General features: G+C 36.6%; 1 protein-coding gene across 2 annotated transcripts; it reads right to left on the minus strand.

Moving 5' to 3' along the window:
* Positions 1-11,761: 11,761 nt before the first annotated feature.
* CEP120 (centrosomal protein 120) lies at positions 11,762-52,190 on the minus strand. Of its 2 annotated transcripts, XM_058827417.1 has the most exons (21): positions 51,919-52,190; positions 50,572-50,728; positions 49,526-49,640; positions 48,496-48,637; positions 46,302-46,450; positions 45,007-45,204; positions 42,689-42,916; positions 42,212-42,419; positions 41,057-41,167; positions 39,641-39,818; positions 37,514-37,663; positions 36,498-36,680; positions 34,258-34,354; positions 34,016-34,168; positions 32,277-32,366; positions 31,795-31,887; positions 29,997-30,158; positions 26,388-26,510; positions 24,872-24,970; positions 14,903-15,048; positions 11,762-14,212 (listed from the first exon to the last, which is right to left on the minus strand). In XM_058827417.1, exons 1-21 carry the CDS (start codon positions 51,968-51,970, stop codon positions 13,975-13,977), a joined length of 3,072 nt encoding a protein of 1,023 aa, XP_058683400.1. In that variant the 5' UTR covers positions 51,971-52,190; the 3' UTR covers positions 11,762-13,974. The 2 variants fall into 2 exon arrangements, with proteins under 2 accessions (XP_058683400.1, XP_058683401.1); XM_058827418.1 differs by lacking the exons at positions 50,572-50,728; positions 51,919-52,190 and adding an exon at positions 50,026-50,058.
* Positions 52,191-52,804: the final 614 nt, after the last annotated feature.

Here is a 52,804-nt window from a genome sequence, read left to right on the forward strand (position 1 = left end):
GTGGCACTGATCTTGCCACATCCTTCACCTCACCTGTGTGACACTCAAATCCCTTCAGCAGCAGGCTCAGCCTTTGCTCTGAGTTTTTATGAAGCTGCAAAGAAGTAAAAATTTCCTCTCCAGGAAACCAGTCCTCACTGAAGAGGAAAAACCCAAGTCAAGAGCACCCTTCCAAGTGAGTAATCAATGCTGAGCTGTGCTGGGCAATCTCTTAAGCTGTAACCTTTTAGTCTAACAAGGAATAAATAAGACTGTCCCAGCAACACTCGTTTAAAGCCAGCTGAAGCCAGAAAGCACTGGAGTGCTTTCCTAAATAGGAGATCTTATGGAGGCTGATAATGGTTGAAAGAGCCACACACTGATCACAAGCATGTTCTATTAATGCAGTATTTCTTCTCTTCTATTTAGTTTGTAATTAAATGAAAGTTATGCTTAAACTTCAGTGATGGGCTGAGCAGCTGCCTGCTGTTTTACACTGGAAAACACATTACATGCTTACCTGCAGTCCTGTTCTCTCTAATTGATTCTTTCCTAAAGGTGTTTCCCACTACTCCACCTCCTTCCTTTGCTCTGATTAACAATCGTAGCATGATCTCATCAGGCCTCGACAAGTATTGATGGGCCACAGTATCATGAGGCTAATAAAGTGTGTTACCCAGTATTTTCTGGTGACACATAAAAACTCCCTTATGAAAGACACAGGAGACAGAATATAATATAAATGCTTTTTTAGTAACAGCAGAGTGCTGTGGACTGAGCAATTCTGGGCGTGAGCATGTTTTTTAACAGAGCTCTATGGGGCAGTACTGCCTGATCATGTGATGGAGGGAGGTGAGGGTATTTGGGACCCCACTTAGAAACAGCCAGGACCAAGGGGATGAGGTCAGACAGGACCCAGAGGACTTTGTGGGACAGCAAAACCCCCAGGCAGCCTCCCTGAGTGCTGCCCCAGCAGCTGAGCAAAGCCTTCTGAGGACAGCAGACCTCTATGATGCTGTGTGCGCTACCTCCACTTGCTGTTCCTGTTTTCTTTCTTGTGTTGCCTTTTTTATCCACATTGCCCTATTAATATAGGAACATCATTAGAGCACATTAAACATTTGCTGTGCAAGACCATTCCTTTAAAAAGGATGGGTGGAAACATACATTAGTGATTTTATTCCTCTTACATTTACAATTATTCCCTGAGCATCTGTCAAACATTAAGCAATACAGGTAAAAAGGCTAAATTATTTTCTTCCCTCTGCTGCATCATGACACAAGTGTCAAGCCCAAAAAAAGCCACATGAGATGAGCACAACTTTGCCAGCTCAAGGCCAAAACCAAGCCTTGTTCTCAGCTCTCCCCTCACCTGCTGACCTCTCTGGACTCTCAGCTGCTGGTGGATGCTGGTTCCCACCATGGGGAAGGGTGAGGGGTCAGCCCTCCCAAAGGCTGGGTGAGTACCTGGGATCTCTACAGATACCCTGTCTGCTCCAGCCTCCCTGGGGCACTGTGCGTGGTAGTGGTATACTCATGGAGTCCCGAGGGAAACTGGGCAGAGCCACTCTCCCCACACTCCCAGTTCAGGAGGAGCCTCACAGGTAAGCCCCCAGACTCAACTCTCCCCTCTTTTCATCTGCCAGTGAAACAATGGCTTATTTTTTAAAAAGTGCAGATTCTGAAATTCCCATTGTTGAGTGTAAGGCAGAGGAGTGTCACAAGGTTAGCAAATCTGGGGCTTGCCAGGGCCATTCTTTTAATGGAAGAAAAGAGAAAAGAAAAAAATCCAGCAAGTGGTGCAGCAACAAAGAAAAACCCTTTTTGATCTATCAAGCCCTCTTTCTCCAGCCTCTGTGAATGCCTCACCTCCTGCACAGTCCCTGAATATAAACTTTGCCCAGCACACTCAGGGTAATCTTTTCACATCATAAAACTTGTAATCCTCTTAAAGTGGTTTCATAGGGTTTGAGGTATGATGCACTTATCAAATAACTGAAACAAATAAATCAGCTTATTTAGGCTGTGGTCAGTGTGTGTGTAGCTCTCTGTGCACAGGGAGGAAGCCAGTGCCATACCAGCATTTGTATACATTAGCAACAAAGCTGTCTGTGACAAGCTGTCCTCTGCACAACTAAATATTTAGTTGCATATCATAAGTAACTTCTTAAGTGATTAAAGAGAGAGGGTGCTCTGTGTCCGTGCTGGCGCGGGGCAGGCAGCCGGCAGGCTGGGGAGCGGAGCCCTCGGTGCGGCAGTGCGGCTTTGGGAAGGGAGGGACCCTCCGGGACCCTCCCAAACCCTGCAGGTTTGCCACGTGGGGACAACCCCGCCTCTGGCCACGGGTGCACGGCCTCAGACACGCTCTTCTGTCACCCTTCTCTGCCCAGAAACTGGCGCTCTACAGGCTCCAAGAGGATTTCTTGCATATTTGTACAGAGTTCAAGTCTTCAAATATTTGTTGCTAGCTTTTATTGGTGTTAGGGCAAGGTTTATTTTTAACGTGCCTGTATTTATGGATTCCCGTGCTTGCATATTTCCCTCATGTGCAAAAATAAATTAATAAAACCATTTCATTTTGAAGAAGTGTAGCATAGACATGTCCTGTTTGGTATAAGGACATTGTGGAAAAGACAAATTTAAAACAAATTCATTTACAAATTCAAAACCTATTCATTTGTACAGTTTAACATCAAACAACAAGCTAGAAAAGCCACCCTAAGCTTGCTCCCAGTATGTTTTCCTGTGTGAACCATAAATTCTTTCTTCAGATGACTCAAGCATCATCACAGCAGCTCCCACTTAAAATGTTGTGGTTGTTGGGATACAGACATAGGCTTTACAGAATATCTTGAATTTGATATTTCACCTAGGGAAAAAGAGAAGGAAGTCTGCCTGCTGTAGGGACAAGGGCTGAGTTTTTCTGTGTGGGGGACCCTCCTCTTCCAGCCGCTTCCTGCCCCTTCTCTGCTTCTTCTCTCCAGAAGATATTCCAGCTTTTACTTACTTTGAAGAGGAAAACTCCAGAGGAAATTTAAACTGTTTTTAGGATTTTGGACACCTCTTCTGTTTCATACTGTTCAGTATGTGCTACATGCAAGCAAAGGCCAGATCAGGATCAGACCATAATCCCATGTGGATAAAGTTTGGAGGGGTCTGATGGTGGCAGTGCCCTACATCCCTCAGGATATGGGAGTGCCTGAAGTGCCTGACACACACTGTTTTGTCTCCAAAATGTCCCATCCCTCCCTCAGGTGCCTTGGCCACAAAGGATGCTCCAGCTCTCTCAGGGCTGTCCTGGCCACCTGAGCATTGTGCCAGAGCTGTTGCAGGGTTTGGGAGCAGCTCTCATGGCAAGAGCAGTGGCCCAGCCCTCCCTATTTGTTGTAGAGATGTTTGTTTACACTCAGATGCTGGAAATATAAAACAGTTTTAGCTACCAAAAAAAATTCTACAAGAGTTTGCTCTGCTGTTGATGGCGTGGAAGAATTATTAAGACCTTGCTTCCTCAAAGCACTTCTCAAAGATTTTGTTACTTGCATCTGGGAGAGCAGCACAAGATAGACAGTAGCACCATCGTCTTTTTTTCTAGTATATGTTGGGTTAATAAGAAAATTAAAGCTCAAGTAAATATACACCAGAAAGTAATTTCAGTCTGTCATGAAAATAATCTACATTTATAAGTTATCTAAAGTAAAGTGAGCCATATTAGCCTCCAGCAGCTCTGAAACCATTATGAATTATTGAATAAGAAATCTTTTTTTAAATAGTTATTGACATAATAAATATATATCCGGAGCTGCAAAGGCATAGAAGTATTTATGAGCCTGTGCTCTTTACAACACTGTTTTACAGGGTGTTGTCAACTGTGGAGGGGAAGCAGGAGGAAGAGGGTTTCACCTCTGATGTTCTTGTCAGGAGATACAGTCAACCCCATCTCTGCAGTCAACCTCATCCTCATGGACCACAAAATAAATAAAAATATCTAGGTGAAAATGGTGTGACTTGATTTACTTGATTTTTTTTTTAATTAATTCCTTAGTGACTAACAAATAGACCTGTAGTCCTTAAATACTGTTAGAGTAACACAGAGCAGCTTAATAAACATTAATTTAGTAACAAAGAAAGCTTAACATTAATTTGGTAACAGAGATTGGGCTTTAAAATGCCACCAGATGATCTCTGGAGGAAATGAAAAGTTTAGAGAGTTTTGGGCCCAAATGCACTACCAAAGTGATGGGCGATTTATCAGGCAGAGTTGAAAATCTTTGCATGCAGCACCTGCGGGGAGGGACAGTGCCTGCAGTCACATCAGAAACTGCCACCACCACAGACACTTTGCCAAGGGGTGGGTGGGACCTGCTGTGCCAGAGAACACAGAAATCTTCTCCACTGAGGAAGATCTGCTGCAATGACACTGCAAAGTATCAGGTGCTGAGCTGGGAATTGTGGTGTCCCAGAGTGTGCCCACACACCATGGGAAGTGCACCAGTCCTGCCAGGGATGTCATGGCTAAACCCTGACCTCGAACCTGGGTCAAACACTGGCATCTTCTGGGACATCACAGGCTCTCCTTTGGGTGGAGAGCATTTTCTCCAGAAAAATCTCCTTCTGCAGTTAAAGCTGCTTTATATTTTTTGCCTGTCTCCTTTAGGCAGTAAACACATCATCAGTGGCTCTTAAATTTCCCGAAGTAAAAAAATTAGCAATTACTAGCCATGAAATCACATAACTGCTTCCTCCTGTAAGAAAAAAAGAACAATCCAGCAGCACATTTTAAAGAGTGTTTGTCCCTGGAATTCAAGGCCAGACAAAGATTTAGCCTCTCTTTTTAAATTTAAGTCTGGTAGAACATCATGTCAAACCTCAGACACTCACAACAAATCAGTCTTTATTCAAATGTGAAAATTTAGGCATAAATTGCTGTCTACTTAGCTCTCAAAACAATGTCACCTTACAAGAAATGTGGTATTTTGAAGAGAAACAGGAAAAAATTAATCAAAGTTTTTGTTATTACTGCATTATCCTCCTGCTTGATCTACTAGCTATAGATACTTGGTGTCTGCTTAAGTGCTTTCCATTCTTCCCATAAGCAAATTCTGCTTGAAGACTATATATCATTTTACTCTTGATTACTGCTAGTCTCAGTACCTCATTACTGCAGACCACTTTTTGAAACCAAGCTATAGCCCAGATAAATGATTGTATAAAGTTTTAAATAAACATACAACATTTATGTTATGTTGTTTCTCAGGGATGATTTATAGTAATTTTCTTCATCCAGTCCTGAGCTCTGGACATAAAAGACACTGAGCTCTCTGCTGTTTATCCAAGCTAAATCCTCTGTTTGTTCTGCATAAGCGTTCTTGATTCTATAATATATTGCAGGCTTTAGCTTCAGGTTTATTCCCCCTGGGACGGTGGAATTAGATACATTAACTGACAAAGATAAGGTAGGGACATTGTAGCTTAATAGCCATTAAAATAGATACTGTGATAATAAAAATGGAGTTAGAAAAGGGAGTCAAGGTTGTGATATTTTAAAAATATGTATTGATAAGATTTACATGAGTAAGTGCAAGATTTGAGAAATCTCTGTAAGGAAACCCACAGATGATGGCTGGATTTGGTTTAGCTAGAGTTTTTTTTTCATAAGAAGAGAATTACAAGTGGAAGATATTGTGAACCAGATTACATGTTGCCTCTTGTGTCCCCAAAGAGAGTTTTGTTTCTTACTAAAAAGACTTCGTGTAATCTGGCTGCTGAGCCATTGAAGTACTGCTCTGTGCTACAGAAGAAAATCAAGAGAGCACTATGAGATAAAGTTTCTCTGCCTTAAAAAACCCGCAATAAACCTGTGAGGATTCTTTTTACTACGTTCATTCTTTTATCAGCACATTTAAACACACACACACACACACACACACACACACACACACACTCACACCCCTTTGTTCAAACCACATAGGGTAGTCCATTTCCTTCATACTGCTATTCTTCATTGCAGTTCTTATTCCTCTGTTAGAAAAGCAGACAACACTAAATGACTGCTTTCTCCTTTGTGAGCATAGAACAAATTTTGTGCTAAGCCGACTTAAAGTTGCTTTGAATTTTGGCTCAGTATTAATTCTTACATTTTTGTGTAAAAAAAGTGTTAGCATTTAAAGACCTACAACAGCAGGAAGATTTTAAGAATTATAGTCTTTAATGTGACATACTCTAAATCATCTCTTAGCACAGTATAAAAGTTAACTAAGGTTTTAAAGGCCCTAGATGGACTTTCATTTTTTTTCTAAGCCAGGATTAACTGGTGTAAAAGTAACAGAGTAGGTGCTCTCACTGCCAAAAACCATCTAACTTAAAGATTGAATCTGGCAGTACAACAGCAGCCCTGCCTGTACTCATACAAGCTTGTTATTTTGTGGTACACAAGTTAGCATGCTGTCCGTGCTCTGTAAAAAAGTGCATTCCATAAAGCATGAAATACCTTTTTATCTGAAACTTGAGTGGAAAAATAAGCAGCAATCAAATTAAACATATGGGCAGGTTTTCCCCTCTTTGTTATTGTTGTTTTATTCTACAAGCATTTATTTTAGCTAAGATATTCTACTTTTAAAGTGGTGAGATACTTCCAGGAATAATGGTGCAGATGATGTAAATGACTTACTCAATGAACATAAAAGGAAGGGCAAAAAAGAAAACTCATGAAAACCCTCAAATCTTTGTGAAAGATTGCTTGACTAAGCATAAAAATTATCTTCAAAAAGCAAACAAACTTATTTTATGTAGATACTCCTCTTCAAAAAATAATTATTTGACCAAGATTGCTTGATCAAATACAATAATAAAGTAGCACATAATTTCCCTGCATGTTTAATTATCAAACTTTTCTATTATTCATTGTTATGAAACAGTTGAATTAATGTTTACATTTGTACATGTAATGTAATGTTTACATGTATACATTTGGTAACAGGAAAAGGAGAGAAAAAAAAAGGGGGAGTATAGGGTGTATGTAAAAGTCCACTCTGGCAAAGAAATGGGTATTTCTTGCCATACTGAGCAAGGCTAAGGTTTTGAGAGTGGCAGCAAAAGTATCTTTCCCATGTGATGGAAAGTGCAGTGATGCAAAGTCACCTCCCCCTCCCACTGTGGCCCAGTCTGTGGCCCAGCAGCCCTGAGTTTTTGTACTGAGCTCCAGATCAGGATAGCTTGTGACCATCTCATCGGCACAGTCACATCGGACATGTGGGCAGTGGCCTGCTGGTTCCACAGCATTTGAGAGTTACTTAGATAAGAGTTGGCCTCCCCCCACCTTCAAGATTCATTTCCAGAAGTATTTGTCATGTTTGTTAGGATAATAGGGGTTTTGCTTTTATTACTATTTCAATACTAATAAGTCATGAAATGATTTTCCTATAAAAGTTTTCACTAAAATCCTTGCAATTGCTTATTTACTCAATAGATGGAATATAGCAAAAAATGCTTGACCTTTTATTTTTCAAATAGCTGTAACAACCAAGCATTAACTAGCTATTCATCAAAGCATCAGTATAATGAAGAATCACCTCCATCTTACCAAGAGAGGAATGAGAGTAAATAGTACTACCCCATAGCAGTAAAAAAATCTCGTTTGGAGCAGACCCAAAACTTCAGACATTTTGTTCCTTTTCCTGCCCTCACCAAATAATTTTATTTAATTAATGTCTTAACAAAAAGATTAACCTAGCCTTTCATGGAAGGCTGTAGCCTTAGACTCCCTTAACTTCCCTAGAAATTAGTTATACACAAGGATTGAAGTCGGTAATTTTTGCTTTTTTCTAGAAGTTTCAGGTGAATTGGGAATTAGCAAGAAAAATGAAAGAATGCACTGATTTATCTACCATAAAAGAGCAAAGTAAATAGCTTGTACACATTTGCCAAAGAAGCATCTCAGCAGAAGCCAGTATCTACCCCTTTAAGGGCATTAAGACAACTGCAAACAACACAAATAGCTGGAGTTTAAAGCAGTTTGTGAACCACTTACACAGAAAAGCTTTTCCCACATTATTCTCATTTTGCTGATAGGAAGTGAAAGCCTAGAGCCCTGTTTAAGATCACTCAACACCCCTATAACCAAGATGGGCAGAGAAACCACAGACTTGTCGTCCAACCCTCAGCCTACCAGTAGGATCACCTTCACGAGCAACTCAGGAGAGATTTTGCTATGTTGCACAAAGTACTGCAACACAAGCTATTGGTCGGGATGGCAAAGCATTGTTAGCCCGTTACACAGTGCTTGAGAGATAATGGCTTTTAAGATGCCATCCTGTTAAGCCTGTTTCTAATTAAGCATTTACATGCTGTATGCATAGATGATGATGCAAGTAAATTAAATGTGATCAGTAGTGTAAAAATCTGTATCCGCAGGTAAAACTTTAGGACCATTTTAATGATGTGCTGTATATATGCAGCAAAACAATAGTCAGAGACACCCCCCCCCCCAAAAAAAAAAAAAAGCCACATGTTCTGCAAGATGTATTAGGACGGGACAGGAGGTAATACTCACTTTAAAGACACATAATCAAGTTGCTGAGGTGTGCAACTTTTTCCACAAATAGCAGTGCCCTCTTATAGAGCTACACCTACCAATTCCCTATGGTACTGGTGTGTTCTTGCTTCTGATAGTCTATGTTTGATTTTTTTTTTTCCCCTTTTACTTTGGGTTATTAGCCCCATTTATTCAGTTCAATTTTTTATTATCAGAGAGTCAGTATTTAAATCATTGCATCCACATTCAGGAAAACTGCAGTAAAAAATTATTGCTGAGGAAATAAAAAAATATTATCTAGACCAAACATACCCTATACCTCGCCTGAGGGGCTCCTGGAGCAGCAGGTAGGCTCTGTGGTTTACGCCAAATACACACTGGTATTCATGAGAGCATACCCACAGGGCTGGCTCTAAAAAAATACTAAACTCTGTTATTCATTTGGATGAGAAGCATCATGCCCACTTTGTATCTGACATGAATGGGATGCAGCTTGGGCTGTGTCCATGCTCAATTATAAAGTGAATAGCAGCTCATGGTGTTTTCCAGCTCTGATTTGGATGACCTATTGCATTACAGTATTAATCTTGTTAAAAATAGCCTTTTCAGGCAAACATACTGACGGTCTGGTGTCTGTACAATGAACATCTCCTAACATGAGATCAATAAAATTATTTTCCGTATCTCCAGATCAGAAAACCAAACCAAAAAAACCACCCTCACTTATGCCATCAAGCAAATATACAAATATTGGAGATTTACCATTACCTCTTAAATTTTAGGAAAAAAGGTATTAGCTTGATTGTGTGCTCTTCAAACCCTGGTGATTTAATTTTAGTTCTATTTACATTTGCCTTTGTAAACCAAAATTTATGATATTCACAGTACATAATTTTCAAATTTTAACTTTTTTTTTTTTGTAGTACATTCAAAACTATGAGCAATGTACAGAAAGAGTACCATGTACTGAAAGAGTCTTAGGCTGTGGACTGTTAGACTCCATCTGCCCCAGTAAACCCACTCTAAATTTGGATGCCATATTTTTTTGTCAATGCAGTTATGTCTCAGTAACTGCATTAGAAGCTTTTGCTCAAATACTCAGTGACACTACACTTCCATAACCATCTACTTGCTGCGTATGTTGTTAGAACAAAACTTTTTGTAGTAATACATAAATTGTTAAAAATGCGGTCAAACTGCCACAAGTTTTTCACTTGGAAAAAAGAGTACTGGACTACAAAGCAAGGGACATCTCTTTTCCAGCAGCATTATTAATGGGGACTATTTTAGTCTTCAGTGATGGGGAACGACAGGCTGTAGCATTTTTTCAAGTTCAGAATAGAAAATAACCGTACTTGCAAGAATTCAATTACTCTGCATTAAAGCTGCCACGGGGTTACTGTACATTTATACATCAGAAAGTCAGTAAATTATTTTTCTATAAATTAGTCTCTCAAAGATGATTTTTTTTCCTTTCTGTTCCGAATGCCAAACTCCTGACTGCTTCTCCACTACAGGGACTTCATATCTGGATAGCCGACATCTGTAAAAACATTTCTAATGAAAACACTACTAATACAACCCCCTGGAGAAACAAATGAAATGAGATCTAAGTACGCAGCCGCCTTTCTACAGCTCCGTCTTTAACAATAGCGAGGCTAGTGCTTCCCATCCAAGCCTTGACACAGGTCACGATCATTTAGGCACAGTAGTAGCAAAATAAATAATTGTGTAAATATGTAATAAGTGGTATAAATACTCCAGTAGCACTTAGAAGATATGATAAAGGACTTCTGTTTTTAGCCGTGCATTAAGGTTTATCTCAGTGGATGGAAGGGAGAAGCATTTAAACTGCAATGGAGAACTGCAGATTGAATACTTGAGAGCTCAGTGCCAGATACAACAATGCTTCTTTTCTGAAACAGCAGTTTAGAAAGTGTATTAGTGTTAAAAGTGTGGGATCACGGCTGAAATATTATAGAAACAGTGATTAGAGATTCAGTCCAAAATAAAAAAATACTATAAAGATCAGTAATGCAACTATATATGAATCTGAAAATAATTCAAAGCAAAACTACACTATCTCATTTCTGAAATAATTGGTCATATTTTTTTCATAGATATGTGTATAAGCTTTAATATGTAAATAAAAAATTAGACAATTTTTCTGTTAAATAGTCTAACAATTATCAGTGGAAAAAGGCTTCTGAAATCTTAGCAAATGCTCCATATCAATCAAACACTACTTCCAGGTTTCCTGCCATACATTTAAACCGGTAGTAAATAATTTGAGGCAACAGCAAGTCATCACCACTGGAAATAAAATTACCACATAAAGACATAGGGAGGGATCCTCTGCCTGAGGATCATGATGAAAAAACAACAGTGTTTCTAAATGCCCTAATTTCAAAGTGGACTAATGCTTTTGCCAGACTAGACTGCATAAGTACAGGCTAAAATCAAAGCTTCCTTATTCAAAGTAAACTGCAAGTCATGGGCCCAGATCCCAAGGCAGATGAAGCTGGAACTGATTTGACTTGGAACTGACACCTCCATCACGCGGGTTCACAGAAACATATCGGCAAGGGTGCTTGTTTTGAAATATCCCATCAGCTTCCCTAGTGAAATCAGGGTGCAACAAAATCAGTAGCACTTTGCCAGAATTCCAGGAGGGTCTAGCAGTTGCTCCTCTTCCCACCACGTTTTCTCTGGCTTATGGAACCAGGACTGAACTTGTAAACACAGCTCTCACTTCCAGCAGCCTGTTTATGCTGGGCAAATTAAAATGGGCTTTCTTATCCCATGCATCTGTTTGAAATGACATTTGTCATACAATGAAGAGAGATTAAGATTAAAATTTTGAGACATTTCTGTTTAAAAATGGAATTTGGTCTTTCCACTGAATAACTCTATGCTCTAAAATGGCTTTGAGATAATAAAAACCCAAATGGAACCCAACATAAAAATTTTCTTTGAAATACAGTAATACTGAGCTCATGTCTGCTATACATTTTTACTACAAACATATATTTTGCTTCTGGACTACTTCACACTGCAGAAGCAAATTGTGCTGAAAAAAATTGAATTGAAACATACATACAGCTTAGATTATCATTAATTGCTCATTCTAATGAGAAAATAATGGACACTAAGAGTAATGTTAAGCAAAAACAATGAATACTTAGAGTAATGATTATAAAACAAAACAAATATTGTGTGTAAATTATTTTAATACTCGCATAATTTATGCTTTGCACTTTGTAAGTTGTGATTTTTCAAATAACATCGAAATGGACTCAAATTATGGACTCAAGCTTAAATTATGAAGTTTATAAATGTTTTTAAAAAACAATCATTCCATGTTTTATTTTACATTTCATTCTATGTTTCAATTTACACTATTTGTTAGAAAGAAAACTCAAGTTTTTTTAAAACATATAGCAACATGATTGTAATTTTTTTACATTCCACAGAAGAGACTCAATTAAAAAACAATAATTAAAAAAACCAAAAAGTGAAATTAACTGTGATTAACAAGTTTATTATTTTATAGATTCAAGCACTAAACACTTATATGATCTTAGAAAATAGGAAACAAAATTATTTGCTCAAATATGTAGTTAAAAAATGCAAAGTCCTTGATATTTACTTGAAAATCAAATTTTATTTCATAAAACAATGCACCTGAAAAGTCATAAAATACCAGTTCAAAAACCAACCAGTTATGAAAATATAGTCAACACTGTCTTTGCAATATTTAAGTCTCAGGCACCCTCCAGTGTCTAGAGAAGAAACTACACGACTGAGCAAGCATTTGAAGAAAAAAAGTCATGAACAAGTATTCCTGTCAAGACAGAAGCTTCCTGCATCATTTACAATAATTGCATATAACCCTGTATCAGTGATATGACACAGCATGATGTAAAAAGTATTATAAAATTGTATTTCATGGATTTCTATGTGGTTTAAGAGGGATCTCTAAGCACACTACTTAGAAAAATACATCTACAAAAGCATTTCTTACAAAGTCTGGTATTGATAAGTATTCAAGTATTCCTCTGGGAAATGATCTCAATGTTCATTACAGCTTGTTTATAACTCTTCAAAGGAGTCTAAATGAATAGTTTGTTTAGGCGGACCTATACTCATGGTAAGGTGGAGAACAAACAACGCATGGAGAGGTAAAGCCAGATACAAATACTCCTCCTCCCACTGTATAATTAATATCACACAAAACAGGAAGGTTACATGTAAACAACCTTCTCTAAGAAAGTTCACTGATTTTATGCAAAATACCCAAACCACTATTTTTTCCATTAGTATCTTTGTTCATACTAAAAGTAATAAATCCTAAGATGATTTCTGTACTTGACATTCAAAGGGAAACACTTGTGACTACAGGACAGATAAGAATGCCAAATGAACAGACAGTGTTGCTAGTTAACCTTATTAAGTAAATCCACACAAATCTAACAGAAATTGAATGAAAGCTAGAAAACCAAGTGTTTTTCAATTGTGATTATGCACAAACTAATATTAGTTGTGGATTTCTCCCTTGCATGCTGTTCATACTTCCACAATCAAACAAAACTTTACATTCAATTTAAGTTGTAATGAGATAACGTGTTTTGAAATGCATGTTAAGTAACTTGAAAATGGTTATATCCACATTAAAGAAAACATCCTGACTTAGAAAACTCTTGTTTTATGTTTGTGTTCAGAATTATGGATTCAAGTATCTTTTGATATAAGAATGCATGCAGATTTCTGAATAAGGTCTTCACCCTCTTAGGTATACTCTTACCAGGACATGTGCAAAACTGCTAGGGCAACCCTGTACACTCAGGCTAGTTAATAACTGATTCGGCTTTAGTTTCAAAAGGTTTAACTTTTATCCCCTCACACTCAAAACCTTGTCTCTTATTTACTACATAGTTATGTTAGCTGCAGTCAGAGGAGCAAAAATTTATTATATGTCATGTAGCAAAAAACTAACATTGGGTCACTGCTTCAGTTTAGTATTAAGAGTTTTGTCAGAGAAAACAGCTGATGTAATTTTGCCCTAGTATAGCTGAAAAGATATTTTTAAAAACTGAATGAAACAATAAAAATATTGACTCTTAGAATCAAAATTAAAAATAGTACAAACAAACCTAGTCAGAGTGATGTAAAAAGAGGTAGGAAACATTTCAGAAGAGGGTACACAAGATAAATATATTTACACACAAACACACACAATTATATATACACATGTGAGAATAAAAAATTAAAAACCAGTCATTGCCCCCATATAACTTACAACTGTGCTTAACTTGACATGTTGCAAATATTTACACTGACTTCAAAGAGAGATGACCAAAATGTGCAAAACAAAGCATGACATTACATATTTCGCAAAGTACGATAGGCTTATAAAAGTCATTCTATTCAGATTTTGGCTCTTTCAAAAAACCTTCTGCATGCTTTTAAATAGTGATATTCCTTTTTGCAATAGCTTCTTTGATTTGACGATCAAGTTCACTTACAATATGGTCTTCATGATTATAGACTCCTGTTCTCAACAGCGTATCCCTCTCTTCTATCAGACGAGAGAGGTAATCATCTGTATTCTCATTTAGTTTTCTACAATGAAGACTATCCACTCTACCAGCAGAATTCTCTCTAGCATCCTCCAATTTCTTTCTCTCTTCTTGTTGTTTCAGCCTGATATCAATAAAATAGAAAGAATTATAGACTATTAATCCCCAGTTTGATTATCTTTGTATTAAGTCTTTATCTGCTGAATTACTAAGTAAAATAAATAACTCTTTAAAGAGAGTAAAAAACTATTCTGTCTCTGGGGAAAACATCTGCAACTAAAAGAAATGTTAATATAAAACTTAAATATTACAAAATCTTTTGTATGTGTGTATGTAACTATGATGCTTCCTAGCAAGGCTTCTGCTTGGTAATGTAAACTGTACTCAAAAGGATTCAACATACAAAACTAGTGCAGACAGCTTTTGGAGGACAACATTAGATACATTTAAAATTTTAATGTATTTGAAGTAAGAATAAAATGTCCCTTTTTCTTTTCTTAACACAGCATCTATGCTTAGAACTGAAGGTTTAAAATAGAAAAAATCTTGATGCTGTACATCTATGACCTTAACAAAAAATAAACCAGTTATAGATAAATACAGAAAAGTTAAACATGAATTTTTCTGTACTGCTGTACTGTTGCATTTTACAAATGTGCAATCTTTACCTAAGGGACACTAAACTGTGTTCTTTCACAGAACTGACAGCCAATTATAATCTTGACTTAATTGAATCTTCTGTTTTGAGACTGACAGCAAGAAAAAAGAAGGAAAGGGGACAGGTGGGGAGGAGTCTTACAAATACTTTTTATACCTGTTAAGTTCATTTCTGATCTCCTCCAGCTCTTGTCGGTCTGTCTTCCCAAGCTCTTTTTCTTCTGCTGCCAAATAGCGCAACCTCATGTGCTCGAGCTCTTGTTGCTGCTTTTTAAGGTGAGCCATTGCATTTTCTTGTTCACGCTGTGTGGGAAAGGGTGAAGACATAACTCAGTTGACTATATGATGACATGTAAGTGCTAATTATAGTGACAGAGCAGAACTTTGGAATTAAGTCATGGCAATTACATCTCCAGGAGTATTAGAAACGCAGGAATTAACAGAACATCTTAGCTAGTGATATCTATAATGCAGTAAGACCAGTGACTATCACCATCACAGTAAGACCTATCCAGGCTGGATCAAATGCAGCCCAATCACAGATATCTTCCCATTATCAAAACAGCAAAATTACTAATGAACTCTCCTACTAACTCTGGTTTAAGCTGGCAGACATAAAACTTACACTTCTGGAACTACTCAAGCTATTGAGATTTATTCCTTCACTATATGTTATACGAAATAATTTTTTTTGAGAAAATAAAAGCTAAATAGCTGCATGAAACTTGGATCATCAGCCCCATAGGGCCTACTACCAAAGCTTCAATAACTGCTTTTTGATATTACATCTTGTTCTTGAAAAATAAGCCTTGGAAACAAACTTCTGGCAAAGTGTCTTTTCACATTTGTATAGCACTATGTAAAATTTTAGATAACTTACTTTGTGGATTTAATCAGTCTGTCCATTCTAAAAGTTTGTTTGGCTCTAATTTTTTAATCTCTGTATAGATACTAAAAAAACTGATGTTTGAATCCATTACCACTTCATGAACAAAAGTGGTTAAGTAAACATGGTCCTCTCTCCACTTGTTTTCCTCCCAGTCATTTTCCATATGACCTTGTGCACTGAGCACAGTCAGCCTTACACCCAGAATAAGACAGAAGACCTCAGGTAGTTAAAAAATAAGACAGGAAATTACACAAACATCCTGGACCTAGGCATATCATGAAGTGCAAGTTTATCTTTGCAATTCTGACATTGCTTTCATCTGGAGTGTTTGATTATTAATACCATCAGTATTATATTTATTATGTGGTTAAAAAAAGTAATTTTTTTGTTTGATATGTGTGAGCATATTATTTATACAGTCAACCTCATAATATTTGAAAGACTTTATTCAGGTAGTTTCCTGAATTCCAGCTGCCAGCATTTTAAACACTCCCTGCTGATGATCAATAATGGGCAAAAAAATCTGAATTTCAGAGGGAATAGGTATTAAAAAAAGACTTTAACTGCTAATGTGAGCAGACAACGCAATGGAGAAGTACTCAACAAGAAATCAACCCTAAAGACTCTGAAAACTTTGTTTTGATTCTTAAATTCAATTCACCAGCCAGCAAAAGTGAGACAGGTTATAAATCTTGAAGAACATCGTGCTAAAGAGATATACACATATACAAAAAAAAAAAAAAAAGCAGGAATCCTGCCAAAGAGTCTACAGCTGATAGATGACTGAAGCATAGAAAAAGCACTTGGTGAAGATAAGGCCATAGTCTTTCCTTCCCCATCAAGAATTCATTGCAGAAGGACATTCCCATGTGAGAGAAACACTTTTTTATGTGGGAAAGAGTTGAAGAATACTGTAATAAAACCTATTCTTCTTTAGTCTGAGAATAATCTATAAATATAGACAGCAAATATTAAAACAAGCTACTACAGAGTGCTGGTATTTAGAATTTTCAAGAGTTATAAGGAAATTCAAACAAAAAGTTTTGACACTGACTGGAGGTTAGTCTTAAACCATCACCAAAAGTGGTGTTGACACCACAGGAATAACTATTTTTCCATTTTTCATATTAGTCTCTTTCTTTAAACAGAGGCCTTAGAAATACCCAGAAAGTAAGCAGAACCTAACAACTTCCACAGAGGCCAAACAGGTTGAAACCATAACTAAACTCAAACTTAGCAGGGTGTATGGGTACACCAGGAAGAATGAATCTAGCTTCTAGAGAAAAGTCACTCTTCCCACTAGTCTTAAAAAACCAACCAAACACCACACTTAAGAGACCTCCTACCAAACACAAAAACTAAGCAGTCACAGTGGAAAGTACTTTCAGCTCATTCAGGGTTTAGAACACCAGAGAAAGGATAGCAATTGCTCATCTTCACAGGAGCAAGAAGGTAACAGAGGAATTGCACAAGAATCTACTCTTCAAAATATTCATAAATGAGGAAACCACTATGGAAGTTTGCTGCTGATAAAATGTAGTTCAGTGGGGAAAAAGCAAATGTGTAAAGAGGGAGATATTATGGAGACAAAAATGAAAAGAATACATTCACTTATGTCCATTAAAGACAATAGCCTGAATGCAACTTCTGGCTCATGATGTACTTAACTGACTGAGGGCTACTGGAGGCTGTTCAAAGATACCCAAGCTGCATTTCTAGATCTTGCGCACCTACTGCCAGACTGATACGTCACAACAGCTCACTAGTTGGATCTTCCCCACCCGATGAAAAGCATGGCTGAAACTCAAAACTAGGTATATTCCAACTAGAAACATGATTCAAGTTACTAAAAGAGTGGAAATTTATCACTTAAGCAATATATTAAATCATGTGAGGAGATCTCTTGATCACAAAAAGTTTTGAATGAAGAGAGACATTTATGCTTGAAAAAGAAAATACTAGGTATAAAGCAGTACTGTTGAAGTACTTGAAAGAAGAGGCAGAGAGTGGGTTTTGTTGGGATTTTTTTCCTTAATACCACAATGGTATTCTCTGGTTCCCAAAAATGCAGATGGACAACAGTACCCAGACAGTAAAGCCATATTTCAAGTATAAAGCAGGCTACAAAAAAGAATGCAATAAACAGGCTATGAGGAAGGATGGAATTATCATTACTATTTTGGTAGTTGTAATACTGTTGTTTATTTTGCTAAATGCAAGTAGTAAGAAGAAAAATGGTGAGCATGATCTTGTCTTAAGCAAGTTGCTACAAAACCAGCTCAATTTCAGTTAACAGAACAAGTACATAGATTGACTGTCAATCTGATTACCTCAATTATATAGAATCTAGAAGTATGAGGGCAAACTAGTATTTACTTATTTTTGAGACCATCAGTCATTATTCTCAGTGTCCCCATTCAATTTCCTAAACTAAATCCTTTACAAAGTTAAGCAAACTAAAATACCACTGTTTCAGGTAAAAAAAAAAAATAGTTGTGAATAACATCTTAACTCAAACATTAGACCTAAAATTTTAAGTATGTTAAATCTCCTTTGTGAAGTTCTATTAAGTCTCGAGGGATGAGCTGTTGACCTGTACATTTAGAACAAATCCAGAAATTTCTAGTTATCTGTCTTTACAGGTAAGGAATCCAGTAATTCAGTCTGGTGATTAGCTACTTCTCCTGATTAGACAACAAGTGTAACAAACTTAACACAGATATCACCGAAGTAGATACAGTACACCTGCGTATCCAACTTGTGATTTTGAAATTAATTTGTTTAATCCTGTCCTTCCGGTTGATATTATCTAACAGCGGTAAGAGTCTTGAAGAACTCACAATAAATTATATAAGTACATCATTTACAAGAAACTGATTCATCTATAGGAAAGCCTTCTTTTTACTTTGGAAGATAAGACTGACATTTTCCTCTTAGGTGATGTCAAAAATTTAACTCCTTTATACAAGAGAGGATTTTAAATTGTCACTATCTCTTTTACCAGTCTTCCAACTTATGCTGATTTGTAATATAAATCATATTGTAATAAACCATATTAGTTTCAGTCAAATTAATTTTTTTGCAGATGAGATAAGGATTTATTTTAGGAAACTCCTTATTTGCAATTCAGTTTATCCATGCTTTCCTTGTCCCATTTTAAACTAGGGGTACTGTCATGGGAAGCTGGGGTATTAATCTAAGTCTGTCAAATTTATGTATCTCAAAAATTCTATGCGAGAATTAATTTTGAAAGTATATTGTGCAAAAATTGACCAAAACCTAAATACTGCAAAACTAATGCAAAACAGAGTAGCATTTGTTAGTAGGACAGCAATACTTTCACATAAACACAAATCATCACATAGCTGTGACTACACTAAGTAGAAGCCTTCTAGTCCAGTCCTTCAGTTTGTGAAGGATATTAGATCTGTGAGGGAAAATTCTGAATATGTTCTTCCACCTGCAGTTATGCCGAAGAAAGGTGTAACTGCATGCTGACCAGAAGCAGTGTGGGGGACCACAGGCTTCACAACATGCTGATGTGTTACTATTTGAGGCAGGGAAGTTCAATGATCCATTTCTGCTGTCCAGCAATATGCTCACAATGTAAATCAGAGAGCAAAAAAGGCATTTTAGACTACATCAGAGGAGTGGTATACATTAGAAGAAGTACATATACTTAAAGTTAAGAGAACTGATCATGAGTTAATGTCTGAAGCTCCATCACCAGGAGGAGGACACACTACTCCCAATGCTTTCATATTGATCAGATATTATTTAACAGATTCGTCCTTTCTGCCCAAACTGAAAAAGTTCATTTCAGAACTGTAACTTTTTAGGAATATCTTTAATAATGTTTAATTAATCCAAGAATAAGACAACAGAGGATGATGAAGCCAAGGAGAGATGAAGGAAAAGCAAGGCTCTTCTGCAGAATCCTTTGTTCAGTTCCTACTCCTTTCGATATTTTTCACTGGAGAAAAATTCTATCAAAAAAACCCAACAAACATAAAACGAACCAAAACCAGTATCACTAGTGAGCACGCTCTTTGGTAGGGATGATAATCCTAGATTTGTAGGGAAGCAAGATTAAACATAGTGCGTGCTAAATTCTTGTCTTCTCAATAGAGGAGGGAAACACCTTTATCAGTACATTTTGTCTCCATGCTAATGTTGGGTAGGAATTCCTTTCACATAAGTGTGATATTCAATTTCATTACTAATATAATTGTGATGTAAACATGACAAATATTTGGCACTTACTTATTTGGGGTGTTGAGGAGAAAGTCCAGATTAATTTAAGTCACTGGAAGTCAAGAATTTTAGAGGCACACCATGCTATGGCCCTGCATAGCAACACTTAAGCACAATAATATTAAATTTAAAAAATAAAAATCAACATTTGCTGGAGCAAGATTTTCCTACCATTCAGCTCATGACAGTCCAGCTTGGAAAACAGACACTAAAACAAGTGAGAAAGGATTCTTTCATGATGGATCCTCTGTGTAATTTACATTACACACTTCATATTCTGTGATTTTCAAACGTCTTTCTCAAACATTAGTCTTTGATTTCTTTAAAAAATCAACAATTTGTAGGGTGCATAACAGAAAACTTGTTCTATGTATACCATTCATAGCAAAGCAAGAGAAACCCATTTCCTAATAATCCATCAATATAAGAAGATGGCAAAGGATTTACAACAATTGGATAAGGGAGACATGCTCGCTTTAATTTATATACAATTTTGTTACGATATGTTGAGGGAGCATAAAAAGACTGTATTTTGTTATGGTGAGACAGAAGGGAGGATTTCTTATTCATCTCAGTGATGAAACTGGTGTCACTTCATCAGACACTCAGGCATTAAATCCACTTTTTCCATGACAATGTAGCAATCCACTGAGCAACAAGCACCTTTCTTTTTCAGAGAAGGAGCAGATCTCCACTGTGTAGTAGGACTTGAAATGTAGCAGAGTTTATTGTGAGTTGTTTCAAAGTAAAAAAAACAATATTAATAAAACACTTCTGCACATTTACTTTACACATAAAATTAAGTCCAACATTTCTAAATCCCCTTGCAACATCTTTATTTCATTCTGTGTATACTGGAAAATTAATTTATAATTTAATAGTTATAATTGAATACTTGGTATTCTTCAAGTGTATTTCAGTGCACACAAGTTTAAACATACATGCCGCATGCTGAAAATTCTCAGTCAAGACTTTCTGGATAACTTTCCAAACTTTACTCCTATAATATATCCTAAAATAAGGAACCTTTCAGATTTATTCCCAACTGCTTATTCTAAACAGTCAGGCTATTTTAAATCTCAGTAAGAAGTACCAGAATTTTTGTTTCTAAGTATTTTTCATTTTTAAATTTCATCTAAGGGAACATTCAGAATCATCAGCAGCTGGACTAAAGGAAACTTCATGAATAGAATATAAAACCCACCAGAAACTGAACATTTGGAAATATACCTCACTTGCACCATCACCCAACCATCAGCCATTATCCCACAGAGAGAGCGCAACAGATTAATCAAGATCATATCATATCATATGCAAGAATATAATGAATTATCTCTGCAATATATATTAGTTGGTCCAGGTACCTTCTCTCCTGCACTACTTTCTCATCACTGCTAATCCTGCTATTCCTCTTGCTCATTTTCCTTCAGCCTCCCATACACCTCTTTCAATAAAACTCATCACCAATATTACTTTCACTTATTAATTTCGCATTTTGCCATTCTCCTCCACAAACAAAATAAAGCCATATCAAACAAATCTACATTCTAGTATCAGATAATTTACTTCAAGGTTTTACTAATTTTCTTCACCAGTTTTCATCTCTAATGTAGTGCTTGAGAAATGGAATACTGTTTTAGAAGCTTGTACAGTGGAAATCTCAATCACACTTTGAAACTTATGGTACTACAGATATATCAGCATTTAATAAAAATTAATCAATAATAAGAAGACATCAAAATTTGAATTATAATCAGATCATTAAAGAATCCCTGTATGCCACCAGGTGCTTTAGTTAAGAGGCTCTTCAATCAAGGAAGCACAATCTTTATTTTGTCATAGCTGCCTATAAATCCAAAAGGGAGATGTAAACATACATACACTAGACTAAACAATGGCTAAATAGCAGCCACTATTCACTCTCCCACTCATACATACCATGCAAGTCTGTGGGAAAAACTTAGGATTGAAGCTAAGGAACTCAAGTAAAGTTTTCTGAAAATAACCCAGAGCTGACAAGTCAGTAGGAGGGCCTGGATGGTTTCAAGACACAGTTTTTAACCAAGATTTAGACTTTCAACTGTGGGGTTTTTTTGTGTGTGTGTGTGTGCCTTTTTATTTTTTTTAAACAAAGATTTACATCCTATCCTTGGCTAAATTACTTATAAATTAATCAAATTAATTACTGAGTGGATAAGCAAAATACTGGACAAGACAGAACGAACTGTCAGCCAGCCAATATGGTCTATGCTCTTTTAAACAAATAATTGAGTGCTGGTTCTAACAAGTCTGTAGGACACAAACATGCTAGAAAACCTATAAAAATACTTCTTCCAGAACAGTGGATGCACATACATTTAGAGATTTTGGCTATTCAGAACAAATCTGAGATCATCAACTGCTGAAAATGACATTTCTGCCAGTTTTGATTTTTGTTTTGATATGTTTCTTACACCGAGACAGGTACTAAATTTGGTATCTAAATTCTGTGTAAGCATGGATTCAATTTCATGTAAATGGTTTGGATTCCTCTGAGAAATAATGCTCACATAAGTAAAAAAAAAAATTATGTGGATCTCATATGTGTAGTATTAAAATCACCCAATCAGAAAATATTCAAAGAGTTTTTGAATTCTCCAGAAATTAGAACATTTACCTGGGTGCACAGATATGTAACTAATTTGACGACATTTTTGTCTCCCTAATAGTTGAACAGGGCTATAACAAATGAAGTATTAATACAGACTTTTACTGAGTAACAGAGAAAAGAAAATTAAGCTGGGTGAAGTCTATTGTCACATAATTTTACAAACTGTTTAATTAACATCAGTATTTTCTAAGTACAGGTAAATATGATGTATGTGTGCCTTCATGTACTTCAGTAAAACTGGCACTGTGTTTAGCATGCAAAATCCTACCCCATGGAGAAGCTTAGATCATAGTCTATTAACAGTCCCATACTTTATGTGCTGTGTCTCTCATATTCTGCAAATTATAAAACTATCCCAGATGTGTGCTAAGAACTAGTTCCAAAGTAAAAGAAAACTTTTTAATTAAGGAAACATTGACTTTTATGGTTGCAATTCAGAAGAGCATTTTACTAAATGCTTAGCCTGTAGATTATGCTTCTTTAATTCACAAATTGACGGCACCAGGTCACCTTTAAGTAATGGAAATCTCTGTTTAAACATTTTTTTGGCAATGGGCACAAAGCATTAGATCTCATTTCCAAGACTTACCAGCTGGGTTTTGTCATTAACATTTATTAACAATCTAAGATATGGCTTTCAGCATCTAATCCTCACTACACAAATGTTTTGTATAGTTCTCTAGAGAGCTTTGGTGTGACAAAATTACTGGCACAGATTACAGCCCTATGGCTATTCACCAGAGGCAATGCAAAATTAACATGGTACTAATCCAATTCAAACAAAAAATTAGTCAGACTATGCACAATTGCACAAATCATCTGAACTAAAGCAAATCTAAATTCTAAAGAATTCCTTAAGCTACAGTTTCCAAATTTATATTTGAAACACAGATTTTTTTTTTTAATCAGATTTGCTGTAACTTTTATTTGGCTCTTTAAAGTCACTTAAAACCTTTATCAATAGCCTAAGTATAGATGAAGCACAGGAGTGTAAAAACCACAAGAAACTACTTTGAAAGGGTTTGTTCTGCTGTAGGAGTTTTAGGTAGCATAATTCACTGTACATGCCAACTTATTTCATAGTTCAGACTTTCATCAAGAGGTTCAGTTGAAACCATCAACATACATTAATGAATTCAGATTATCAGATCTATGGTAATGAAATTTGTAAGAACCCAATAATGATATAGTGATAGTGTTAGTGTGGCAAGTGACAATCTTTGCTTTTATTCTATGGGAATTTTAAAACATTGCAAATAAAAATAGGCTGGATATTTTGTGACTGCTGAAGAAATCTTAGTCAGAGGGGTAGGATTATATTCTTCCTTCTATCACCTTCTCAAGCATAGACATTTCACAAGTTGGAGATGACTCTTTTTATCCCTCAACAAAAAAAGTTTGAGGAATGCAAATGCAGGTTAGTTTTAACTTACTAATAACGGTTATGGTGTGCATTGACTCTCTTCAAAGAGAAATACAGATTAAAGAAGCACTATAAATTAGAAGAACATAGGCTTCTTACTCTCCAAAACCTGAATATTCTATCAGTAGAAATTAAGTTGGTACCATAATATGTAAGACTATGTTCCTGCACTGTTCCTCAAGTGGGAAGAAGGTGTGAATACAGACAATAAAAACCTTTTACTAAACTTGAATTCTGAAGCCTTGTATTTACGTGTTCATGTCAAAGTTTGCTCATGAGTCAATTGGGATTAAAGGTTTACTATTTGTTTGTCAGGGCCAATGGAAATGCTAGCCATCCTTAAGCGCATCGTTTAGCTAATGTGTACTGGAATTCATGGAAGACAGATGACAAAACACAACATGTAATACAGATTCAACAGGGCTGAAGCTGCTACTACTGCAAGTTTAAACAGAGTAATTTCAAGTCAAAAGTATATAACTCTGTCTATATAGATGCCACAGACACAAGAGCTCTGTTAATACCCAGCAGTAAAATCTTACCTTCACTCTTCATTCATTATAAAATTTAAATACAAAAGTTATTAGGACTGTAACTGACCAAGATGGTTGGGATTGTGGCAAAATATTTTCCTGGAAGTGCTGATGCAGAACTACTTGGAATTAAATTAAACCTTTTATTTTTCTAATCACATCTGCTTTTAACTATTTCAGCCTTTGCAGGTCTGAGCCTTGGCCTTTCCAGAGTTTGAAGTTAAACACAAGCCAGTTTTGCTGTTCTCATTTTTGTTAAAAGCATAGCTGAGAGCTTTACTTTGCAAAAACAAAAACCAGTAATTAACAGTAATCCTAGTAGCTTCCAACATGGCAATAGCTTGTTTGTCTCATATGACCAAAGAAAACCTGCATACCTGTTTTAACCTTGCAAGTTCTTTCAAAGCCCTTGTCCATTGTTGTTTGTAGTGCAGCTTTGACTTGGTAGCTGACTCTAACTTTCTTTCAAGTTCAACCTAAAAGCAATTAAAATCATATCAGCTGAAGCAATAACAACAGTAACAATCACTGAAAGATGTATATATACAAAGGGCCTGGTTTAAGAAAAGTGTTTATGTAGCGTAATATACAACATCATCTAAAGCTGTTATACAATATAACATAAATATTATGGCACAAGAACATTTTCTTGTTTAAAATATAACCTTGTTTTTATTGGATAGCCATCTACACAAAAAGAGAAAGATTAATTTTTAGCACTAAATCTGCTGATATAACCTTTAAATTTAAGATTTTCAAATCAGCCATCCCCTCATCCCTTTTTTATTCAAAGTAAAGTTATAAACACTAATTTCACAAAAATGCTGACAGATAGATCTCTCTTAAAAAGGTACATAGACTTTTTTAGTTTGCTGATGGAAGATATGTCCTACATTCTTTTCTCTGAAATACCCATCTGCTCAAACCATTCTCTAAAATCTCTGTATCTAGTGTGAACCTTTGATCTTATTAACTACACAAATCTTTAAAAGTTTTTACCACCAAAAAATTCATTTTATCATCTGTGCAAAAAGAATTTTGTATTAAAAGACAAATGAAAATATTTATGAAGCACAAAAAACACAATAAAAAAATAAAGTACATATCTCTGAGGAAGTGATTTTTTAATCTGACAAAAATTATTTTCATTAAAATTGTGAAGATCATAAAGCACCAATTCATTTAATTCATCTAACAAAACTAGGAAATCTAAAAAGATTTAATGTAAGAGCTTAAAAAGTCTTAAAAAGTAGAAACACAAAAATATTTTGCATCAGTCACTTTTATTATTAGAAGTTATTAAAGCATACAGTAAGACACAGACTAGCCATATTACTGAGCATATTTTGTGCCAAGAAGCCTGGCCCAAGTTTTTTCATCTTATTTCACCAACAATTTTATTCAAATCTCACAACAATTCTGAGCATTCAATGCCCATATCTGTGGTTTCAATTAGATTCTCTACTGTTGGAATATACGGCTTTTAAGAAAATTAACTTATGACAGCGATTCCATTTTACTGATAAGTAACAAAATCTCTTTTCAGAAATAATTAATTATGAAAATGCACATAATGGAAAAACAGTTTAAATTAATCATCAGTCATCTTTCTTTAATTTTTTTAAACAGAATGTTCAGAGACCCCATCATAAATCATGATTTAAATATATAGGTTAGTGTTTTCTCCTGTTTTAGCCTCTAACATTATTGCTTCCTCTATAGAAATAAGGCCACTGTTGACCTTATTTGTGTCTGAATATTGAAACTCCAAAGAAATTATTGGAAGAAGTGAAGACAAATTAACCACTTCATCACACAGTATTATCCTACATACCCTTTATCAGTGAACACACCATTGTGATAATTTTTAAGTAGTAGAAAAATCCAATATACCTTTTCTAAAGTGAGAAGATTTATTTCTGATTGTAGCTGGATTTCTGGTTTTCTACTTTGCTGTTCTTTGTATTGCTGGAACTCCTTCTCCAAAGTCTTATGCTTATTTTCTGCTTCATAAAGCTACATTAAAGAAACCAAGATGCAAGTTAGCAGAAAAGTCCATTCTCAGAAAAATAATTAGATTACAGAATTAAAGTTACTCCCTGGAACAAACATTTTACTGTCAATTATTTGATATAAAACAGATACTGAAAGTTATACATTCATAATTAATGATTTCTTGACAAAGGCACACAGCAATGTTTTAATAGAAAGAGTTTTTAAGAGGATCTTTGCTCAGTACTGGAAAGAAAAAAACAAGTCTGTCCTCATAAATGTAAGATCAAGATTTATGCACATTTTTGTTCACATTTCTAAAACAACTTGCAGAAGAAATACAGAAAGCATAATACTAAGTTTGTACATCTTTTAAAGAAAGCCAGTGTTATCTACTATATGAAGTTTTATTACTTACTCAATTTCACAGCACAACTTTTTTAGGAATGTCTGCAAAAGGAAATGACTGATACTTTGTACAGCCAAATGATTTAGAAGAAAGGCTGAAGCAGAAAGGCTTCAATGACTAATGACTTAATGCTGAGTACCTCTGCCCTCACAGTGTACTCCATGGTTTCAAGAAAATTTTTATAAAGAGAGTCCTTTGCTTTTTACACGCAATGGGTAATTTGAAAAATGATGCTGATACACAATTACTTGCTACAGAGAAAATAAGGAAGTCAAACATTTAACAGCATTTTTTATAATACCTTAAAAGTACTAAGAACTTTTTGTATTTTTTTTTCTTCTGTTAAATATTATTCAGCTATAAACACCTTAATACACCTGACGGAACTGAAGTATTCCATACTGAATGATCCCACATGCTGATCTTATATTTATGTCTATTTAGATAAAGTAGTATTTCCGTGAATTGTATCCAAAAGTTTAAATACTAGGTGAAAATTCTTTAGAGACCTCATTTCTGCTTCAAAGAAAACAATTTCTACTAGTACAACAATATTTTAATTCTTTGGATCTTCTGAATGGGTCACCTCTATTTTTCACCCAAATTTCTGCTTCTTGCATTTAAAATTGTTACAGAAAGGATGTAAGAAAGCAAAGATATTTCCTAGGGAGCCATACAAAAACAGAGTCTGCTGCCATTGTTTTTCTCAGAGAACTACAATATTCTATTGAATTTGAATTGCTCCTGAATTGCTGTTTAACACCTTTCATTTTTACCCATTTATTTTTAAAGCAGACATACAGACATGATAGCCAAAGACAGTAACTAATTTCTTTTTATTACTAGAAATATTAGCTCTCCCTAGAACTTCTACAACAATGTTTAATTTCTTGTTTGGTTCTGGAAATGCTTTCAAGAACTGAATTTCTCATGGGAACTCAGAACTGTGGACATGCTAGAAATGAGAAAACTATAAAAATTCCACAAGTAAAGCACAACTTCCATATTCCGAAAGTAAGGCTGGATGCTTCTAGGATCTTCCCTTCTACATAGTGGGGCTTACCTCAAAACAAGTTGAATTCTAGAGATCTCTAATGTCTGAGTGTGGAAATTATGTATTGACAAATCCCTTTGAAAAGTATGGAATATAATCACTTATTCCAGAACATTCCATGTTAAAAAACAGCAACACAAAAAAAGCCACACAAACAAAAAACTCCACACCCAAAAAGGTCTTAAAAAAAGAAACTCATCTGGCAGCAACAGAAACTTTCTGCTTGTGCACATTACAAAGAGCAGGGTCCTACAGTGTAACTCCAAGGAAAGCAAACAAAACCCCACCCCCAACAAAGCAAAAGAAAAAAGCCTGTCTCATGCACGATATGTGGCAAAAACCACCACACAGTGAAGCATAGCAGGAACAGCACAGAGGAAGACAGCCAGGATGGTCTGGAAAAAATGGCCTTCATACAAAACAAGAGAAAACATAGTGTTTGGAAGAGAGACAGTATGACAGCCACCTATGCAATCAGAAATGGTATGTTGCACAGGCACTAAAGGATTCTTCATAATTATTAGAAAATATGCTTAAAATAAATGAAGATTTAAATATAAAAGACATAATTAAATTATAGAACTCACTGCCATAGAATGTTGCAATACTAAATTCTTTTTAAAAGTAATCATATGAGATCATGAAGAAAACTTTCATTGACAGCTAGTAAGTATGAAACTGACTCTGGCTAAGGGTACATATAACCCTTGATGGTATTGCTGGATACACAAAAATTGCATTTTTTCATAGTCTCGCTTCCTATTTTCTTATCCTGTAAATCCAGCCATTGCTGCACCATAATACTGAGCTAAATGATCTTTGGTCTGACAACTGTATGTCTGTTCTGAATAAGAAAAAAAAAATAGTGATTGTGAGGTTTTATTTAGAAAAGGTCTGTTGAAGCTAAAAATGGTCAGTGGGAGCTGAAAGAATGAATATGAAAGAGGAACATTAGCTGGTGGCATTCGGCCACTTGAGCAAGAAGAACTACCAGCTGTCTCGTCTGGACTCATAGCTGCCAACAACACTTAAAATACAAAAGTAATCCACTTATCACTTTGAAGAGGACTGCATTCTGCAGTTTGAAACTGTTCATCTCAATTCAGTGACTGCTCAAGTAGAATAGTCAAAATGAGCATCTTCGATGCTAGCAATATTTTTGTATTAACTAAATTTTTAAAGAGTACACTGTACTGTGGTTAGCATATGCTAACAAGAAAGGAGGCCAAGAAAGGAGGAACATTAATATCAGTTTTTCACACAGAACTAAAAAACTCACAAAAATCTATCACAACCCTTCCAAAGTACAAAAATATGGCTTTGGCTGACACAGTTCTATAAACAGAAAAAGCTAATACGGGATTATCACTATCACATATCAGACATTGAAAACACCAAAGCAAGTAATTAATCTACATAAACAAAGTACTTTTCAGAAGTAAGATTTAGTTCAGTAAGATTTAATGTACTTAATAACAAATTAAGTGTCTGATGCTGTAACAGCTAAAAAAAAAAGTAAGTACTAACTTTTACAGTTTAACGGTCAGGAAAAATTATCTAGACTATCCTTGCTGTTAGTGCCAAAGTTAGCTTACAGGACAACAGAATATGGTCTAAATTTTCTGTTTAGAAAGTACTACTCTCAGAAAAGAAGACTGCAATAACAAAAGAGTTTTCCCCTCTGTTCCAATAACGATAATAGCAATACTCTTTTGCAACAGAGGAATATTTGCACAGTCAAACTACTTAGATGTTAATTGTCAACATTTTTTTAAGTTACTGAAATGTACTGCTGTTCAGGTTCTTCACGTAATGTATGCTGTTAAATGAAACTTGATTTTAATGCTGAAATACTAATTACAAACCACACTGCTAAACTGGCCATGCAACTGAGCAAGAACGACATGGATGGATCTCAGCACAGAGCTCCCCAATTTAAATAAAATATTTGTTACAAAGTTGCCAGAATACAATTACCAGAATACTGCTTAACTTAGGAATACTTAGAAAAATGCTCACTTTCATTAGACAACATAAGTGTACTTGCCTGCTGATGTAAGCGAAGCTTGTCTTCTTCCAGTTGTTTGATTTTTGACCTTTCTAGCTCTAGCTGGTGTGCACATTCCTCCCTGGCTCGACGCACAGAATCCTGAAGCACCTGCAGATTTCTTTCATGCTCTGCTTGCAGCTCCTTTTTCACTCTTTGAAGCTTAAAAAGAGAGACATACTTCTACTAATCCGTAGGAGTGAGAGCTTCACTTGAAGTCTCTTATAACTTACTGCTATTCATGACAGAAAAATTAATTTCTGAAATTAAACAATAAAATTCCCATTGTCCAAATGTTCATTATATATTATCTTAATGAATTTCAATTTAACTAACAATCTGTCAATTATCATATTTATTATATTACGTCTTATACAAATATATCCTTGCTTGACTACTGTAAGAACAGCTCTCTGGAGCTCTTCTGTACACTCTACATGATTCTAGATGATTGCTCAAGGCAGATTTCACATCCGCCTTCCTACCACAAAGTGAAAAGCTAAATACTCCAATTCACTGCAGAGACTGTGAAAGCCACAGCTACAGCCAAAATGTCTTTAGGTCAATGAGACTGCACTGTTCAAACTGAGCATATTGAGATAATTTCTCACTGAGCTTAACAGAAGAATAATCCTTTACATGTTTGAACTTTCTGGAAAGATGCTACTGTCCCAGATAACTGCCAGCTGAATAGAAACTTCTCCAATGGCGTATATCTCAAACTGTGTTAAATGCTAACTGAACATATCAAAACTATTTTAAAAACATTAAAACTACATAATTTTGAACCAGATGTTTTTTGAATCAACTGATTTTTATCATCTCTAGCTCTCAGGTCAGAATCTCACTAAACTTTGAGAAAGTATTCAGAGAAATATACATGACATTCAAAATAACTGCTACTCAGACTGAAATGCATTTGGCCGAACCTGAGCACAAGACTTTTTTGCACAGATGTTAAAGTCAAGACATTATTTACAGCACAAACTGCATCTTGAGGCACAGATAGCATGGGTACTGAATGGGTCAAAGGCTCAGCCAGCCAATTTCTGTGTTGGGAGTTCTCAATTTTGTTACAAGCACAGAAGGGATTAGCAGGCTAGAAAAATTAATCTGAGTTACAAGGAGGAAAGAGAAAGTTTGTTGGACAGCTAAAACACCACAGTATTTTACCTATGTAATTTTGACTTTGTTCTGAAATACAAGAATAGGCAGTTTATTTTCTCTTTTCATATGACCAGCACCCCTGAAGTCACACCGCACTTCCTCAGACTGAGGGTGTTCAGTACAGTGGTAGTTACTGGTTTCTCCTTCATAGGAGAATGAAGGAGACCCTGACACTATTTAAAAATAAGTAGGAAAATGCTGGATAACAAAACCTGAAGTTTCTCCCAGATCTCCTTGTCACCTTCTCCTACTTCAACAATTAATCTAGCAATTACCTTTTGAAGTGAGGCACTCTTGTGTATGCGTACAATACTCACCTGACAGTGCTAAACTTAAAACTGAGGTATGCTAATGTTACATAAATGTCTGCACTAACATTAATTCTGTCAAGAATAGACAGTTTGCAGCTCTGTAATTCTAGAAACCTATTTAAAAGTTCACTGAATTTCTATTTCAACAAAAAAGCGTAGCTGTAACAAAACTTGGCTTAATTACTAGTGGTCCTCTACATATCACTGTGAATGTGGCTATTTAACATCTTTTATACAGAGCACAGCTGTCACCAAGTGAAACCGCAAACGTTATAGAAGTAGCTAATGCAATTACATTGTTTAATACAACCAGCTTTTACCTCTGATTCAGCACTAAAAAGCTGTCGCTCTCGCTTATCCAGATCTCTCAGGGTTTTCTGAAGTTGTTCTTCCAAAACATTATACTCTGCTACCTAGACAAAGGAGGGGGAAAAAAATTATTGATAGTTTTTATTTAGAAATTTCCATGTGAAACAAATCTCCAGGTCATAAGAACTTGAAATGGAGAATCCTTCCAACTCAGTATAGGCTAATGGGTTGCCATGCACAGCCAGGCTGTAGAAGACAAGTAAAATGCAATTAAAGAGCTAGCACCCATATACAGCAGGCTAACCTGAGGAAATTTTTAACAAATATTCTATGATTAAAGACTGCTTTAAATTCTTTTGCACTGTTGTAGCCCAAATGCACGCATATTAATAGGTACAAAGCCTAATCACAGACCCTTTGTTACATGTTACCAAATACTTTGCTATATTTATAACAATTTAGATTTAACAAGTATAAGGAGGAATTTCCTTACCTTTTTCTTCACTAATGCCTCTCTCTCTCTATCTCTTTTCTTCCATTCCTCTGCGAGTGCTTGCATATGGACCATTTCCTTCTTTTTAAGCTTTTAGAGAAAAAAATAAAGAAGCAAAACCCGCAAACCAGATCAAAATTGTTAGAAGCGCACCTTTAGAGTATCAGCAGACCTAAGTCTTGAAACAAATGTTTTGTATGCTGACTTGTATAGCTCAATATATGATTCTGATAATGAAAGATTTCTTACACTATAGTACAAAATGCAAAGTAAATGCATGTTTGAGAAAAATATCCAGAGGTACTAGATTTTCACTATATTTCAAAAAGAATTATGTAAACAAAAACACCTGGAATGACTTCAAGAGTAGACAGCAAATGTTTTTTGAGATGCGACTAAAGAAATACAGAATTAATATTTAACATCAATAGTTTGAATCTTGAATCTATTGTACTTTTTATAAAGAGTAATGGGAAAATTGTGAAGATGGTATTCTGCAGTTCAAACACAGCACCTTCTTTACTCACTTAAAAATTAATCTTCTTCCTTAAGACCATGGAATTTGTGGATGGAGTAGTTTACATCCAAAGTTTTAATATTAGTGTTTAATATTACTATGAGTAAAATTTAGTTCTTGAATCAGTTAAATAAAATACAATTAATGTTATTCTCTGAACCAATTCTGCTAAACCTTCCCCATTTACCACGTAATTTAGGTATGTTGGAGGTTAGGTTTCTTTTCTTTTGTTCCTTCTTACCTATAAAATTTTTCCATACGTCGCTAGGAAACACTAACTACTAGGTACTTAAGAAAACAAAGAATGGGCTAAGCTCAGGGAAGCAGGGCAATTGGTTGCACTTCTTTCGTGCGGGGGGGTTTATCTCCGAGGGGCAGAGATACTGTGAGAATTGGGCAGGTAAAGGAGCAGGGGGCAGCTGCTGGCATTTCGGTTTCAGAGGACAGGCAAGCTGTTGCTTACTGCGGGGAGAATTCACGGTCACCGCAGGAGCCCCGTCCTGTACTGCCTTCCCAGGGTGAGCCTTTTGCTCGTGAGAGTAGCCGTTGGATTGGGACCTTATTATCACCCAGTCTCACTAAAAGAGGGACCCATCCCCATCTGCTCGGCTGCCGGGGATCCTGAGCTCGCCTCCCCCTGCCCTGCTCAGAGCCGGGCCGCCACTGTCCCACCCCCTCCGCTTCTCCAGCACTGCTCTGGGTTTCGCTGCACTGCAGCCCCACACCCCGGCCTGCCGAGACGTCCTGCTGGCCCAGCTCGCTGCTCCCGAGAGTCCTGCAGGGGCTTGGTGCCCCAGGCTTTGTGAAGCGAAGCCTCGCCCCCATCCCCTCCCGTCCGGGCCCAGCTGCCATTACCGCGTGCTGCCCCCGCCCGCGCCACAGCGCCCCCTGCCGGCCCGGAGGAGTCCCCGCCCCGCCCCTTCCGGCGGGAGCAGCAGCGCCCCCTGGCGGCCGTGCCCGGAACTGCAGTGAGGGGAGAGCGCCCGGGGCGTGGAGCGGTGCCGGGGCCGCTCTGCTCGGGAATAATGCCAGAGCTGCTGCTGCTTGTTTGCTCTGTCAGACACACCGGTGAGGAACTCTGCCTGAGAGACCCTTCATTCATTCCATCATTATAATAATTCACAGGGAAGGGGTTTGCATTTTCCATTCCAAGGGAGACTCCTGCCTTCCTCAGCACACTCCTGTCTTTCAGACCAAGACAAGATAATAAAAAAGTAAAAACCTGATTTTCAAAAATGTCCTCTTGCATTTCCTTCCACATTTCCAACTCCAGTGCTGCTTTGTATTCCAGAGTTTCTCGAGGTTCTGGATGGCCTTCTTGGGCACAGCGAGGCTGAGTGTGAGGGACATGCCGTTGTTGACCAGCACCTACATCCTGATACAATAAGAGCGGATTTTTCATTGGAACCTCAACTTTTCAAAGACATGTTCAAAGGAAAAAGAAAAGATTTATATAAAATTTACTTGAGAAGACTCTGACACCATAACTTCTTGCACTTTGACAAGTCCATAGTCTTCCAAGGTGATGGCATACGAAAGCTCTGCTATTCTGCTGCCTGACCTATAAATAGCATTAGAATGTTATATTAATTGAAACTGTCTAAAGATACAGAGAGAGAATTTTAAGACAACACACAAAACAGCAAATCTAAAGTCATTCTGTGCAAGCTTAGAATCTAAACGGTTGCCTATGTGAGAGTGCAAATATGCTCTTAAATCTTTTTAGTAATATAATTGTTCATATACAGGCATTGCTGATGACTTCAATTTAAGATACTCATTACATTTCCTTAGTTTTCCTTGTTTACACTTTAACAGTAACCTTCCAGTTATCCACAATATTAGTAACTTTGCATATCCTTTGCGGTAAAACATCCTTGGATTACTGAAAACCACATGTCTGGAAGCTTCAGCACAGAGAACTGGCAACTTTAAATCACTTAGAGGTTAAAATATCTACCTGCCCTTGTACAGTGAAACAATGCCTAGATAACAGATATTTTAATAATTAATTTTAAAGTAGTGTTTTCTGCTTAAGAACAGTTTGTTTCTAACTGCCTTGTCTCTAATCAAGTCAAAATGTAGCAAACAAAGCCAATCTTTTTCACAGAAAATTATTAAGAGAAGGAACACACAGAAGTCCGTAACTAGAAATTATCAGAAGTCTCACATCAAAGTACACTGCAGTGTAGACCTTGGTCAACATAGAACCCTCTCATTTCAGTGACAACCACTGAATAAAGCAAATTACATGATCACTTGTTAACTGGAAGCTGCAGAATGTATCAAGCTACAAGATGCTGAATGAATTAACTACCACTGTACTTTTAACAGAAATTCACTTTCAGTAAATGTAGATAGACAACACTAAAATGCTTTTTACAAGGTGCAGCTTTCTACAGTTATTTTTGAAGGAAAAAGAACCCAAAAAAGGCTTGTACTTCAACTAAGTTAAAATAAATAGCTGCATTAAATTCTTACAACTTTCCATCAGCCACTGACTACAAAAGAAAACAAGATTCATGTTAGCAGACTTGAGAAATCTGAGTAATTGATTCAAAAAGTCAGTTGAACACACCAGTGTACTAAGAAAGTTACAAGAGCAAGGATAAGAAGACGTCAGCACAGCATAATGCAGACCTGATTACATTTTGAGAATGCCATCTAGTGGTTACGTTTTGTGCAAAACCAGGTTTCATTTAACAAACTGAATGTGTTAAAGTAACTCTTTACAGAATTAGGCCATGCTGGCATTCCCACAGAAGTTTAAACAAAGCCAGAGGTCAATTGAATGAATTAAGTTGGGAACAGGGGGTATACCAGTCATTAAAATGAAGTTTCCTGTGAGTTAAATATAACTTGTAGTTAAATATGCTTTGTAAAAAATCTGTTGCATTAGCGGTTTAAAACTGACCTCAGTTTAATAGCAATTAAGTTTATTTTTAAGGGCCTAATCAAGTTCCATCATCACACAGAAAAGATGAGGGTCTAGACACTGATTGTGAACACTAATCATCTTTAACAAGGACACAAGACAGAAGTAACTACAAATTAAAAAAATATATATATACATCTCTCTATACACACATATATAATATACATAGATATATATGTAATCATCACTGCTCAACATAAATGAACATTTGTCTTCAGACAGAATATTAGCTTATACACTTCCCTATGATGTACACAAGCTGAAACCCCTGCTACTATCCTGAAACAGGAGACATCTCCATTCTCTGGGTGTATCTATCCCCTAACTTTCACTGAAGTCAGTAGTATCTAAAAGCATACTATGGACAAACAATGTTAACTATTTTCTGGAACATCAACACTTTCTATAATTGAGTAACTTACTTAAGGAATTGACTCAGTAACACTTTTTTCAATTATTTACATCTTAATCTATCTGTGAAGTTAAATTAAAGTTTCTATTTAGTTTAATTAATTTAATTTATAGGATCATGATTTTATATGGGTTTATTACAATGACTTTGGTAGCAGTGTGGACATTGCCCAACACAAAGTGGCAATTTAGCTTTTCATCTGTTGGGTGCCTATTTCCCCCTCTGCACACTGCAGTACTCTGCAGCCTGTTTACCTATTCAAAAAGCTAAGCAGGAAGAGCTTGCTGTTTTTCAGAGAAATACTAAACCAACAACTCCAGAAAACTTGCTACAAAGTATTTTTTTAATTAGTATTACCCTTGTGCTGCTGTGAAGCTGACTGTTTCATTACAAGTCTGACGCCAGCACTGTTCACCAGTCCCACCCAAGAAGCGGGTTTTTTCTGAAGCCAAAACATTTGAAAGCTGAAGCCTTGCCACTCCTAGAAGTAAGTCTTTGGCTGTTTTATCCTTGTGCCATAATTCAACCAGCAGAGGCAGTCTGAAACAAAGAAGTGATCTTAGTATCAGGCATCAAAATGAAAGAGGAAGCATTCTTATTTGGAAGAACCTCAAGTTCTAAAAAGTAACTTCTTAAAAAATTGATGCTACATATGTCAAACAATGGGTTGGCTTTACTGCCTTTCACTTACAGGAATGAGACTGACTCACTTTCTATCTTCTCAATCACTTGGCTCAGTCAGATTATCATTCCTTTCTTCGATTATTAGGGACTAACAATGTTACAGTGAAAGTGACTGACAGAATAATGCTAACATAACTTGATCATCTTCATCTATAAATACTTACAAATTAATTTTAGACATTGTCACCCAAAATACACCTCCCTCCACTTCTAACAAAAGACTGCTCTTTTGAGGATTCTTTTTCTACATCTTAATAACTTATTGAAAGATGGTGGAACTACTGGGAGAACTGTTTTACAGCCCTCAACACTGCAAGCTGCTTTCCAAGTACCTGCTGTATTTTCAAAGATATTATATAGTCATTGCATATTAAAAAAGAAGAAAAAATTACATATTTCAAGAAGTACTTTGTCAAAAAATGATGTTATCAAGCTTTACTTTTAAAGTTTATGGCAATTGCAATTGTTTCTGTAAGCAACAATACCCAAGTAGGCAAGACATAAAATCAAGAACTGTAGCATTCCTGACTTTAATTATTAGAGAAACTGGAAGAGTAGGTTATTAAGTATTTATTGGTATTAGCCCATGAATTATTAACTAAATTCTAGAGCTGATAATCTTAATGCAACTGCATTTACAATAAAATCTAGAAAAAACATAATTAAGATAAAAAATTGCTAATTACTACCTGAAGAATGTATCTTGAAGCTGATGAGGTATAGTTGCAAAGTCAAATGCACAATATGACTTTGGAAGAAAGACTTCCATGTTCTTTCTAATTTCTACAGGTGGACTTGTCATAATAGGTGCTGCACTGCCAAAAAATGGGTACGAGTACCTAATAAAAATAATAACGAAAATGATAATTCTAAAAATAGATAACTTTTCTTATACCTTCTGCAACAGGAAAACCAGTTTAGACATCATTTAGTAAAGCATGACTTGTATCAAAGTTTGAGAAACTTAGTTCTATTATTGTATGTACTAGTACAAGTTCTCAAGTATTCATGCTTTCATTTACTTCAGGAATGATCCAGCTTCTTTATATTGGCTGTTATCTTGACAAAGAAATTGCTAATAACCTGTATGTTTACAAGCAGATGAATTAATATTTTGCTAGAACTCTACAACTATTATATAAACTGGGCAGACAAGCAGAAGAAAAATTCATATTCATTGTTACTTGAGAGCATCTGTAACTATAGAGTTCAGATTAGACTAACATGCAGTAACTGATAACTAGGTATACATATACACAGTGTCAGAACCATTAGAAAATTTCATTAGCTTTCCATTTCCAGTTTAATTGACTAAAAGGCAAGTCATATCATCTTACCAATATGACTTAAAATGTGGCCTGAAACGACTGGCACATTTCAGTGCATGATAAATTGTAACAAAGGGGAGGCCATGAACCTCTTCATTTTGTTCAAATTGATAATGCCAGCTGTCACCCCAGTTTCTAATAAAATAAAAGCTGCATCAAACGATGCTTCTACATATAAAAATTGCATTCTTCACCTTCTGTGGAGAGCTGTTGAAAGAGCTGGTTTAGACTGGAATAAAATAATGCTTCCAATCTACAGTGAATATGCAATTTTTTATCCTGCAACGTTTTTTAACATTTATATATCTGGATGTTTCTCCTTTTCAGCATCCTGACATGCTCATCACTGACTATAAAAATTCAAGTGCATGAAACAAGAAAACCTATTTGTTGTTACTGTTCTGAAATTATTTCAATATTACATGAAGGATTTTGTGTGGCAAAATTCAATCCACTGTATGTTGCTTTCCACATACTATTTAGTAATGTAGTTTGTATGGAAAGACGCTAATGATGCACTCTATATTAGCTGTATTTTAAAATATTCCATCCCTACATCCCATCTATACCTTTCCATTGTAGTTCAGACAAAATCTAAACCCCAAGAACCACCACCACAACTAGACTTCCAGTGACCAATTAAAAATGGCATGAATCAAGCGCTGTCAGAAAAGAGGCAGAGCAAATGCAGAGGCACCTCCCCAGCCAGAAATCCTCAATGCTTTCAGACTGAATCACCATTTAAAGATATATTTCATCACAAACCCCAAAAGCACCCTGATGGAAATGAGAAGACAAATTGCAAAAACTATTACTAATCACTGACTTCAAATACACCAAAAATATTAATATTAAAAAATTAATATATTAAAAATTAATATATTAAAAATTAATATATTAAAAATTAATATATTAAAAATTAATATATTAAAAGTAGAATTTCTTTTTTAAACCATCAAAATCATCCCTATATCTACAAGTCTCTCAGAAATGCATTTAACTACACTGATTCTTCATTAAAACTAGAATGCGCATCTTTTGGATTCATACAGAAACCAGTGATCCATCTCTTACTAAAACACTGTAAGGAGTTCTTAGTAGTATGTGGAAAACTACAAAACAAACAAACAAACAAAACAAACAACAACAAAAAAAACCCAAACAAAAACCAAAAGTCACTCCACTGATCAGTTGGAAATGTAGCCAAATGTAACATGAAAAGTAATTCTTTCCTTTAAGGATTTATGTTGCTTGCTGTCTGAGCTTAGACATTCAAATGAGGTTTAATACCAGTTACAGTAAAAGGTAAAGTCTTACACACCATCTTTAATGCTAAATTTAGTGATAATCCACATGAACATTCTAAAGTATTTTATTACTGAAAATCAGCAACAGAAAAGGCAGGAAGAAGCAGAGAAGCATAATACTAGCAATCACTTATATTATGAAGGCTTTGTATTTACCAAAAATAACAAAAATAAATTGTACCTTAAAATGCAATTTACTGGAAAACCAACTTCCAGACCACGTATACTTCTTAAGTCTATTGAAAAGCAAAAATGGTGAGCGGCTGCTGGAATGACAATTTTCTGTGCTGACACAGGGTCAGAAGAGCTGGACATACCCACAGGGTTGGGCTGAGATATCGCTACTGCACCACTATCAGCTGAAAACACAAATTAGAATTCATGTGCATTTTTTATAACTTATTCTGCCCAAAAATAACAAAATATATCATAGATTAGTGTCATATTTTAAATACAAGTAGATAGGTTGCTTCCCCAAGAGATTTCTATTCCTTATTAAAAATAAATGAATAAAGTGAAAAATAACCCCTCCTCCTCTAAGTTACTACTTCCAAAGAAAAAAACACCAAATCCCAATATGCTTTAAATCTTCTTACAGGATTGTAATATTTTTCCTTTCTTTATTAATCTTTGAAGTTATGTAGGTTTAACTCACTGAAAAAGTTTACACTAAGATCAAAGACATTAAATTCTTTAGAAAGGCGCTGTAAGACTTCACTTTATATTAATTTTCTTAGCCAACTTGAGGGCATGCATAGGAAAAAAATATATTTTTAGCAATTAATTTTTTTTAAAAATTAATGGACTTCTTTAGGGGAATTACAAAGACAGATTAATGGGTCAAGTACAGTGTTCACGTAAGGCAGCATCACCTTGGCCCCAAGCTGAGGTTTAGTTATTGAAGGAAACTAAAATATGCAAAGCACAACTGTTCTGTCATAGAACTCATGTACAGTGACATCTATTTTATAATTTAGGAAGCAGAAGCAACATTGAGTGCCTGCCCAACTGCATCCAGTTTTCTCACATCTTTACAATGAGACCCAATACCGCCTTCAGAGAGTAAAACATCAAACTACAAGTCCCACAGATAGGTCTCCAAAAGGTGTTCTTGAAAAATATTCAAGATATTTTGTTTAAGTCTTTAAGGGCTATTTGGGCTACCAAGCCCCTACAAAAAGAGAGAATGAAAGTGTCGGATAAGAACTCAAATGCTTTTTTTAAGTGCTACTTGTTCAGATTCTTCCTTCATAATTATTTAAAACACTTACACTTTTGTAATTTTTAAAGTAATATATCATTACTAACATTGACTTTATTCTTTCTTTATTTTTCTAAGTGTTTTGTTTGCATTAATATTAACATTAAAAAAAAGAAAAATGTAATACCTCAACATCAGCTAGTTAAGACAAAGTATGACTGGAACAATTTTAAATGATTCAGGTAAAATGTCAGTAGGTAAAAAGAAGTGGCAGAGTGGAATTTTAAGGTCATCACAAAACAAAAAAATACATATAGCTTACTGTTAAAATTCATTTAAGTTGCTTCTATAGTAAAATTTCATTTAATGTACTAAATTCAATAAATTTTGCCTCACTGTGATTTTGCAGATCTAACAGAGGTGACTTTGCTCTGCTTTGCGATTTCAAAGCTGGAGGCTCTTCAAAACACTGTTTGTTAACCTCTTGAGGGCAGCCAGCCACCAGCCCTGAAAGGCAAATGTGATATTACGTGTGTTACATCTTAGCAAAACAGAATCATAAAATTACTATTACTATTAATAAAACAGCACAATCCTGGATTTCCTAACCAGAAGTTCAAACCAGCTGCTGGGTTCACAATATGTTCTTTTTACATTCCATATAAAGGACTTAATCCTTGCTTAGATAAGATCAGATAGAATTAAAAGAAAAATTGGCTGAATTAGCAGACAAATCCTGAGTGACCATTCTAGGATACAGAATTTCCTCTACAGAACTGGGTGTCTTTAGGACACATCTTAAAGGAGCAGCAATACAAGTATCATTAGAAAAATAATCACTCTGCATTATTCATAACCATCTCTGAAGAAGATTCATGTTTAGAAATGCTTAGCAAAACAACATTTTTTTTTGAGATGTATTCTGTTATTATGGTATTTCTTATCTGTGTTCCTCTTCCACTTTTCCCCTACCCAGCTCTCAAATCAGAAACAAGAATTGGGCTTGGGCTACCAAGTCCAAACAGAAGGATCATGCGAAAACAAACAAAACAACCCAGTTGCTGGCTTTGTCCAGGACTCTTCACTATACGAACAATTGTCTTCACAAATTACTATCCACATATTAAATTCCTTAGAAAACTTAAGAGTCCCACATTACCCCTGCTTTTTTATTGAATAAACTAGCATTAGACTATTTAATCTCCTTGAGCAAGTCAGTTTCTTCATAGGCATTGAACTAAACCTTTTCATTCACGACTTCAGGAAATTCCAAAAACTTTTGTTATGATTTTTCAAGTTGATGACCATCCACATCACTTGTAATCTACACACCCCCAAACCTCTAACCTGACTCTTGCAAGTGTACTTAACAACCATGTTCAAATCACAACATTTATCCCCCTTTCTGTTACTTGTTTTATGCAAATAATTCTGACTTGCCTGAAATTTATCACCAGACATGAGTACTACTTCATGAATATACTAGAAAGGAGTAGTATGTGATCCAAGACCACACTTGGCAACTGGGAAAAAAAATTATATACTACATACCCCTTTTCCTTGGTTTTGAGCCTTTTTCAAGCTTAAGACTTTCCACTTCACTTTCTGTTGCTACATCTTCTTTTGAAGAACTCTGGTCAACTTGAGATGAGACATTCTGTGATCTTTGCTGCTGGTTCTCTGTTTTTCTACTAACAGGTGAAAGAATTTTCTCCTGTGGCTGTTTGGGCTCAGTTGAAGCATTTAAGGGAATCAAAGGCTGAATGAAATGATAGAATATTTCAATGCAAGCCATGATCACTAAGAAAACTATCTATAACATTTCATATTATGAGATTATTTTTCAGACATAGAAAAATGCCAAGAAATGGATTATTTATATAAAGCCAATAATTCTTTCAGGCTTTGTTCTTTTTTTTTTGTTTTTGTTACACAAAACCCAGTCAAATATGATTTAGAATCACCAATAATTTTTAACATGAAATTGTGCAACAGTGTCTTAACCAACAATGAATGGGTAAGACATACCTGGGTAGTCAAGCTCTCCCTTTGAAGAATTACAGATACCCCAACAGTAGGAGCCAGATCCAAAGGCAGTTTTGTCAATTTCTGTTTAGCTCTATTTGGTGGAACAAGAACAAATGGTCCCTCTATTGCCACAGGGTGTTGGTCAATCTCCATGTTTCCTTTCCTCAGTAGTCCAGACAGGGGAACTTCAGTGCTTCCAAGAGAGTGGTCCCCACAGCAAAGATGGATCTGCACACACACAAAGGTGCTAGAAAGTAACTGGTATGTATGATTTGCACTGGAACTGTCTGTGCACCCTCCACTAAAGGTAACATAAATACAAGTTACCATCCTTAACCTAGTCCCTGCATGCTGAGAATAAGTACAGCTGTGAAATGTCAGTTTTGAGCAGGTGGGATTTGCTCACTGACAGGGCAGCAGCAAATCATTGCATTACCCTTCTGAGGACCTGTCATATCATTCCTTCTGCAGGATAAATTCAGTACTCTGTGGCTTCTAAACACAGCACAGATTCTTGCCCTTAGTATATAGGCATATAAAATGCGTGACTGCAAAGTAATGAAAAAGGTTACTAGAAGGCTTAGGGCATATATTTAGACACCACTTAAGTAGCAAGGATTTTTGAAACTAAGTAACTGTGTTTTTAATTCCTGGTAAATAGAAGTGTTTGAAGTCTTGACTCAACTGTTTATTTCTCATGCAGCTTTGTATTTATACAAACGAGTGAAAGATGGATCTTAAAAAAACCAACACACACTGAGGTAATCTATCTTCCACAAACTTACTCTTTGAAACTTAAAAACTAGCTTGCTTGTTTCCCAAATAAGAGTCACTTCAGTTTTGATTTAGCAGGCCAGAACACTGTATTCCTGCCCTTAATATTTTTTGCACTTAAAAGAAAACTGTTGTGCTGAAGGTGTGAGCTGCCAGTATACATATGTAGGTGTATATACATGTACATACATACAAATACAGTCACACAATACATACATACACACACTCTAGTCTGGCAACTAGCATCTGTTACAACCAAAGTCTTAATTTTTGGAAATACATGTTAAAATTAAGAATCAGAACACAGTGGTCTGATCCTATATCCTAAGATTTAAGATGTTGAGTGAGAAGTCAAAGAAAGAAAACTGTAAATCAAAATATGGGTCTGACTTCACAAGAACTTTTGTTCAAAATGTTGCTCTTTACACATGATGCAAACATGCCTAATTCCCTATATATATATACACATATATATCATATATGCTATATTAAATGTTTTAAGATTGTAGAGTTAGAATAAATTCCATATACAACCATGCCCATGATGCTCCAAAAATATTTAAAGTTGAGGCAAAAAAAACCCCAAAACCTGAAACAATATAAAATTTAAACAAAAACATTCTTAAATCACCCTGCATAAAAACCCTAGAATGGTCTGTATAAACTTAAAGAAAAATAACTTTAAAACAGTCCAGATCCACAGATTCAGTTGTATAACTAAAAGGATTTTATTTACCAGCTACATTATCAGAAACCCTACACCACTCTCAGTCAACAAAGAAGACTCTTGTTTTGTGATTCGTTTGAGCCATGCACAGATTACTATAAACACTTTAAGTACTACCTGATACTACCTTATACCTGATATTTAGATTCATAGATTCATTTAATTTGGAAAAGACTCCTAAGACTGCCAAGTGCAGCTGTTAACCTAACATGGCCAGCCCACCCCAAAACCATGTCTCCCATTTAAAGGCAAAGCTAAAGATCAACAATATCCCATAACAGCACAAAAATGTTTGTAGTGTATTAAGAAAAAGCATTTGGCTACAGAGTGGGGAAAAAAAGACAGACCTCCCTTATCATTCACAAAGAGTGCTGAGGACAGTGATTTTAGAATTTAGGCAAGAGTGACCTGAGCAGATGGCATGGGATTACTGTGGGTAGCATAAAACAGGATTCTGGGTTTCAGATGGTCTGATTACAGTGCAAGCCCCAAAGCTCAGAGCTCTTGAGAGTGCCACATTAGCTCTTTGGGAAGATCATATTTCAGCAACACCTTTTATCATGACATGTAAACCAGCTTGCTGTAATAGCAACTAATTAAAAAGACAGCACTCCACCTGAGCTAGGAAATTTGCTGCTATGGTTTCCCTTCATATCAGCAAGAGATTCAACTTATATTTGAGCAAAAATACTGTAATACTGTAATAGCTTTGGAAACAGAAATGCTTCACAGATACAGCCTGAGACATCCTCTATTTATTTAATTTTAATTATTTATTTTATTTATTTTCATTCACATTTGAAATGAAACAGCTTACCTGCAACTTTGACTGTGAACAAAGATAAACTTGAAGAACATCTACTGTACTACGTATTCGAACTGAAGCTCTTTCTGGCTCAAAGTTTGGATTAATCAAGTCAGTGAAAGGTTCATTTGTGACATCGTTTCCCAGTAATGAGTAGTAGAAAAAAAACTCAGGCTGTCGATCAGGGAGCTTCATAGTACTAGGAACTAACTGAAAGAGATGCAGAAGAGAACAATGTATCTTTTTCCTTGATACAGTTACAGTAATTCTGAAGCACTAGTTCAGAAATTAGAGCTTTAAGTGACCAGCAGACCTAAATCCCAGCCTGCATCCCACATATAATTTATTATATTAATACTCAAATTAAAAATATTTTACTTTTTTGAAGTAAAAAAGAGCAAGTTTTAACTTACAAGCACAGCGACAACTTGCAAAATATTCTGAATTACCTTTAAGACTCATCAACACCAAGGGCTGTAACAGACATGTATTTGATAACATCAAGTTCTGAACAAATACTCAGAAAAAAGCAGTGGCTGCATAAAATATTTCCAATATAAATAATGCAGATCAGATACTGGTATATAATTTATGTGACTGAATAAAGGACTGAAACAGACAGACAGCTACTTCATCCTGTAGGCAACTGTAACTGTGAGTTCAATGCCTGAAGAGGCACAAGCCACCCCAGAATGATCACAATAAATTTTACTTCTCAAGGTCCTATAATTCTGACATGGAAAATTACTTCCCCTGAAAAAAAGAAAGATAACAAGACAGAAGAGAGTTTATCATAGACCATGAGTTCTAGACCAATTAAAACCATGTGGTCAGTACAGCATAAACACAGCAGCTGAGATCTAAACCTGAAACAACCATTAGCATGGCACTTAACCCAAGCTAATAAACCCTTCCCTCAGGCAATACACTAACTGTCTTACATACTTGAACAGTGTTCCAGCTTGTTTGAGCTCCAGTGCATGGGCACCATACTGAAGACTGATATTATCCATACACAAACTTTTTACACTACATTGCAGTAGAGAGGTATGCATTCCATAAGAATGCATTATTTAAAGTAAATACAGCTGTAGCACTTCAAAAGCATTACACTTCATCTTCAGTCTGACATGTTAAGGACTTCATAAAGTTTTAAAATGAATATAAGTTTGCTATGGGACAATATTATTTCTTGAAATAAACTTAGAAAACAATAAGAAAAAAACTAATTAGAAATGAGGAATGGGAGGGTGAAATACCATATGGGATAATACTTCTTAAAAATCTCACATAGCAAGGAAACAGACCTGTTCCAACCGTGTGGCAAATGCAATGGTTACAGACATGACAAAGTGATCTCTGCAATACTCTGCTGGTCCAATTTGATGATAACCCTCTTCTTCATTCAAGACTGGCACAATACTTTTAGGGTCTAGTCCAGGAAATAGGGTGAGTACTAAGAGAGAAGAAATAAACATAAGTAACTATTGGTCTTTATAATTGCTGCAGCAATCTGATATATAATTGCAATTTTATTTTTAAGCATTACACATGGAAATTACATGTGAAACGAAAAATTACAAATAAAGATTGTGATGCCTGGTACCAAAGTTTTGCAAAACACAAAAAAGTCCCAAGGTACACTTCGGAACATCTACAAAAAAATACTGAAATTAACTTCTACTGACAACCTATGTTGCATATCATGCTAGACAGAATTCTAGTTAGTATTTTTATTTTGTGTTACATTGAGAAACATTGCATTGACTTGAAATTTATTTCACTAGGCTAGAGTATATAATATTGTTTCTTTACCTTGCACATCAAAGCAAGTGCAGGATGGTAACTGCATATTGCAATCTATTGGAACAAGTATGGTGTGCCATTTCCAAAGATCTTTAGAATGTTTCACTTAAAGATTTTCATCTGAAGTCTTCAATGCATAAAACCCTGTATTCTGGTTTGCTAACTTCTGTTCAATTGTGCCAGTGATTCAACACAATCAGCTCTCAGGTTACACCACATAGAAATAATGACATAGCATTTTCTGAACAAAAAAGCTCTGTTTCAAATACTCAAAGCTTTAGACAACTTAAGTCAATAAAAAAAAAAAAGGGTACATGAATATTAAACAGAAAAAATCTGACTAGACTAGAACTGGGTAATCCAGCTTTGTCATAGCCAATGCCTGGAACATTAACTTTACAACTGCAAAAACCCAGAAGTTTGTTTTTCCCCATTCCATAAATATGATATTAATTTTGACATGATGAAAGAAAGAGCTGGCAAACTTGTTTGTAGCAATTATTCCACAGAAAACAGTGGAAATGGGAGTACAGGCAGAAAGGTCTTTTATTTTTTGTCAGTGTCATGTGAGATAGGAGAACTTGCAACCACCCACATGGGAAGTGCATACTAAGGAAGCATTTACAGTAGTTCTTTGCCTCCCTTACAGATTTTACAATATGGAAAGTTTCCTGTCTTCTGTTGTAAACCTCAAAGAATGGAGTAAGCTGTCTTGCACTGAAACTTAAATCCTTTCTTAACCAATCTTGAAATGCAGCCAAGTCAGTGAATTCCAGGCTAGAACCTTGTAGAACACTTCCTGCCACTGACCACTCAGCTTTTACAAAATCACAGCCACAGATCATCAGTAGATAGATGATGGATTCAGAATAAGGGAAAAGGTACCTTCAGGGCAAGAAAACAAAGTATTGTAAGGTATGTAGAAGAAAATCCACTAGTTGTACCAAAAGGCTCATTTTTCCAAAGTTAAGTAGACAGGCATTTGGGTGACAGATCAGGGCAAGATGGAAACGTGTTTTTGTTTTGAGGCTCTTTAAGTCACGTTTCTAACACCTTGTTTTCATTTTTTTTAACAACTAATAACTTGCATTAAAAAAAATAATAATAAGAGTTAATATCTGAGTTCCAATAGATTTTTGACACATTTCACTGATTTCTTTTGAGAAAAATGAACAAGAGAATTCAGAATTGGAGTAAGTCCCAACAGTAAGCAGATGTTACTACAAAAAAACTTAACAATAGTACATAATTTAAGTCCCTAAAAATTAGAATAAGAACCCACCAAAAAAGAAGCAAGTCTACCCAATAAATGAGATATTTTACTACTTTACAGTCCCAAGCCCAAACTATTGAAACTTTACCTTCTATAACAAAGCTCCTCTCTTATTTCTTTCATAGCTTTCCAAAGCTCATAAATACAAGTTAAATACTCAAGGGAGTCACCTATGAGCCACTGATTCTCATTTTAAATACCAGTTGGTTTGCAACTTGTTCCTCTAAAAAATCACACCATTACCACAGTAAAAAATACTTGAAAAACTTACTACCACAAGATACATTAATCAGCTGTAAAGGATTTGCACTGGAACTGCTGTGAAATTAAAATTCTCTTGAGACTTAAAGCAACCCATTTGCAACAAGTGATATGTCATCTGGCAAAAGATTTTTAATTCAAAGTGATGTCATGTTACTTACCCTTCCCTTCTCTAGGGGGTGCCTCCTTTGCTTTAAAATCATCAACCAGTGCTTTTGAATCTATCTCCAATGCAACACCAATCTGTATTTCAGGTTTAAACTTAGGGTACTTGTTACTAAGCAAAGGATACCATTTAGGTGCCTACATAGTAAAAAAAAAAAACCACAAAAATAAAGACCCAAAAGCATTTAAAAAGCACAGAAGAAAAATAGTATACTAGTCTTACAGAAAACTCAGTCTAAATCTAGCACTTCTATGTCATCATCTACAGAAATACACTTTGGTTTTTATTTCTAAAAATTTGGTCGATTTAGTACAGTATTGTACTAAAATATTCTATAGAATGAACAGAACTGGATGACTAGATGAACATACTGGGGTTTTTTTCCACTGACTTGTACAGTGCAAAAGTTAGATAGAGAAATATACCATAAATCTTTATTTAGAAAACCTTCAAGTACTCAATTGCATGGTAAGTCATATGCATTGAAAATTCTCTGGAAGAGTGGTGTCAAAATAGGACGCCAGGCTCCTCATATGACCCATATCAAAGTTATGTTTTGATCAAGGGTAAATAAAAGGTTGGGTAAATAAATTTATATAAACAATTATATTGTGCTTACTCCATGCTGTATTAAGGGGCTAAAAATGATCACCTAACACATCATCTTCCATGGAGGCCCACTGAAAAAAACACAGGACTTGATTTGGTGATGGAGACTCAATTCAATTTCTCCGTATCTACTGCTTAGATAAAATTTTACAGTTGATTAAATATGAGATTATGTAGGTTAATTGGTTATTAGTGATCCAATTCAGAAGTAAGCAAGATTAGTACCAAAAGTATTTTTTCATTTGCGCATGTTCTTAGAGTCAAGATGTCTCTCCTCTTAAGAAAAGCAACAAAATCCCCCATACGTGATCAAAATGAGACTCAAAAGTTTAGCCTATACTGTAATTCAAATTATATTATCTGTAACAGCACTGTTGTCAAAATGAATTTTTAAATCTTTATCCCGCATAACATACCTGTTTCTTTTCCTGTGCAGCCCTTAAATCCAGTACAATATAGCCTATATTCTCTTGAGCTGAAGATACAGGATCCAGTGCAAAACATTGTAGTTTGATAGGTGTACGCTGCAGCCTGAAAAAGAAATTTAGCTGAAATATTAAATATAAAATGTATCTCTGCAATTAGTTCTCAGACATAGTTCATAAGCTTCCAGCAAGCCAACCACACAAAACTTGTTATAAAATTAGTTTTTTTAGGTCAGGAATTGCATTTACGTTGAAAATACGAAAAGCCATCATAAAGTGAGAGAATGAACAAGAGGTTTAATTTTTTAAGAACACTGCATTGGAGCATCAGAGTCTCAAGCACTTTTAAAAATACAGTAGCAACAAATAAACACCTCATGCGCATAAAATAAATAAGCACAGCTGCCCACACAAAATTTGAATTTGAATAAGATGCCTTATATGGGCATCTTAAAAACAGGACATGTGGAGAAGATTTTTGGGTAAAGCACCTTGAGGCACAGATAAGATGTCTAGCACATAGCAAATGCAGGCATCTTTCTTTGTCAAATAAAAACGATACAGCCTTTTTAACTTCTTTGATAATATGGTCATAATATTACAACCTGTAAGTTGTAAGACATATAAAACCAAATGACATTTATGGAAACATTCAATTTCTCAGCTTATCTCCTTGACATGTTCAAAAACTACTTCCATGGGCTTTTCAGATTTGAAATTAATTGTGTGCTGCAGTATACATAATGAAATTTGACTGAAACGTTTGAATTATAGCATTATTAATTTTCTCTAAGAGCCTGTGGAGTATTTTTTAGTGGTGTAATAATATACCCTTTAGATTTTTTAAACATCATTTGTCTTGCCACATACTACCTTTTATTGTACGTTAGTACATTTTCCCACAACATTATAGAAGATACAGGTAAGTTTCTAAAAAGCAATTCAGATGACAGTAACACAAAAAATGTATTTCACTAACTGTAAAGACAAGAAAATTAAATTTTATCTGCAAAGTAGACTTTGCTTTTTAACATTACCTGTGCTGATGAAGTGCTTTCCTATCAAGCTCCCAGGCCAATTCTGTAGCAAATTCTGGCTGATCAGTATGCTCCACAGGGTCAGTAGCCAACTGTTCACCATCTAACTTGGCTTCAACTATAAGCATATGCTTGGGTCGTTTTGGGAAACAGCGCCCTGCAAAAGAGTGGCATTGCATGCACCATCACTGAAAGAGATGCAAGAGCTCAGATATATGCCATAAACCAGTTATGTGAAATTAATTTCCCATATCACCTTCCCTGTGCTGTTCTTTAAACTGTTCGCATTATGCAGAAATATGAAAGAATGTAACATGAAACAGGCTATTTGTGGAGAAACAAGAAATTAAGTAACAAAGTAGCAAGCTATCTGAATTACTATATAGAGATATATATTATATTATACATAATATATTCTACATATAATATAGAGAAATCTGTGATTGACAATAGGTAAGGGAGCAGGCATGAGCAAGAGAGTGTATTCACTACTTCAGATGAAGATGCTATGACTGTCTGACATCACAACAGACCAACACAATCTTACAAAAGAAGTCAAAGGTGTTTTTCCTGCCACTTGCTGAAAAAAAAAAAAAAAAAAAAATGCCATTACCAGATTAGGAAAGTGCCTAAAACCATATAGGATCGGTCCAGCATTCAGGATCATCCAATATTACGATTTGAGATGACAAAAAGAGGTAAAAATTTACTTATATCACACTGTGGGGAGGTGATAATTACAGGCATATCAGACGACAGGATCTTATCTGTAAACTCCTCTGGCAAACTACATAAATGGACAGAGAGATAATAGGATTCACTTAGCAAAGAGAAAGCATTCAGCCTAAACAACTCAAACCCCCACTCATCTCCAAAACACCCCAAAACAGAAAGAAATATCCCAACAAACAACTTTCACACACACACACACTCTAACTACACCACAGAAAGAGGAAATGAGTTGTAGAAATGCAAAATTAACAACTAGATATATGTCTGAGTCAACACTGCCGAAAAAAAAGGTTACAGCGGATTACTATGAAGGGATAGAAACACCAGAATACCAAAACAATAAAATCCAAATTCTCAGGGAAGCATAGTTACATTTCTCATTCAGGACAATAAATTGCATAAATACCTCCAAAACCTAACGGAGGGTAGCCAACCCCGGTTTTAAAATACGTACGTCCAAAGCTTTATTAATAAAATCAGTTTACTCAACGCTGCTCGGCTTACCGCGCTGATAGAAAACACCTCGGAGGCAGCGACCAGCCCTCATCTTCCTCTCGGGACAGAGGGGACGCGCAGCAGCCGAAAGGCCGCGACCCTCCCGCCCCTCCCGGTTACCTTCCAGCACGGAGACGACGATCAGCAGCCGATCGGCGGCTCTGGAGACCATCTCCCCGCTCCGCCCGGGTGCTGCCGGGGCCGGGAAGTACAGCCGCTCCGAGGCGGAGCGGAGGGAACCGGGAGCCCTCGGGCGGCTCCTCCCGCGCTGCCGCCACTCGCCGCCCTTTTGCCGCCGCGGAGCCTTTAAACACCAACTGCCGCCGCTTCCGCCCGGCAACGCCGGCCCCGCCGCTTCCGCCGCCGGCACCGCCCCGGCACCGCACCGCCCCGCCCCGGCACCGCCCCGCCCCGGCACCGCCCCGCCCCAGCACCGCCCCGCACCGCCCCGCCACCGCCCCGGCACCGCACCGCCCCGCCCCGGCACCGCCCCGCCCCGGCACCGCCCCGCCCCGGCACCGCCCCGCCCCAGCACCGCACAGCCCCGCCCCGGCACCGCCCCGCCCCAGCACCGCCCCGCCCCGGCACCGCCCCGCCCCAGCACCGCACAGCCCCGCCCCGGCACCGCCCCGCCCCGGCACCGCCCCGCCCCGGCACCGCCCCGCCCCGGCACCGCACAGCCCCGCCCCGGCACCGCACCGCCCCGGCACCGCACCGCCCCAGCACCGCACCGCCCCAGCACCGCACAGCCCCGCCCCGGCACCGCCCCGCCCCGGCACCGCCCCGCCCCAGCACCGCACAGCCCCGCCCCGCCACCGCCCCGCCCCGCCACCGCCCCGCCCCGGCACCGCACCGCCCCAGCACCGCACAGCCCCGCCCCGGCACCGCCCCGCCCCGGCACCGCCCCGCCCCGGCACCGCCCCGCCCCGGCACCGCCCCGCCCCGGCACCGCCCCGCCCCAGCACCGCACAGCCCCGCCCCGGCACCGCCCCGCCCCGCCCCGGCA

This window comes from Poecile atricapillus, chromosome Z (genome assembly GCF_030490865.1).
Source record: "Poecile atricapillus isolate bPoeAtr1 chromosome Z, bPoeAtr1.hap1, whole genome shotgun sequence".
Taxonomy (NCBI): Eukaryota; Metazoa; Chordata; class Aves; order Passeriformes; family Paridae; genus Poecile; species Poecile atricapillus.

Bases quoted from the DNA above. Each gene is read 5' to 3' on its own strand.
- CEP120 (XM_058827417.1), bottom strand. From the start codon at position 51,970: ATGGTCTCCAGAGCCGCCGATCGGCTGCTGATCGTCGTCTCCGTGCTG. The intron at 42,420-42,688 runs GTATGTCTTACC...CATTTCATTCAG, and splicing joins GGGAGAGCTTGACTACCCAG to CCTTTGATTCCCTTAAATGC. The intron at 24,971-26,387 runs GTATATTGGATT...AATTGCTTTTAG, and splicing joins ATCTTCTCACTTTAGAAAAG to GTTGAACTTGAAAGAAAGTT.